Source organism: Balaenoptera borealis (genome assembly GCF_965194805.1).
Source record: "Balaenoptera borealis genome assembly, chromosome: X".
Classification (NCBI taxonomy): domain Eukaryota; kingdom Metazoa; phylum Chordata; class Mammalia; order Artiodactyla; family Balaenopteridae; genus Balaenoptera; species Balaenoptera borealis.
In genome coordinates, this window is record NC_138881.1 from 696,322 (window position 1) to 767,375 (window position 71,054).

The 71,054-nt window shown below is 51.7% G+C and overlaps 1 protein-coding gene and 1 pseudogene across 2 annotated transcripts in view; one reads left to right on the forward strand and one right to left on the reverse strand.

Moving 5' to 3' along the window:
* Positions 1 to 7,683: 7,683 nt before the first annotated feature.
* SHOX (SHOX homeobox) lies at positions 7,684 to 17,791 on the forward strand (the record flags this gene model as incomplete). Its single annotated transcript, XM_082375447.1, has 5 exons — positions 7,684 to 8,282; positions 11,738 to 11,946; positions 15,824 to 15,881; positions 15,982 to 16,070; positions 17,546 to 17,791. Exons 1-5 carry the CDS (start codon positions 8,006 to 8,008, stop codon positions 17,789 to 17,791), a joined length of 879 nt encoding a protein of 292 aa, XP_082231573.1. The 5' UTR covers positions 7,684 to 8,005.
* A 46,814-nt stretch (positions 17,792 to 64,605) lies between these two features.
* LOC309620977 (mitochondrial import inner membrane translocase subunit Tim8 A pseudogene) overlaps positions 64,606 to 71,054 on the reverse strand; it is a 9,100-nt pseudogene continuing 2,651 nt past the window's right edge. Inside the window, exon 3 of the transcript in view lies at positions 64,606 to 64,943. The product of the transcript in view is annotated as a mitochondrial import inner membrane translocase subunit Tim8 A pseudogene (transcript). The remainder of the gene's footprint in view (positions 64,944 to 71,054) is intronic.

Genomic DNA, 71,054 nt, shown 5'->3' on the forward strand with positions numbered 1-71,054 from the left:
AAGGGAGCACAGACCCGGGGGGCACAGGCCAGCTCCAGGGCCGTGTCAGTGGTGCAGGAGTCTGCCTTTGGAACCAGAGACCGGGCACAGAGGGGGATACAGGAATGAATACATGAATGAGTGAGTGAATGAACAAACCCAGGGCAGGCCCTTGCCTTCAAGAGAGGGAAAACCCAGCTCTCCACACACCACCCTATGCCTTCCTGGCTGGGAGGAGCCCGGCGGGGGGCCAGTTAGGGATACAGCAGCCCCTCCACCCAGCCTGCAGGCCCCCCAGCTGGTTGGCTGGTGCCCAGGCCCGCAAGGCGGCTTTTTCTGCCCAAGGGGCCAGTCCTGTGTCTGTCCTGATCCCGGCCAGGACAGCGACCCCCGCCTTCCCGCCTCCGCCCCGTGGACACCTCCCCGGCGGGCTCCGGCTGCCTTCCCCCCACCTCGGCCACCCTCCCCCGTGCGCGGACAGCGCTGGAGGGGAGGAGTCAGGCGGGGGCGGGGGGCGGGTTGGTGCCGAGCGCCGAGGTGGGCTCCTGGCTGGGGTCCAGCGGGTCGAGCTCAGCCCTCTAGCCCCGAGCTTCGCCTCAGGCCAGGAGCCTGAGCTGCAGTGGAAAGGCCGGCAGCGCCACGGGCAGCCTCTCTCCCTGCTCGTCCCGGGGCCCCTTCCCCGCCTTCTGGCCCCGGCCTGCGCCTCTGCTCCCCAATTAGCCGAGCCGCGCCCGGACCCGCAAGCCCCCCAGATCTCTGACCCTCCCACTCCTGCCTTTGCCCCTTGCCTGCTCTCCCGCCGCCTTCCCCCGCGATGCTGGCAGGTTCCCCAGTCGGTGCAGGGCAAGGGCACGCCCCTGGCCTCCCAGAGGCAGCCCTGGGAGGTCAGCGCAGACTCATTAGTGGGGTAGCGTGAGGGGGGCCCTGGAGAGAAGCAGCACAGGTCCCCTCCTCAACAAGGCCCTGACGAGTGATAGGAATCACCTGTCTGGGATGGGCGACGCTTGCGGGGGTGACCCACAACCTGGAGAGCCAGCCCAGCTGTCTGACATCGAACTGGGGGCGGAGCAAGCTGGGTGACCCCGGTTGGCTCCAATTCTGGGGTGTGAGGGAGGCTTGGGGACCCCAGGGGTGCGGGGCCTTGCATGGTAAATACTGTTGAGCCCAAGCCGTCTCGGGGGGACTCCAGCGCCCAGGTGCTCCCGGCCCTATGAGTTGTCTTTCCGGAATGGGCCGCTGGCACAGAACGTCGGCCTGCTTCCCCAGGGGATGTTTGGTTCCAAGGCAGCCTCGGGACGCAGAAGATGGGGAGGAGGGGGCGTGTCTTCTGCACAGATTGGCCACTTGATTAATGCCTGCCTGCTAGAGGGAGAAAGTTCCTTCCCTGGATTATTTTTCTAAAGACGTGGTATCTGGAAGTCGATGGCGCGTGGGGAGCCCCCGAGGCTGTCCGAGTTTCGGTCCCACCAGCGTAACCGTTAGCTTTCCTTGGGGGTGGGGGGAGATCGCAGTTTGTTGAACCCCTTGCAAACTCTGGGCAGGTGGTCGCGAGGCCCTGGAGCCCTGCGCGGCCTTTTCAGCCGGCCCTGACGGTACAGATTGTTGCGTCACGTTCCCGGGCGCCTGGGGACGCTGGCCGGAGCCTGAGCCGGGAAGGAAGGCAGCGCACGGGCACCGGTCCAGCACGGCCCGCGGGGACAGCGCCCTGTGCGCGCCGCTTGCGCCCCGGGGGGCTGGGACCCACGGTCCCAGCGACGCCCGATGGGTGCAGGACGCTTTCTTCCAGCTTCCGGCCGGGGGGCCCAGGTCTTCCGAAGCAGAGTCTCGTCTCGCAGGCTGTGGGCGTGGGACGTGTTCCCTCCTTTTGTCTGCATTTTGAAAATGGAGAGAGAAAGCCCCAGGTTCTGAGCCAGTTTTGGAGCGAGCTGTTTCCAAAGCTCTCGGCGACCCGTGCGTAACGGGGAGAAGCCAATCCGGGGTGAGGGGGCGCCGGCAGGAAGGAGATAGAACTGGCTCTTTCCGTGTCCTTGTGCTGAGGCCCGGTGCCAGAACCGAGAACGAAACCCAAAATCCACCCCTGAGCTTGCTCGTCGGAACATTAATTACCGCAGAAACGGCTCCCTGCGAGCGCGTAATGTATTCATCGCGAAGGAGAGCCGCCCATTGTTTGTTTAGCGGTGGTCTCCACAAAACAGAACAAAACAAAAACGGCCCTCTTTAGAGGTCCTCTGTGGTAAACTGCTTTGCTGCCCGAAAAACTAATGTTTTTCTTCAATAAAACATAAAGTAACGGCCCTGTGATTAAATCTGAAAGGAAAGAGTTTTAATGTCCACCATATGTTGCAAAGTACATGCAAGGAAAAGAGAGAGAAATTCCACAGAAAGCAAACAGCACTTCCTACTACGAAATGTATTGTTAAAATTGCATTTTTGCATTGAGGTTATTTTAGAACACCCTCCCGACCCCGGCCCCGAGCTGGGATTTGTAGCAAAAGTGAGGCTAAATGAAAAGAAACAAAAAAACCAAAAACCGACATCTTGGGGGTGGGTCCTTGCAGCACAGAGGAGGCCCACCCTGCAAAGAGGAGACAGAACCTATCCCGCCCCAGCTCGCCCTTTATTAATCGTATAGATGTCGAATTTGTCGACAGGATCAATCCTATCCATTCAAGAGCTGGATTCACAGAGCCCCAGCGTGATGAAAATCTATTAGCCTCACACTGGAAGCACTGATGTTTGCGTAAATCAATAAACGGCGTAGGAGGGAATACAAAAGCAGGTTTCTAAATTTCAAAGGGGGAGGGGGAGAAAGGAGCCCGTCCAAGAAAAGTGTTAAGACCTCTGTAAAATCCTGCCCCTCCGATCGATACTCATAAATACTTAATGTGTAGGGAGGGGTTGGTTGCCCTTACAAAGGCTCGCTCTTGTGCCAGAACCATCAACACTCCCTCCGTTATTATTATTAACAGACATAGTCTCTGGAATTAGGTGCTGGGAAAGTGGGCCAGATGGAAGGGGCATTCCTTGGAACTTCTTCCTCTGCTTCATGGGAAGCGAGGAGGACCCTGGGGATGGGCAGTGGGGAAAACGGAGTGGGGCGGTGACCCCCAACCTCCCAGAAGGGCTGGACACGCCAGACGGCTGCAAAGGCTACTCTGATCTTCAGAAGTTCAGGGCATGAGATTTGATTTAACGTAAATCGCCTTGGATCAGAGGAGCTTCGTTTTACTGGGCTAAACGTGAAAACTCAGAGCCCTACCTTTTAAGCATTAAATAAACCAAATATTAAACATTGGAATGTTCATTACCTCCTGTCCCTTGGCCTTGTAAATACCAGGAAAGGGAGGCCATTAGCAGCAGCTGTAGTTCATTAAAATTTACCTAATTCACATACATACATACAGATTATTTTATAAAATCGAACAACGCCAGTGTCCATTTCCTCATGCTGTCTGAAGTTTGCCCCGGAGTCGGTCCCCCACTACGCTGCTTGGGACCGTAGTTGTGGGAGTGGGAGGCGGTCGGCTGTGTCCACGGCCTCTTTTTCTCTCAGGTTTCCTGAGGGCTCCGGGCTGGACGGCAGTGCCTGGACATCCAAGTTTAACTAGTGTGCCTTCCAGACGGAGGTCCCGGAGTGGATACCACTGCTGAGAAATCTCCTGGCTCTTGTCTGCAGGTGGTGAAAGCACAGGGAAGGGCAGAAAACCCCGTCGCCACGCCCACCCCACCCCCCAGCTCCTGGCCCTGCCTGCTCTAATGGTCCCAAGCCAGCAGGACGCACCACGGGTGGCCGGTTCTAGCCCTTTCTGCCACTGGGGACCAGCGTGTCTGAGCTTTCAGGCTCAGCCTGGGACCAGACAGGAAGCTGTGAGCCTGCAGGGCTGGCCAGAGAGACTCTAGTTGGGGTAAACTCAGGTGAGTGAGGGGTGCAGAATGTCCAGCTCTGGACGCGGCCAGTCTGGCCTCGGCCTGGGTGAAGGTGGTCAGAGTTCAGGAAACCAGATCTGGAACTAGAGGACCCACGTTCCCAGGAGCAGCTTGCCGAAGAGGAGGGCGTCGGGGCAGCTCTGGCCTCCTGGGGTGGACCCCCCCCCCCCGCCGGCGGGCTGGCTGTGAACCATCCTCCTGGTGGGGTACTCACTCATTTCCCCCACGCCATCAACCGGGGATCTGGCTGGCAGCTGCCAGGTCCATGGGCACGCGGGCCAACCCAGACACCAGGGCACCTCCAATCTGCAGGAACCACCAGTTGTGTTAGGAAGAGCCTCCAGCCTCCTTCGCCTCGACAGAGACCCTTCCTTCCTTCCGAGCGCAGGGTGTCCTGGCATTTCTACTTCGTTTAATTGCATTTTGTCTACGTGTCTCTCCCCAGGTGGATCATAGACCTGATGGTGCGGGCGCGGGTAGGAGCGAGTCAGGCACGCAGGACTCAGGCGGCTCGTGTCCGCTCCGGTTTCTGGGCAGCGGGGTGCGAGGTGAAGCCCAGCCGCCGCCGTGGATCAATGAGCCAGGCGAGCTCCGCGGTGTGTGCAGAGCTTCTGGTGAAATCCACGGTGGAACTTCCGTGTTCTTCCAGAGACCAGATCCCCCTTTTTTGCTACCCAGCCCAATCCAGGACTTCTTTCCTTTTTGTTTTGTTTTGTTTCGTTTTGTTTTGTTTTGTCTTGTTTTAAAGGAAGGAGCTATGCTTTTGTTTCTGTCCACAAACTTTCACGAAGCCGCTGCCTCTTTAAGAGTTGGCAGAATGCATTTGAGATGTTAAAGCATCTACGTTCTCCCAAGACAAGTTGAGATTTTAAAATGTTGTCCTCACCTCTCATCTTGGGATGAGGGATCCTCTCTGGGGGAAGCAGCTACAGAAACTCAAAACAAGAGCCCCTTATGCCTGGGAGAGTCTGAGCTCTGCGTTCCCCCGCCCCTCGCCTGCCTTCACCCCAGCGGAAATGTAAATGTAACATTTCATAAACTGTACCCACCCTGCGGCCTTGGGCACCGGCTTGAATTAGCAAAAATATGTGGCTGAAAATGTCCTCGCCCAGGCTAAAATATGAAGAATAACGGCAGATTCTGGGCGTTGCTGCCTCTGGTTTAAAGGAGAGAAGGTTAAGGAGCCTTGTGGGCCCCTGGCCGGGGGGCCGGGAGTGGGGGGTGTTCAGGGGATTTCCGCTCCCCCGTCCCCAAAAGTTAGAGGAAGAGGCCATCACTTTGCTCATCGAGAGAAAGTGTGATTTTGTAAAAAGGGGATTCCTTCCTAACCAACAACTCTTAGAAAAGGCACGGCCTCATTCTTCTTAGGGTGGGTTGTTTCGAAACCATTCGTCTGCACTGGGAATCAAAGTTGGGGCTGCTGTGGATGGGGGTGGCTTTAATTCTCTCTCAGGCTTGAGGGTGTCGAACATCCAGAGTCCCCAGCTGGTGTCCCTTGGGGAGATCCCTGGAGGCCGCCAGACCCTGGTCCCAGCAATATTCTCTCCTGGATAGGGTCCAAGGTCTGAGGTCCAAGGCGGGTAGCCCTGCTTGGGGGCCTGGGGCCTCTCACCCCTGTTCCCTGCGAAGGAACCTCAGGCCATGTAAGGGCCAGGCCCTATGTGACCCCCCCCCCCAGGGAAGGCTGGGTCGCTGAGATTGTAGGGGAGGGCCAGGGAGGGGTGGGCAGGCTGCAGGTGGGGGGGGTTCACCACTAGGTCCCTGGGGACTTGGCCTCTTCACCTGAAGCTGGAGGAGTGGCAAGATGGCAGGAGGTGAGGAGAGGAAAAGTTACCCTACCTCTGTGGACCCCAGAAAGCTGCTCGGGCCCAGAGCCCTCTCCCCCCAGATCTGTTGCTAATGCCCCCTTCTCTCCCCCCTCCCCTCCTGTGGATCTACTGTTTCTTGCAAAGAAAACGTTCACTTCTGGGCGCGGGGTAGGGCTGGAAGAGGCGCCCCAAGGAGTGAACGACGGCGTGGGGGGCCCTGGCAAGGACTACGAGCTCCTGGGCCGCCCCGCGCCCCGCGCCCCGCGCGCCCTGCGCTGCCCGGCTCCGGGAGCGGCCCTCAGCGTTTCCCCCGCAGACCCGCAAGGCGGCTGCATATGCATAATGCGTGAGGGGCTATTTGTAATTCTGTGTGATATCTGCGCGCCTTCGCTTTGATTAGAAGGCCGCGGTGACAAAGACCTGTTTGTCAAGTTGCGAGCGCTTCTTCGCCTTTCGCTTTTGAAGTCCAGGGGAGGCAGCGGCCCCCAAATCCCCCAGCTCCGTCCGCTGTATGCGGGGCAGAGCAGCCGGGGCCGCGCGGAGAAGCACGGGCGCAGCGCTCCCGGAGGATGGATGGAGGGCGGCGAGGAGAGGAGAAAACACCGGGAGAGAGATGGAGGGAGCAAGGGAAGGCGAGAAGGAAGGAAGGAAGGAGAGGGAGTGAGAAAGGACGGGGAGAAGGAAGAGGTGGTCTGTTTGCACTCCCGTCCCCCCTCTTTCCCCGCCTCTCTGGCTTCACACCCCCTCCCCCTGGATCAAGGCACCCCCGTGTGAACCCGACCCTGGCCCCGGGGATTCGGGAGAAATCGTTCACTTTCCTTCCCGCTGAAGGAAACTACTGTCCGGCTCCGGACGCTGGACCGAACACTGGGAACCGCCGAGCGCGGCCCCGATCCTGGGTTCTGAGTAACCGGCGCTTCGGAGGAGGAACTGACTTCAGAAAATGCAAAACGAACTCCTCCAAAACCCCTAACCCTCCCCTCCACCCCCGTACCCCTCGCCGGAAGCCTTGTCCCAACTCCAGCGGGGCGGGGGCAGCAGGTGGAAGGGGAGACGAGGGGGAGATTGCAGGAAAAAAAAGGGGAGAACAGAAAAGTCACTTTATTTGCAGACGGCATTTTGCAGATAAGAGGACTTCTTCAGCTGCCGGGATTGCCGAATGAATTTCGTATTGCAGGTGAGAAAAAGTGGCTCCTTTTAGGCACATTATAAAGTTCCGAGGGAGTCAGGATCTGCTCAGGAGCACTGTGGCACAATTAAAAATACATATATCCCCCCCCCCCAATAAATCTCCCAGACACCGGGCTGACATCACGGCTCTAAGGAAGGCTGCGTCGGTCCGGCCGGGCGGGATCTGACGCGCGCCCCACGGACCGCTGTGTACGAACCAGTTCTCCCAGAGACCCTCCGGCTTCTCCGCGTCTGGACCAGCGCGCTCCGGGCGCTCGTGGCCCGCAGCGTCCGTGTCCCCGGCCCCTCCGAGGTCTGCGAGCGGCTTTGCAACAACGGCGCCGAGGCGCGGGCGCCCACGTTCGGCTAGACCTGGACCCTTCCTCTCACTTTCGGGGTCCTAGAGCTGCTCCCCCCACAGCAGGCCGCGCGCACCCGCGCCACCCGCTCGCTCCGCGGGCCTCGCCGGCGGGTCCAGCCCGCAGTCCCACCGCATCTCCAACTTGGGACTCATTCCCGTCTGTGATGGCGCGTCCCCGCCGCCCGGGTCCCCTCGCCGGAGTCCCCGCACGACCACGCCCGGACACGTCCTGCGACGACACCATTCGGGGCGCGAGGCTGCGCTCCTCCCGGGGCCGGCAGGCAAGGGCGTCGTCACGAGCCCTAAACTCCTCCTCGAGGCTCGTTTCCGCCAGCCGCGGAGAGAATGCGGATACCTGTTCGGGGAGCTGGCGCCTGCGCCCGCGCGCTCTCTCTCTCTCTCTCTCTCTCTGCCTTCAAAAACTTGATCTTTACCTCTCCACACCAAGGTGCACAGACGCCAAACAGTGATGAAATGCAAAGAAAGCCAATTGCCGGACTGGAGGTGGGGGAGAGATAGCGTCTCTGCGTGCGCCCGCCGCCGAGCCGGCAGCTGTAATTGCTGCAGACAGGGAGCGTTGGGGGTTGGGCGGAGGTAGCCGTGTATAAATAGTGAGATCTCAAATTGAAAGGCATAAATAACAGCAGGAGAGATCTACCCTCGCACGGACAGTCGTCTCCGCGCGGGAGGCGTGCGGACCACAGCCCGGCTCCCAGCCAGCCCCGCCGAGCCCCGCGGACCCCCGCAGCCCCCGGCCACCATGGAGGAGCTCACGGCTTTTGTATCCAAATCTTTTGACCAGAAGAGCAAAGAGAGCAGCGGCGGCGGCGGCGGCGGCGGAGGCAAGAAGGACTCGATCACTTACAGGGAAGTTTTGGAGAGCGGACTGGCGCGCTCCCGGGAGCTGGGGGTCTCGGAATCCAACCTCCAGGACATAACGGAGGGCAGCGGCCACTGTCCGGTGCATCTCTTTAAGGACCACGCGGACCACGACAAGGACAAACTGAAAGAGTTCGGTTCGGGGAGGGCTGCCGAAGGTAAGCTCTCCGGACGCCAGCCCCGGGCCCCTCCCGGGGACGGCGTCTCCTCGCCACCGAGCCTGGCCGCCTGCCCCTCGCTCCGCGCGCGCACAGGCCCCGGGGGCCGCGGTTCGCTCTCCGTTCGACCCCGAACGCTGAATGTGCAGGCACGGCTCGGACGCAAAGGCCCCGGCAATCCATCGCCAGCCCTTTTCGTTAAGAAAGAAACCAAACGGGGGAGGGGAGGATTCGGCTGGAGAAGCGGGGAAGCAGGGAAGGAGAGAGGCAGAGGCGCCGAGGGTGGGCAGCGGCTGGGGCCGCGCGCTGCCGGAGCATCGCTTCCCTGGGCGTTGGCACCGGGCAGCGGGAACTTTCCCGCGCTGGGGGGGAATCCGGGTGTATGGGCTTGTAAACCCAGGTCGGCTGGAGGGCTGCTGGCTGCTTGCCTGTCTGCCGGCCGGTCTGTCTTACGTCCGCCTCCACGCCCCCAGAGAGATCCACACACGTCTCTCCAAGTGCCCATCGCCTGCCGGCTTCCCGAGCTCGAAATGGGCCGCGTTGAGGGCTGCGCTGGCCGGCAGTCGGGGAGGCAACGCGCTCCGTCGCCTCTTCGCCCTCCTGCGCCTTTCCGCGTGGTTTCCTCTCAGGGAAAACTTTCCCCTTGAACCTTGGGGCTGGATCTTGGCTGACGCGGGCCTGTAGATTAAAACCAGCCGCGTGCCCGCAGGTGGTCAGGGTCTACAAGGGGCAGAAGGGCCCGGGGAGGCTCGTGGCCCCGCGCACGCGGCCGCCCTACCCCAGGCTGTCAGGGCGCAGCTGGCCCTGCTGCAGGCCGGCTGCCTCCTGGGCGTCCTTCCGGCTGCTTTCCCCCCCGAAATCTCCGCGGCGTTTTGCGCTGTTGTTGAACGCGGGGAGTGGGAAAAAACATGTTTACAAGGGTTCTCCCAGCTGGACAGCGGTGGTCCCAACCCGGGGGAATCTCTGTACAAACAGGGCAACCAGCAGCTATAAATCAGAGGAATAAAATTGGCTCGATTTCTCAGGGGGCAGCGTTTGGAAGTATATGGAGGTCTATTTCTCACTACAAAGCGAGGAAATACAGAAGCTTGCCATGTGGTTCCCGGGTCCTGTTTCATTCTCTGTCCGTGTTGAGACGGGTCACGAACAGAGAGTGGGGACCCCATGCCTCCTGCTCTTGTGGCCCTTGCACTTTGGTGGCAGAGTCCAGGTGTGCTGACCTTGAAGCCCAGTGGATGACCCAGACAGCTTTCGGAGACCTTGACCTTGTGGAAGCAGGAAGCTGGCAGAGGCTTAGGAATAAGCCCCTGGCTTCTGAGAGCCCAGGCAGCCTGAGCCTGGCCTGCCATATCTCGGGGCTCACCCCTTGGCGAGGCCTCACGCACCTGGCTTTATGATTCCTACAAAGAGAGTTTGCTCTGATAGAGACTCGGCTGTCTGTCTGTGCACTTGTCAGGGCCGACATTTAATTGACAGCACCCGGCAGGCGGCTAACCTCCCGGGCTCCTGACGGCTTCCCCCATCCGCCTTAGAGGCTGAGTCCCCTCTTCTGTCTGTCTCCTCTCAGCCTGGACAGCCAAGGCAGGGGGACCCTGCAAAAAGGCCCGTGGAAGGAGAGCAGAGTACAATCGAGGCCTTTTTCGAAGGAGAGAGGAAATAAGACAAGGCTAGAAGTACAGGCGGCAGGAAGGGGTGAGGAAAACCCCAGCTGCACCTTCTCCCTTTTGCCTGGGCGTGCAGACCCCTGGCAGGGCTGAGCCCCAGGCCGAATTTGCAGGACGGGAGCAAAACGGAGAGGTGGGAGCTGCTTGGGCTTCGGAGAAACCCAGAGGTCTTGGGCGCCGGAGCAGCGGATCCCGCTGAGCCGGGCACGGCAGCCTGTGGATTCGGCACGGCCTGCCATGGGTTCTGGAGGACTCTGAAGGCCAGCTCCTCATCTGGGGTCGATCCCTGGGGTTCAGACTTAAGAGACCTGAAGGAGCAAGCAGAGTTGGGGCCGCCTCCGGGAAAGGATTTCCCGTTGGGGAGAAATAAGGTGTTCTTGGAAATGCATCCCTTTCAGGAGGTGAGAGAGGCTTTAAGATCCGAGGTGGGATTGAGTGTCCAGTGGTCAGAAGCCTTGAGGAGAGGCTTTTAGGCAGACTCAGGACTTGGGCTCTGGTGTCCAGCTCAGAGACCCCGGTGGGGGTGGGGGGTGGGAACTGGGTGCCCGGATCTTTCCCTGGTCCCGCAGAGGATCTGGGTCTTCGCCCTTCGCCAAGTTTCTGGGCTTACTGCTAAGAGGCTTCTCAGAACGGGTGGAACCCCAGACTCCTTGTTTAGAGCGTCCTGAAAGCCGTCCTCTTCTCCTTGACCCAGAGGGGACATCTAATGAGGGCATGGGGGTCCTCTTTGCCTGCACCCAGCAGGCCCTATGATCGGAGAAAAAGCACAAGAAAACGCAAGGGGTGCTGAAATGAAGCTTCCACCAACTGTGCAACCGGGGGCCAACTTTTATTTTAAATCCCTGAGCTTGATGAGGGGCTGCATTTCCTAGCGGTGGGAAGGAGAGGTGTCTGGGTTAGAATCTCCTAAATCCTGAGCTGTCTGCCTGATACCCTGCCCGCTCCCCCAGCAAATATAGCTGCTCTCATAATGTTTGGACCTAACAAAGTGTCACTCTTGGCGTCCTGATGGGGAGTGAGAATGTGTGTCCAAGAGACAGAGGGACAAAACCGGAAGTCAAGGGACCGTGCTCTCGGGTGCAACCCAAGCGCCTCGGGGTGCCGGCCTTAAGATACGGCTGCGCTTTCTTGGTCAGAAAGAGGTGAGCTCGGGCGAGCGCCCGCCTCCACGGCGTCCTGAGGGAGGCTCTGGCCCGGCTGGCGGCTGGCACGGCCCCGGTCCTGCTGCGCTGCAGGCGGGAGCGGCGGCTCTCGGGGGACCTGGACCCCAGCCTGGCCCGGGCTCTCCCTGCGCTCTTTGCGGGCGCCCCGCCAGGCACCCGACACTTGGGCGATTCTGCCTAAGCTTCTTTGACTTAATAATATTTAACACTCCATTCCCCTTCAAAAAAAAAAAAAAGAGAGAGAGAGGAGGTTAGGCTATGTCAATATGTCAACAGAGGCGAAGTGGATAATTGAGGAAACTATTCAGAGATTAGGCCAAGAAACACCGCGGCGCCGGGGCTCGAGTTATTACAAAAGAGCGCGGCTTGCCCTGGAGTTTTTGCTTTATCGACTTGACGCCGCTTTGCGTCAGGGCGCGTTTGCCACCGAGGCCCCTCCACCGCGAGCACACACAGGCTTTCACCACGTCGCGCCCAAGCGTCCCCGCGCGGGGCCCTGTCCCTGGCGCGCAGGATGCGCGGGCCGGGCCGGGGGAGGCGGGGGCCGGCGGAGGGGCTCGTGGCGGCCGGGGACGCGGGGACGCCGGGGCTGGGGGGGCTCAGCGCTGTGCCCTCGGCCCGCCCGCAGGCATTTACGATTGCAAGGAGAAGCGCGAGGACGTGAAGTCGGAGGACGAGGACGGACAGACGAAGCTGAAGCAGCGGCGCAGCCGCACCAACTTCACGCTGGAGCAGCTCAACGAGCTGGAGCGGCTCTTCGACGAGACTCACTACCCCGACGCCTTCATGCGGGAGGAGCTCAGCCAGCGCCTGGGGCTCTCCGAGGCGCGCGTGCAGGTGAGAGCGCGGGCCCGGCCCCGGCGCCCGCTCCCCGGGCGGGCCCGGAACGCGCCCCCTTCGGCCAGGCCGCCGGGCCCTTCCGGGAGCGCGGGGACCCTGGGTCGGGGTGGGGAGCTGGAGCCGGGCTTTCGGAGGCGCCCCGGGGCCTCGCGGGTCAGGGCTCCTGCGCCCGGCCTAGCTGGCTCGCCCTGCGCCTCCAGCTCATCGGGGATATTGTTCTCTTCTTCCCACTGGTTCGCCTCTCCTCCCCCCCCAGTCCCCCCCCCCACACCCCGCCGTCGCCAAAGTCTTACCCGCTCCTCTGCAGCCCCCTCCCTCCGCTTCAGGGAACAGAGATGGGAAGAGGAGGCGCGTGGGCGTCTTGAGGATTGCGACTCCGGCCCGCGCGGTGCCGGATTAGCCCGGGCGCGGGGGCGGGGACCGGACGCGTGCGGTCGTGGTGCCCCATCTGGCGAGCCGCCGTCGGCGGGGGCCGTGGGTGTTCGCCGCACGTGCGCGCGGGGGTGGGGGGCGGGGGAGGCGCTCCTGGTTCGCTTTGCTCGGGCTTTGTAAACGTTTGCGTTAAATGCATTCATTTATTTACTGGAGGGTGAGGAGCAAAGATTCGCTTCCAGATCGCCTCCTCCGGGTACCGCAGACTCGCCCCCTCCCCGCCCCCCGTCCCCGCCACCGGGAGGTCGGGCCTGCATGTTCTGTTGGGCTTTCCGTCGGTTTTGACGGTTCTGGTCAGGACAGCAGCGCCGGGGAGAGAAGGAAAAGAGGTCAGGGTCCCTGGGCTCTGGGGACCGGTTATTTACATAAATGGAATTAATACTGCCAATGGGGGGAGGGAACCATGTTAAAGCCAGGGCTTTGAAAGAACGGGTTTCTTATTGGTATAGGGTCAGCATTTCAAACACAACTTCACCCGGATTGTATTGAAGAAACGAAAACGCAGAAAGCGTTTATAGAGAGTGTTTTACAAAAATCTTTAATTTGTACCAAAAAAAAAAAGGGGGGGGAGTGTTTGCACCCTCATGCCTTCCATCTTTCCCCGTCGGTGAGGTGAAAAGGGCTGCTTAAGGTGAAATGCAACAGTCCCCGAGTCTGTCCAGAATTCCGTGCAGCCGCAGGGGTTCCCAGGACCATTCCGCATCGCTGGGACCACGGGCGGAGTAGCTCTGGGGACCTTCTCCCCAGACGAATCTGTCCGGGCATCTGTGGCCTCGGCAAGGGGTGGGGGAGGGCGGGGGAGACTGGCCACCTTTCTCTGGAAAGATGGATGGGGCTGCACCATATAAATTAATGAAAAGATTAAACTTTTGCTGAAGGGGACATCAACTTTTATGTCATTTCACAGCCTTTCTGCCTGAGATCTGTAATATCTCCCAGGCCTTGATGTACTGTTTCTATAAAAATAAATTACTTGTAATTTAATTCCACACTATTTCTTTCAGTAGTCTATTACTGAATAGCGCCTTAGCAGGAGAGGCCGAGTTGGCAGAAAATTGGTTCTTGGTTGGCTGCAGATCTTGAGAAAAGCCCTAAAATAAAGCGGGGAGGGTGGTAGTAGAAAACGAAAGCCTATCGATCCAGAGGTGAATTAAACTTTAACAGTTGTAAATAATAATAAAAATAAACATGGGAAGAGGAAAAAGAAATAATTTCCTATTGGCCACAGGGAAAAGAATCGTATAATAAAGAGAAGGCAGAAAGTGCTCATAAAAACCAATTAGTTAAGACACGTACCCCGCTGTGCAGAAGTGGGGGGATGTTGGGGAGACACCAAAAGGAAGAGACGAAAATGCACTATATTTTAATCCTGTCTGTGACCTGTTTGGTAATCCTTTTCGGTACAGCCTGTCCTGTGTTGTTAGAGGATAGAGTTTCAATTTAGAGTGGAAATTTGCTGTAAATAAATTGAGGATCCTTTGGAAGCTGGTCCTTATTAACCTTTTATTTTTAGTGTTGTACTGGAAACTCATATCACCCAGCTGTCAGGGTTATAATCGAAAGTTATGAGACCATGGTGAGGAGCGGCGGTAATTTAATTACAACAAATATCTTTGGGTTTATGGCGCAGAGCTAAATTAAATGTCATTATTCACTGTCTGTAATGGAAATCAAAAGGAAATCAGATTACAGCATTTGTGAGAGAAATCAGTGACTGGTCCTTAATGAAGAAATAACTGTCTAAACCACTGTACTGTGCTTTACTTAGCATATTCAGGACTAATTGGAATTGATCGTGAATCACCCCAAGACTGATTTATTATCGCCAAACGCAGCAGCTAATTCATCACTTTTATTCTCCATAATCTTTTTTTTTTTTTTCTTTCCCCCGCTGAAGGGAAAGTGAGCTTGCTTTCTAGATTTAGATAGGATTCTGTTTTTGAAAAACGCCCTTCCAGGGGGAGCAGAATTTGCGCGTCTGGCTCTGCTCTCCTGAGGACGGGTACCGGACCCCAAGGAGAAAGAGGCACCCAGGAAGGGTCCGAAAGGGAAAGGAGTCCCGTCCCAGCCGGATGGGGTGGGGGGGAGAGTCGCGGCGGGATGTGGGAGAAGGAAAGTGAGTGCAGGCTTTGGAAATGGAGTAAAGATTTGTGAAATCTCAGCATGCAAGGGACACTTTTTGTTTTGGAAATACTTTTCGGGGGAACAACACCGAAGTTTGCCAGGTTCCCTAGAGCCTGGCGGGGTGAGGTTTCCAACGTTGTGGGAAGCCAATTCCAACAGGCGGGCCCATGGCTCAGCCTTGGATAGAAAACTGCCCCTGAAGAGGCTGGGATGGAAAAGTTCAGCTTTTCCTAGGCTCCCGGGTGCTTGCAGCCTCTGCGGGAGCTGAGGTTTCCGGGCCAGGTGGGAGTAGGGAGTGGCCCCAGGCCCTGGGCTTGGAACAGCGCAGGGTCCCCGAGCTACCCAGGCGTAGTGTAGCGTGGCCGAGGGGAAGGCTTTCTTTGTGCTAATTATCCTGCACGGTCAGTAACTGCCATCGTGGCAGCAGGGTGAGTGAGTGTGAAGGGAAAGTTTTGGAGAAAGCCAGGTAGGAAAAATCAAGTGCCTAAGGACACAGAGGGAGGGGACTCCAGATTCCATGAGCGACAGACCAAGGGCCAGGACCAGGGCTGTTTGGAGGAGCGGGGAGGATGAGAATGGGGAGCGCTGGAGGGGGCATTTCGGGGATGCCAGGCCTGGGAAGCTAGCCGGGCTGGGCAGGGTGCCAACACCTTTCCCTCCCTGCCTCATCTCTCGATAGGGCGCCGCAGGAATTAGATGTCCTTAGGGAGGCCAAGTGCCTGCAGTGTAGAGCCTGCGTTTTTGGGGTGCATCTGGTTTTTAGGGATCAAGGACGTTCATGACTCTGTAATATTAACTGGGATCCCCCAGGCTTCCAAGGAGGGCGTGGAGGTCATGGAAGTTTCTAGACTCAGGGTGTCTGAGCATTGATTGGGGAGGGGGCTGGATTTGGAGATGTGTATCCACCTGTGCGGCCCCCCCATTCCTGGTGGGTGTGTGGGGGGCTAAGGTGGAACGTCGGGGTGGAAGGTCAGGTTGGACCAGTGCGTGGCAGGGTGGAGGGGGGAATGTCCACACAGAACGATGGAAAGTTCTCCGCGCCATACGAGGACCCACTTCCTCACTGTCAATGTTTGGATGCTGACACTCTGCTCTTACTTAGGTGAGGACTGTTCCCACCTCCAGGTAGCCAGTTACGCGGGGCTGGGGTGGGAGGGGGCGGGGATGAAGGCCGGAGGGGCGGCAGGCAGGCAGCCTTCCGGGGACGGGAACCCCAAGCGCCGTGCGCGCTGTCCGGCGTGTCAGGAAAGAAGGCCTCGCTGACGCTCGTCAAAGCCTGCCCGGCTCAGGGGGTGCACGTCTGTCCGCTCATTCCCAGGTTTGGTTCCAGAACCGGAGAGCCAAGTGCCGCAAGCAGGAGAACCAGATGCATAAAGGTGGGTGCGAGGGGCCGGGCGTGGAGGCAGGGGCGGTGGGGAGACCCGCCAGGCGCTGGGAGCAGCGCGCGGGGTTCACGCCTCCTGTGTTTCCTCGCAGGCGTTATCCTGGGTACCGCCAGTCACCTGGACGCCTGCAGGGTGGCACCCTACGTGAACATGGGCGCCCTGAGGATGCCTTTCCAACAGGTAGCTCGTTTTTTGTTTTTTTTTTTTTTTCTTCCGAACAGAACGGAGAGGGGGCCGTCGCCGCCCCGGCTCCTCCCGCCCCCGCCGAAGAAAAGAGGCCGCTTTCACAAGGGGGACATTTATAAACCCATTGGCACGTATTAACACCACGCTGAGAATCTCCAAGAGTTACCTTTGGGGGGACTAGGAGAGAAACCCAAACACAGTTTTACAAAAAGTCGGAGGGGAAAAATCCCCACCCACCCGGGAACCACCCACTCGCTCGCCGCCTGTGGGAGGGCGGGGTTTGCTGCCGCTTGGGCAGGAGGACCCGTGTCTACACCCAGCCCCCGGCTTCAGCTTGCCCAGGGCCTCGCTGGGGGAGTCAGTGCCCCTCCTGGACCTGGGCCTCGACGCCCCCTCCCTCCCCCTCGCACCTCACAGTGGGGGCGTCCCGCCCAGCTCCTCGCAGAGCAGGGAGGGTCCAGGGCGCTGGGTGCGCTGCGCGGAGGAGGGGGCGGCCAGGTGGTCGGAAGACCGCCTCGGAGATCAGGTGCCCCAAAGTTCTCGCCCCTGCTCTGGACCAGCGTCGGGTGGGTGGAGGGAGCTGCGTGGCAGGAGGCGCCCGGCCCGCGGGGCTAGAGCGCAACGCCCACTCGCCTGCAGAGCTGGGCTGGGGACCCCAGCATGGGGGGTAGGAGTGCCCGCGCTGGTGGGTTGGCTGTGCCCTGGTCAGAGCGAAGGCGTGGCCTCCACGTGCAGCACTTTTTTGCTCCCACGGGCAGGCCTGGGTTTGTAGCTGGACCCGGGTTTGCTGAGGGGCACGAGGTCCGGTGGGCCTGGCCCGGCCCGGAGGGTCAGCTACGTGTGACACCATGGAGATGGGGTGAGGGTGGGCTGTTGGCCGCGCGCCCTCAAAGTCACGGCGCCCAAGGCTGGGAGGGCGTCCAGGGCTGCCGTGCGCGGGGCAGAGGTCCGCGCCCTGTTCGCCTGGACCCGCACCTCCGCGGCTGGGCCCGTCGTCCACCCCTCAGCACCCCTTCCCCGGGGCAGGCTGGCCCCTCTGCATCACAGACACAGCTGCCCCGACGACGACGTGGGGTCAGCCATTAGGTCCTGCTGAAAGTAGGCGGTCGGAGCCTGCAGATTTGGCTGGACTCCGGGTCCCTGGGAAGGGGGGTGGTGGGGGAAGCCTGAGCCGAAGGCCGGACCCTGAGTCGGGGATGCGTCAAAGAATCAGCCGGGGGTCTGGGGAGGGGAGGTACCAGGTGTAGACGCTCGGATGCTGCAGCATCGGGGATCTGTGCCGACTCCCAGGCTCTGGTTCTGTCCAAAGCGGCCAGTGACCCGGTCGTGGCACCGGGTGTCCCGAGGACAGTGGGTGGTGGTCCCTGGGCCGGGGGAAGGGGCGATGGCTCCCCGGGAGAGGAGACGCCCTCGGGGCGGGAAAGCCCCCCCGGAAGTCGCGTCCTCACCGGGCGGTTCTGCCTTCGCAGGTCCAGGCACAGCTGCAGCTGGAAGGCGTGGCGCACGCCCACCCGCACCTGCACCCGCACCTGGCGGCGCACGCGCCCTACCTGATGTTCCCGCCGCCGCCCTTCGGGCTGCCCATCGCATCCCTGGCCGAGTCGGCCTCGGCCGCCGCCGTCGTGGCCGCCGCCGCCAAGAGCAGCAGCAAAAACTCCAGCATCGCCGACCTGCGGCTGAAGGCGCGCAAGCACGCCGAGGCCTTGGGGCTCTGACCCGCCGCCCGGCCCCCCAGCGCCTGCCCCGGCCCCGTCACCCCGTCCGCGCCGCGTCCCGCACTCGACCCCTCCGCGCCCCCCGACGGCCGCGCGGACGCCCCGGAGCGAGGGCGCAGCGCCTTCCCCGCCTGGGGCAACCCCGGGGCCCCCTGGCAGGCCTCGGGAGGGGGCGTCCCAGGACCGCAAGACCCCGTCAAAGCCTCGCAGAGACTGTGCGGAAGAGAGGGGAGGTGACCGTCAGACCACCCAAGTCAGCCGTCGACCACGCCGTCTGTGCGTCCTGGGACCCCGGGGCCGCGTGGAGCCCCGCGGCGCTGCGTCCTTCTCCGCTGCCGGCGTTCCCGCCCTGTGCATGCGGCCTCCTACACGCCTTTCCAAGATCTTAAGAGTCTGTCACACAGAAGGATCTGGGGCTGGTCTCCGCTGAAGATGCCAGTGCTTGGATGCCGACAGTTTTATTCACTGCCGTGAACTTAATCTCATCCGAGGAGCTGCAGGACCCGTGTGGATTTCGATATGGACTTCTGCATCCGAGGCAGGGGCCCCCTGCTCTCCTTGCGCGCCCGCCCCCCTCCCCTCCGCCTGAAAGGTAGCAATAACGAAACGCAATTGAAGACCTCGCCGACGTGGTGGTGGTCGTGGGGACCTCAGTGTTTCACGTTGTGACCTTGCTGACTCACCATCTTCATGCACACGTTTGGCCCCAGAGCACCAGATTCAGGATTCCTTGTGCCATAGGACAGGCAACTTTATAACTTTTCCCGTCTTTGATTCCCGAATTGACATTTTTGGCTGTTTCCCAGAATTCAGATGCAAAGGACTTGCACTGGGGACACAGGGGCACGTGGTTTGAAGGTATAATACTGATGCGGCATCCACGCTAGTGACATGCAATTAAGTGCAGTAAAGTGCAATATTGTAAATATTATAGATTTAAAAAAAAAATTAGCTGTGCACTCTTGACCCGTCAGCTTCGGACTTCGAAGGGCATTACCTCCTCCTGCATGCTGCGGGGCCAGTGCCAAAACGACCGGGGTGGGGAGTGCTTTGGATTCACGGAAGTGAAGTGTGTGGCTTGGGATGGAGCAGGATGGGGGGAGGGGCGCCAGGCTGGGAGGGCCGGGGCTGAGTTGTTTCTGGGAAAAGAAGAGCCTGGGGTGCCTCCTCCAGGCAGTGAGTTTTAAGATAATGTTTTCTAAGGGTAGCCAGTTCTAGCTTTTCTTTCATCCTTTTTTTTTTTTTTTTTTTCCCCTGTGCATTGGTCCCCTCTCCTCCCCCATCGTGTAAACACCAAATAGCGACTTGTCTGAACAGCTGGCACAGAATGGGGAAAGTCTCTTGACATGATATAACCAAAGCGTTCAGGGTCCCAAATCGTGCACCTGAGTTTAAGGCAATGTGCTTTGCATGTGCTGTGTGAGCTTTGGGGGGCAGTGCACCCTTGCTGGGCTTGTCTACCTCGAAAATGAGCATCTCTGGGGTTTTGTGGGGTTTTTTTTTTTTTTTTTTTTTTTTTTTTGCCTTAGTGAACCCAGGCCTGCCCAGATGGAAGTGGCCATCTAGTTCTCCGAAGTCCAACGGTTCACTCTATTTCCAAAACAGCTTTTCTCCAGATTCGGTATTGCTGACTATTTTCCCTTACCCCTGATTTGGGTACATATCTCTAAGAAGAAAACAAATATTTTCCTTCCGTGTAAGGGAATACATTCTACCTTTGCACTGACCTGAAATGTAGATTCATTTGTATCATCTGAAACTCTTTGAATCAAAAGGCCCCTTCAACATTTTTTTTTCTAATTTTGAAATTTTTGCAAAGCTCTGAAATGATGGAGAGAGAGAAGAGGAAAACACAGTCAGTATTTTAAATTTATTTGCGACTCCACCTCCTCCCCCCCCCACCCCCCGCATGAATGGCATTATGGAATTTGCCTCATATGTGCAGTTCTGCTTCTAAACAGCTGTGAATTTTAAAAGGTCCCCTATATAAGCTGAAACTTTGCTTTAAATTTTTAAAAAATGCATTTCAGATCCACTTCGAATGAGCCGCTTTCATCCTGAAATTTAACGCTGGGCAAACATTGGAGGTGAGACGTATACATCCCTATTTTTTTTTTAAGGTTTACTTTCCATTTTGTCTAAACATAGCCCTGTGTCACCAACCCCTCCCCAAGAGAAGACTCGCTCCAGGTGAGCAGAAAGGCATGAGATCTGCCCCTGGGAGAAGCTGAAGTTTTAAAGTAGAGCTGCCCGATGTCGGCCAGGGCTGGGAGGCTGGTAACCCCAAAGGCCTGCTGGATGGCGGTCACCTTGTCCCTGTTTCTGTTTGGCTGGATACGGAAGGTGAGCCAGGTGGATGAGCCCCCAGAACAGGACAGACTCTGAGCCGTGTGGGGCTCAGTGCCGTCAGGGTAGCTGGCGTGGCTTCTGTCCCTGGAACAAAGTCCAGGGGACGTACTGCAGGGTGTCCAGGGTGGAGGGCATCTCTCGGCCTCCTCTTTCTCCCAGAAATTCCACGACAGAAGCGAGCTGTCAGCCCGAGGTGTGGTCAGTTCTTCCCAGCCCGGATCTGTATCCGCTTTCTCTCTTTTCGGCCGTCGGGAGGGTGTGGGTTGGAGAGGATGCTTTGTGTGGGTCCTGGTCTCCCAGGGAGGGCATCTGGATTTCACTTTTCCCCAGCGGCCATAAGGCATTAAATTTATGGGGTGGGCGTATTTTGGCTGTTTTTGGTGCTTTCTGCGTAAGACAAGACCCCTTTTCAGAGTCGTTCACGGCACTTCCAAATAGCACGTTTTCAGGGGTGCAGACCAAGAGAGGAGTATCACCTGGAAAGCAAACTGGACGGGTCTCGTCGGAGGGCCACTGGATGCAGGGTTTTCGGTTGTGAAACCCACGTGAGAGCTGGCAGAGCTGCAGGCTGTGTCTTGCCCACTGGACGTGGGGCTGTGTTCTCCAAGATGGGCTCGGCCACGGAACCGGTTGGTTTCCTTTGCTGAGACCTTGGCCAGAGAGGACTTTTAGGGTAGGAGCCACCCGGGTTAGCAAAACCTGCGTTCTTCCTCAGCTTGGTTGTCGCTGTTCTATTTCTTTCTTTACAAATTCACCCTTTTCTGCCTTCCGTCATCAGCCTGGGAAGCTTGCAAGTTCATCTCGCAGGGGAAGGTATTGCATTGATGGGGTCTTAGCGTCGGATGTAGTTTCAGTAATGAAGCATCTGACTCTTGCGTACTTACAGAAGCTCTGCGGCTTAACATCGCTAAGACCTAGAAGGAGGCGCCTTCGAGAGGGAACAGGGGTGTCATTTTTCGGTCGGTTTTGATAGGGTGGCTTTCTTCACGGTGACGGAGGCAGAGTGTGGGCCGGCTGGGGTCCCTGTATAATGTAGCTGCAGACAAAATGAACCACGCTCATGTGTTTCCAGCCTTGCTAAGTTGGTCATGCAGGGTGGTTTGGCGTCCCCCACCTGGGAAGCCGGTCCTCAGAGCCTCACATGCCCCTGGGGTGTAGGGACCCCCCCGCTGCCCATCTTGCTTCCATCCGAGCTGGGTACCACAGCTGCCCCCTCTGCCTGCAGGCACTTGTGTCGTTGGCCACGACGTCTGTGCAGTGTGGGGGCATCTGGACATTGAAGCGGGAAGCGGCCGTGTCTGAGCTCGTGACCACCCCTTTCCGCGTTGGTTGCTACCCTAGCCCTCTGCCCCCGCCGGTGGGTTGCACTTAAACCTTTTAACGTTTCCCCAAGTACAAGGGGGCTCCCCCACCCCCAGCCCACTCCTACCCGGCGTTGTCACTGAGTCCCAGGATAGCCAATAAGCTGACTTCAATGACAAACATATTTGAGGCACTTTGCTCCTTTTTCCCCCCAAGTTTGGGAGGTTGGGATGGCAGAGGGCTTTTCCGTGGACACGCTCGACATTTAAAAAGAAAAAAAAAAAAAAAACTGGTGCCTAATTTATTAAAAATTAGCTTAGGAATATGCGGATGTTTCAATACACGTGAACACGATGCAATTTATAAATGTTTTATTGAAATTTGATATTTAACGAGAAATCAGTTGAGGAATGTAGAATAATATCAAGTTTCAAAGCTATTAAACGCGCTATTTATTGAAAGGCGATGGTTTCACAGAGCCAGCCCCGTTGTACGTATGTAGAGCTCCCATCCAAGAGTGGCAAGGTTCTCTGCTTCCTGATACTGGTTGTATGTGGATGTGTTATTTATTTTTTTCCCTTTGGTTGAAAGTTCATAAATATGTGCTATTTTAATTATGTTGAGTGTAACTTTGACGTTGCCTTGCCTTTATTTTTATATGTTTTAATTCTGTTGCTTTCTTCACCCCCTTTCTCTCCCGACTTTATAAGCAGTGAGGATGATTTAGGATACAGCGCCTGTGTTTGGGTTATGCATACAAGGTGTGTCTGGACCTACAGACCTTTTCAGGGATCTCTCAAAATGAAAAGAAATCACACAACCCTCTGCTATTGTGGGGAAGAAAAACACGCCGAAGGTTTTTTGGGCCGTGCTCGCAGGCCCCCGACACGCAATGCCCTCAAGTTTAGTTCTAGTTACAAAGTGTATTTTGTCAAACCATATGGTATGAATGTACATCTTGTAAAACGGAGATATAAATAAACTTATAAATATTTGTATTCACGTGTTAAAAAAAAATTCTCACCTCTCCCCAGAGGAGACAGATGGGGAAAAAACTCCGAAGTCCACGGTGGCTGAAAGTAGTTTTGTTTGCGGGGCGACGCCCAAGTGTGTGTGTGTGTGTGTGTGTGTGCGTGCGTTTCTGGTGGGCGTCTGGCATCCACTTCTGCTCCTATAACCCTCCCCTTGAGGAAAGGTACGTTCCCCCTGAAGGTGGGGAAAGAAAAGAGAAAAAAAAATTCTCCACTTCGAAGCAAGTCTGAATTTGGGGGTGGGCAGCAAGGGCACTTGTGAAAAGCCCACCTGCTTTGGTTTCCAGTTTAAAATTTTCCCTTTTGTTTGATTTCTTTTGGAACCATGTGTGGTTCTCCAAAAGGGTGTTGCAGTGATGGTGGAGTCCTTTTGGAAAAAAAAAAAGAATAAATGGAAAAAAAATCAACTTTTAAAAACGAGACCTTTTTTGGCCTGTGCGGAAAGTTAATGACCTGATGTCGCCATTCTCTGATGGCTTCCCAGCCTCAATAAAACCCACATATGGAAGGGAAAAAAGACAGGCAAACTTGGGGCGGGGGGGGAGGAAGCCCCCTCAGGGCCCAGGGAGGCTGTCTCTGCAGCTGGGGGGCCTCTTCGTTCGGGGGAGGGTGTCACCCCCTCAGTCACGTATCCATCGCTGCCCCAGGTGCGCCGAGGGCAGGTGGATTCTCTCCTGTGGGTTCTGGTGACTCTTGGTCCTAGAAACTTTGTCAGCCAGGGAAGGAGTTTTGAGGACCTTGCTCTCTGATGCTGAACATCCAACTTGAGATTTCCTTTTCTTTTCTGACTCAGATGCCACTAAAGTGGTCTACGCCCAGAGCTCTTTTCCCCAAGCCTGCTTGTATCCTGGATGTAGGATACGGGGGGGGGGGGGCCCGGGTCACTCGAAACAGGGATGTCCTCAAGGTCCGAGTGACCAGTGGGCAGCCCCAGGGTGCGGCCTTGGGGGGGTTTCTGATGGCCATCTCAGGCACTCCGTCCCGGGCCTCCAGAAAGCTCTGTCCTTTTGGGGCCAACGCAGCCAACTTTGGTCATGCCGGCCTCCACAAAATGTAATCGGCACGGTTATTTTGCAGTTAAAACAGCCATAAACGTCCAGCTTCGTTCGGCAAATCCGTTCATGTCGTTTAACATTGTTTGAGATCTTTTCCCTTCTAAGCAGACACTCGCTTTGGTGCCAAACGTAACTCACCCGTTTCCAGTAAGAGCAGGTCTAGTCGACTCTGTCTTTAAGACGCTCTTAGCGTACTGGAACCTGAAACGTCAGTCGGCCTGCCCTGAATTTCTTTCTGTTTTGTTTGGTTTTTTGTTTGTTTTTCCCATGGAGTGTGCTGCAGACGATCCTTGGACTCAAACTCAGTTTCATTTTTCTTTTTAAACTATTTTAACTTGCACCCACGGATGCACCTTGGGGAAGCACGGGCCTGGGGGTTTTCGGAGAGCTGTTTCCCATGACCGGTTCGCAGATCCCTAAATTGAACACGAAAGCACATTTGCTTTGCCTCCTGCAGACGTGTGTTTTCTGTATCGGGGTTCCTGAGGCATCTGCTGGGGCGTCTGCCTTTCAGAGTCAGTCACAGGAAGCGTGGAGATGGAAGGGAAAACCACAGACTGGCCGGCACACGCGTCCCACACACACACGGATGGAGCCCGCCAAAGGGCTCATGGAGCCGTTGTTGGAAAAAAATGAAGTCGTTTTCAATTTCACCAGCGTGTCTGTCTTCCCAGTAAGACGGAGCCCAGACAAGAGATGGGGGTCATCTGCGTCCAATCCCATGGTCCATTCCCAGTTTTATGGGGTTTTTAAAAAAATGACTTGATTCCTTTTTGCTGAAACGTTGACATTCTTAGAATAAAGGCAAACATAGAGTGTTGCCAAATCTTACTCGTTTGCACATCAATATTACAGATTTTTTTGTTTTGTTTTGTTGCAGTTGATTGAAATTATAAGGCTTTCCTTCTTAGTACCTTTGTTTATGTTGTTTACCTAAAATCATGGAGACTTAGCTTAAAATTCTAAAATGGTCTAGCTTCAGCTACTTCAGCATTTTGGGATAAGATGCATAGTTCTTTCAGCAGACACGGGGGAGGGAACACAGATGCCATCAGTGGTGTACAGTTCCCTCCTGGACCATCTTATCTCTTGGCATGTGTCCTTGGAGATGTGTGTTACCGTGTGCCCAGGAGACCCAAGGAAGCCGGTTGGAGCCATCCTCCTAGGTTCTTCCTATAAAATAAGAAAGAGCACTGACTCAATCTATCGATGTTTAAATAGCCACAATGTGTTTGCCATATTTAATAAAAATGCACCAGCGCAGAAAGACGTGTTGAGAATGGGCTGGAGGGGGAAGAGGAATTGCGGATCAGACACAAGGAAGCAAGTCAAACAGAGGGCAGTAGAAAGATGCACTGATCGGACCCGATCAGACAGCGAATGTGTTTTCTCCCTGGCGGCGTAAGTATGCTTCTGACTCATGTCAAGGACAACCAGTCCTGGCAGCGCTGGGGTCTCCAGATCCAGCGCATGGTCTTACTTTTGTCCCGTATTCTTAAGATCAGGAGGCCCCACGAGGAGCAGAATATGCTTTTATAGGGGCTGAGTGAGCAGGTTGCCCTCCGTCCTACCAGACCAGCAGGGACGTCTGTGACCTACGAGCCAATTCCTTCCGGGAGCACTGTGAGTTTTCCAAACTGGTCAATTAAAAGGGTGTGATATGCTTTATCTTCACAACTATTTATGCAATATATACGCTCTAGAGGTTTTGCACTGCAATGCTACAATACAAAGATACCCCAAACAGGCTCTTTCTCCCAATGAATCCTACCCAATTATAATGTAGTCACATGTACAATCCTTCCAAAGAGACAATATACTCATATATACAATCCTTCCAAAGAGACAATATACTCATATGTGAAATCCTTCCAAAGAGATAATACACAAGTAAGGCTTTAACGATTGTTGGGGAAAAAATAGAATATCATGCACACACGCACACACACACACACACACACACAGAGTAGAAACATGTAACCCATTCGAATTATGTTGTGTATTCAGGAAGTTCAGTGAAGTATGACCACATATTCTGGTGGATTTATTTGACTCGTAGAGTTGGCAGACAGTCGTGACTTTGGAAAACCCCGCATGCACCGACCACACCAGTTACTTGCAAAGTTTCTGCATATCCGGGGGTTCAGGTGACCAGGTATCAGAGCATAGCACTGAATGCCGAAGGTTGAGACTGAAGGATGAGATTTCCGTACATGATTAGAGCTATGAAGGTACCCAAGGTTGTGAAGGGTTGGGCACACATGTGCTTCCTTCTCAATGTGTTTCAGAGAATGTTTGATGGTTTGGGTCATTTCCTAGGGAACTAGAAAGTGTGTAGTTTCTGCACCTTGACGGAGAGTGAAGGAAGAATTCCGTAGAGGAGCACAAGAGAGAGAAACCAGTGTCTGGGAGGAAACAAATCCCTCCTTCCCTCCCTCACCGAGGTAAGTAGGGTTGTGTATGTGAGACGTCAGGCAACCACCGCCCCATGTCAGCCCATGTAGGACCACAGGGCGTGTCCTTAATTTTCTCCAACTCACAATACCCTGTCAGGGAAGCTTTGTGGTGCTGCAAACACGATATTGAAGTCATTGCTAACGCTGATACGTTGTAGACACCCGAGCTTCTCTAAGGTTCTTGACAAGCCTCATCCAAGATGAAATGGTACATAAGCAATCACTGGATATTTAAGCTTAAGTCTTAGGAAACCATTAGGAACAATACAATTTGACTCTGAGTTGAGACCTAGTACTGGCCAAGTTTGTACCAACAATGCCAACTGACACATTTGTGCCCAGCCATTATGCTCCTGATTCCTTCTCTTTTCTGACAGAGATGCCGGCAAAACACATCTGAAATGAAGGTGAGGCTGTGCCCCACCACTGACTTGCATCAGAACCAGGCTTGCTTTTCACTGGGACGCTGTGCAGGTTTACCGTGACCAAAGATCACAAACCAGAGTCTTAAAACCACAGACATTCATCCTCCCTCATCCTGGAGACCGGACGTCTGATGTCAAGGTGTCCCACAGCTGTGCTCCCTCCAGAGGCTCCAGGGGAGGGTCCTTCCTGCCTCTTCCAGCTTCTGGGGGCTCCAGGCGTCCCTGGGCTTGTGGCCGCCTCCCTCCCGTCTCTGCCTCTGTCTTCATGTGGCTTCTCCTCTGTGTCTGTGTCTCTCCTCTTCTGTGTCTTATAAGGACCCTGTCATTGGATGTAGGGCCACCCTCCTTCAGGAGGACCTCATCTCAGACCCTTCACTTCATTACATCTGCAGAGACCCTGCTTCCACAACAGGTCCCGTTCCCAGGTTCCAGGCATCAGAACCCGATACCCTTGAGGACCATTGTGCAGGCTGGCACAGCCCTCCCATTTCTTGGGGTTCCTGTCTTGGGCATGTGTAGTTGATCCTGGGTCATGAAGGTTGCGGTTATACCTCTGGGCCTCTTCCTTCTGACCTGGGCGAAGCCTCAGGGAGGTTGAAGGGGGAGGTGACCAGTCACTTATTCCTGAGATTTTAAACACACGGATTCCTGGACCAAACACACAGCAGTGGGGGACGAGGCTGAGACATATGAGTGGCGGGAAAGGTTTTGAGCTGCAGAGAAATGGGCTCTCGGACCTTGATTGTCTGGGAAGCTTGCTGAAATTCTCATCTTCTTATTAAAGAGAAGAGACAGACAGAATCACCAGAGGGTCCCCACGGAGACTTACGACATCTCGGCTTAGAACACAAGGGCTCATTTCTGCTTAATACGTAATTCAGAAAAAGCCATAGAAAGAGGAACCGTGCCATATATATATATGTATATAATATATATAATACACACACACACACACACACACACACACACACATACATATATATTTGGAGAAGAATTTTCAAAAAACACAGTGAAAATGCTCTCAGGAGGCACAGCACTTTTTGTGTCTGGGAGTCCTAAATATACATTCTCCGAACACATGACCATAGGTGGAAATAGCATGTACTGGACATTTATTTTCAATGTCCAGGCAGTGAGATCCTGAGAGGGACACACGGCTGCTAACAGCCTGGGGCTGACCCCATGACACGGGGGCCCTTGATTTGAAATCTTCCCAACACGCGGTGCTGACACACGGCTTGGGTCTGTCTGGGTGGGCGTTTCACCTGCATCTGTCCTCAGACCTCAGGGTGCTGCTTTTGTTTGATAGGGTATCCTGTTTCTGGATATGGACTGAGAAACGTGAGAGGTGTCTTCTGGGTTCCTTGAGTTGTTCCAGCGCTCATGTGGGCTAATGACCTAATTAGTTATACTCTGTGGCAGAAAGGCCTGCATCATCTTTTAAATCTTTTTTTTTGCAAAATCTATTTTTTATTTCTTCACGGAGACATAAGTCACATTCCCTAAAGTTCACCCTTCACCCTTTTAAAGTGTGCAATTCAGTGCTTTTTGTTTTTTTGTTTTTGCACATTCACAGTGTTGTGCAATCATCACCACTACTATCAAATTCCAGGGCATTTTCATCATCCTGCAAAGAAAAGTCTGTACCCATCAAGGACTCACTCCCTAAGCTCCTCCCCCATCCTCTTTATTCCTAGGCAACCACAAATCTCCTTTATGTCTCTCTTTGCCTGTTCTGTACACTTCCTATCAATGGAATCACACACTGTGTGTCCTTCTGTGTCTGGCTTCTCTCACTGAGCATCGTGTGTTCAAGGTCCATCCACGTGGTAGCCTGTGTCAGAGCTTCACTCCTTTTCATGGTTGAGTCATATTCCGCTGTATGGATGGATGCCTTTCTTTTCTTTCTCTCAGAGACACAAATTGGAGTAAAAAGTGTTGAAACCTACATCACAAGCACCTCTGTGTGTGTGGGGGGGAATGTACCTCAGACCCCTCCTCTGTATTTGAGGTGGTGTTCCAATTGGACACACACACGGATTTCATTAAGACTTGAATGTTAAAAAATACAGGCACACCTCATTATATGATGCTTCTCAGATATTCCTTTTTTTTTTTTTTTAACACATTGAAGGTTTATGGCAGCTCTGCATCCAGCAAGTCTATTGCCACTGTTTTTCCACGAGCACTATTTTTAAATAAATGATACTTTTTAATGGGTAATTGTTGTTTTTAGACACAATGCTATTGCACCGTTGATAGACTACTGTCTACTGTGAGCATAAGTTTTAGAAGCCCTGGGAAGCCAAAAAATTTGTGTGACTCACTTTATCACGATATTTGCTTTACTGAAGTGGTTTGGAGCCAAACTTGTGATATTTTAGAGGTCTGACTGTATTAACAGTGATGGAAAAACAACCCCCCTGCATCTTACCCTTCTAGTGAACCAACTGTTTCCATATTCCTCTATTTTTTTCCAGGCTTGGAGTATAGTTTTTACGTAGTTATAATAATACTTTATGAAATTTTGGACTTTTCCCACCCAGCACATACGCGTGAGGTAGGGCACGTTCATTTATATGAAGAAATGTGACTGCCAAACTGACCCAGAGCCGTGTGCCAGCCAACACAAACATTCGTTCTTTTACGCCTATTGGGCAAAAAAAAAAAAAAAAAAAAAAAAATCAATTTCAAAAGATCACTTAACACAAGTGGAAAATTGAGTTACATTGCACGATCCCACCCAGGCTGAGGCCACAGAACCGTGACGGCGATTCATGGGGCCACCTCTGTAGTGGCCACAGGAAGCGTATTATTAACAAAATTATTATTTTTTCCAAATGATTGATGTTTTCTGGACAACTGGGAATTTATGATGAGGTTGGATAAAAGTCATTGCAACCCATGGAGAAAGCCTTTGCCTGTGTTCTCTGCAGGGGGACAGCGTTGGTCATTCCTTTGCATCTTGGCTTCATCCAAGTGGGCTGCTTCTTAAAGGCACGCTCTGCTCTCTCAGGGGGCTTCCAGCCTAATGATATGTCATATAGAGTGTGTTAAGATCAGCCCAAGCTCAGAGCCTACCTGCACCTCGACATTCCGTAGGTCCAGCCTGGTCTTCATTCTACCCCTGACACGTTCATTTTCAAAAGTGAGCCCGATGGTTCTGGCTCTTCCCCTGAACCTGTGTCAAACGCATCAATCCATCGACTTAACTGTCTGTTGTCCTATGTGGGAAACACTGAGCCAGATTCTACAGGAGTAACCTGCCAAAGACGATGAGCTTCCTGACTATTGCTGGTGGAATTGTGATCCCCACCCCCCAAAAAGATATGTCCAGGTCCTAATTCCCAGTACCTGGGGATATGTATGACTTTGTGTGGAAACAGGGTCTTTGCAGACGTGGTGAAGTGAAGGGTCTGAGATGAGGTCCTCCTGGATGAGGGTGGCCCTACATCCAATGACAGGGTCCTTCTAAGAGACAGAAGAGGAGAGACCCAGACACAGAGGAGAAGCCCCGTGAAGATGGAAGGCAGAGACGGGAGGCATGCGGCCACGAGCCCAGGGACGCCTGGAGCCCCCAGAAGCTGGAAGAGGCAGGAGGGACCCTCCCCTGGAGCTTCCGGATAAAACCAACCCCGATGACACCTTGACCTCAGACGTCTGGTCTCCAGGACTGAGAGGGAATAAAGTCCTGTTGTTTTCACCCCCCAGTCTGTGGTCATTTCTCACAGTCACCCGGGATACTCCTACCCCCATCAGCAGCCCTCCCCTATATGGCTAGAAATTGGGGGTTAAATATTCCAACAGGCTGTTTTCTTACCACTCCCCTCCCCTCGCACACACTGCACCTCATTTCTCACTGCCCTGTTGAATTGTTCGGGGACCCGCCCCAAATAAGCCGTGCGCCCTTCTTCAGGATCTGCTGTTGGGGACACAGCAAGGACGACCAACAAACATTTTCTCAGGGATTGCACGCAGAAAGCATCGCATTCGCCAGGTAGAAAAGGGTGGAGGGTGGGAGGTAGTTCTGCCTCCTGACCCCCTTCTCCCAGACATAATGCAGCCCTTCCTGGAGGAAGCCAGGTCCCCTGACTCTTGTCAAAGACTGTGCTCAGAGGCGCATCTACTTACATCTGTTTCTTCTTAAACACCCAGTAGCCGGCTCTGACCGGGCACTTTCCTGATCCCAGGCTTCTCAGAAAAAGTGATGAGTCATATTAGTGTCCCGGTGGCCAGGCACAGAATAAAAATGCAAGTTCCCGTCTTCCAAAATTATAAAGAATTAGGATGACCAGTGTGCTGTCTTCTGAGCCTGGGCTGGACACACAGTTGTGAATTCTGATTTTATAATCTTCCGTCTCCAAGGGGTTTAAAACGGACCAGGCTAAAATTTCTCTTTGGGGCTCATTTTTATTTTACAAGAGTGAAGAGTTATATTTTCTGGGTGCTGCAATTTTCTGGGTGCTGATGACACGCCGGCCACACGCCAGAATCTCTATCTGGACGCAGATCTAGACATTTCACCTAAGAAGAGGTTGGAGATGGCGAACACGCAGAATCAGAGACGGATTTCTCAGCGACACGGTGCCCCATTGGGCGCACGGGCTGTGCACTAATCAATTCTTCCTGGTTATTTGCATTCGTGTATTCATATTAGGGGAATAAATGAACCCTCGCTGCCGGGCGTCCAGCCTCCAGGGCGCATTGTGAGAAGGTGGACCTCGCCGCTTGGCTCAGCGGGAAGAACTAACACGGTAACACGCACAAAAGAAGCGTTCTGTGTGGCAGCTGGGAACTGAGGCCCGGCTGCCTGATACTCTGCCGGCCCTGACTGATGGTGTGTTATCATCTCTGCAAGGCTGCCGGCTCCGAGGCAGAGTCGTAGACTAAAGGCTGCGCAGGGAATGATGACGACCACATGGAGACCTCCTCGGATTTCCACGGCACAGGCTTTGGGGAGGGGTGAGGATGGCCCCCCTCTCGTAACGGGCTCGGGGGTCTGCGAGGAAGCGGTAGGGCGCTGAGGTTCAGAGTGGTGTTGAGGCTGCAGTTTCATCCAGCGGGTGCTCTCAGGGTTTTCCTCTGCAGAGCCTGGGGATGTTCCAGCTTCCCCACCGGCTACGAGGCTGCCTCTGTCCGCAAACCCCCTAGTGGAGGAAACACTCGGTCCACAAGGAGGGGAGGAGGGCAGAGAGGATCCGACAGGTGTGCACGGGGATCTCCGAGAGCCTCTTCCCGCTGGCTCACTCTCTCCCCTCCGATTTGTACAGACTCCAACCAGGCGCTATGCCCATCCTTTTGTTTTTTTTCTTCCCTGCTTCCTTCTCTTCCTTTTTCTTTCCTTTCTCTTATTCTTTCATCCTTGGTTAAGAACACTTTCTTGGAGCTCTTTTAAAATTAATTTAAAAATGTTTTATTAGGAGGTTGGGATTAACAGATACACACTACTGTATATAAAATAGATATTCAGTGAGGACCTACTTAAGCACAGGGAGCTCTACTCAGTATTCTGTAATAACCTATATGGGAAAAGAATCTGAAAAAAGAATAGATATATGAATATGTATAACTGAATCAGTTTGCTGTACACCTGAAACTGATGCCACATTGTAAATCAACTAGACTGCAATATGAAATAAAAAATAAAAAATGAAATAAAATTAATTAAATATGATTTTGAGATAATTCTAGATTCACCTGCAGTTGTAGGAAATTATACAAAGAGATCCCCAGTGCCGGGCACGCAGTTTTCCACCCGTGGTAGCATCTCGCAGAACTAGAGTATGGTATCACCAGCACCAGGCTGCTGACACTCTGTGTGTGTGTGTGTGTTTTGTGCACCGTGCAGTTTTATAACCTGTGCGGGCCTGCGTTGCCACCACATCACCTGAATGTTTCCATCACCGCCAGGACCCCTCAGCTTCCCCTTTTACCGTCAAGCTCACCTCCGGTCAGCGTCTCCACTCATTCCTACCCCCTGGGAAGCACTGATCTGTCCTTCATTCCTAGAATTGTGTCATTTCAAAAATGTTATATGCATGGAATCGTATCTCTGCCGCCTTTTGGGAATGTTTTTCTCCCCCTCAGCGTAATTCTTTGGAGAGTCATCCGAATGGTTTCCTGTATCAATTCCTTATTATTGCTCAGTGATTCTGATGGTTAATTTTATGGGTCAACTTGAGTGCGCTCAGCGAGGCCCAGGTAGCTGATCCAACATGCAGCTGGCCTGTCTGCGAGGGTTTTTCCAGAAGGAAATAGCACTTGAATCGGGGCTCAATGTGGGTGGTACCAGCCCATGCATCGAGGGCATGAATAGAGCAAAAAGGCAGAGAAAGGGCAAATTTTCTCTCTCTCTCCTTGAGCTGGGGGACCACCCTTTCCTGTGCTCGGACATCAGAGACCCTGGCTCTTGGGACTCTGGACTTAATCCACCAGCAGCTCTGGGTTTGCAGCTTGCAGGCGGCAGAGAGCGTGATGTCTCAGCCCCCAGAATGCCCTGAGTCAGTTCCTGTAACAGACCCCGGCGTATATACATCTATACACAGCCTATTGGCTATGTTTATCTGGACTAATCCAGTAATAGTCAATAAAAAGTACGTTTCAATCATTAAAAATTTCAACCTTATATGAAAACGCCAAGCTCAGCACAGAGAGTGGTTTGTTTCTTTTGTTTTTGGTAGAGTGTGCCTTGGGGGTGGGTGGCACTTGGGGTCCAGGCCTGGTAGGATGGCTGGCCGTCCACACGGCTGACCTTAGCCTCCAGACCCGGCAGAGGTCGAGCTGAGACCTCAAGGTCCAAGCCCTCCATCCTAGATCACATTGTCTCACAGATAATGTGGTGTGGCCCCCGCTAAAAAGACTCTAATGAAACAGAACATCCCAAGGGTTCAGAGGGGACCACCTGGGAGCCAAGGGCAAAGGTCAGCGGGGTCAATAGTTGTGGCACACGAGCTTAGTTGCTCCGCGGCATGTGGGATCTTCCTGGGCCAGGGCTCAAACCCGTGTCCCCTGCATTGGCAGGTGGATTCTTAACCACTGCGCCACCAGGGAAGCCCTAAAGAGATATCTTGGAAACAGAATTACCTCCAGTTTAATTCAGAATGTGTGAATGATTACCCAATCTTTTTCTGGGAAGAATTTTTAAGAGACACTAGGACAAAGGGTCTGGACCCCATCCTTCTCCCAATTCTGTATGAACTGCTATCGATGAAAAGTTTAGCTGCCTTTAAAGGCAAAGGGACACAAAGGAAAAAGAATTTGTGAGTCTGGGGGCAGCAGTCCCCCTCCATGTTGAGATAATGATCCCCTCTCTTGGAACCAAAGAGAGTTGTCATAGGAGATGGGACCCACCGTATGTGAGGGTCCATTCTCAGGGCCTTGCTTTGCCCAGAATTCTCCCGGTTTTAACCACAAAGTCTGGCATCCCAGAGTCTCACCAGCCTCAGAAAATCTGAGATGTCGGTTATCCCTCTGGTGGTTCCCCAGGGTGTCAGAAAATGAGGTTCTTTGTAAAAGTACACAAAATCGGTGTGATTGGATGAGCAAAGCTCAGCAGCAAAAACCGTAAGTCCTGTCTGCCTATTTGGACCACATATGGCTGTGTCTGGTATATATCATTTTACAGAGTTCATATGTGACCTGGGTTTTCTAGATGAACGAGTAAATCATGACCCATTTGTTCCACGTTTAAAATATATAGACATTTTCAGGTTTCAAGAATTACGTATTTCATATTTGACTCGAATAGAGAAAGTCATCACACAAGAGGTAAAAATGAGGCATTTATGAAAAAGTAAAAACTTGTGTTTATTTGTTTATTTTTTTTGATCTTTTGCATATTTTTTTAACATCTTTATTGGAGTATAATTGCTTTACAATGGTGTGTTAGTTTCTGCTTTATAACAAAGTGAATCAGTTATACATGTACATATATCCCCGTATCTCTTCCCTCTTGTGTCTCCCTCCCACCCTCCCTATCCCACCCCTCTAGGTGGTCACAAAGCACCGAGCTAATCTCCCTGTACTATGCGGCTGCTTCCCACTAGCTATCGGTTTTACATTTGGTCATGTAAGTCAGAAAGAGAACAACAAATACCGTATGCTAACACATATATATGGAATCTAAAAAAAAATGGTCATGAAGAACCTAGGGGCAGGATGGGAATAAAGACACAGACCTGCTAGAGAATGGACTTGAGGACACGGGGAGGGGGAAGGGTAAGCTGGGACAAAGTGAGAGAGTGGCATGGACATATATACACTACCAAATGTTTATTTTTTTTGAGTATTTCCCTATTTTATGGTTCCTATGAAACACTCCAATGACAGAATGCTTTGCTGTTATTTTTACTTCTCGTGATTGAATAAAATGGCACCGTTCTTTCCCTCCGAGTTTCATTTACATCAACCCACACTGGCCACTTTTGGGAAACATTTTGCTAATGAAAGTGGTGCAAACGAGTCGAAGCTCTGAGGGCGGATTCCTGGCTTTCTGCATCCCAAGAGTGGCTGTTTTGTTCTCCACAGGGCACACTTAGCAGCGGTGATTCTATATCCAAATAAGCAGGAGTGTGAGATTCCTCCACATTAAGCATTATCGGGTGGTATTTAAGGACAGATGCTGCAGCTTAAAAAGAACCCCTGGGCTGTCTGTCTGAGTCATGAGTTCCAAGTGTGAGGCTGATTTGAGCGTCTTCGTCTTTCCAAGGGAGATGCAACGAAATTGCGTCTGGAAGCTTGGAAGGTGAGCATCAGGAAGGTCTCTCCTGCATCCCTCATCGGTCCGTTTATCAATGTTTGTGGAGCGACCGCTCTGGTCCAGGGATGGCGGGCAAACAGCACATGCCCTCCAGGTGTACACAGACACTGCAAGTGCCTGGTGTTACAGGTGGGGATGTCCGGGGCCCCACGGGAGTGGTTCAAAGACAGTCAGAGGGAATGAGGTGATGCCGGAACCTGGTGCAGTCAATGGTCTTTGTAAGATTAGGTCAATGAGGTTGATGGGTCTGTGCTGGCGGTGGGCATAAAAGGGGCTCATCTACCCAAGGAAGACTTGTCCTCAATGGGACCAAGGCACCTGCAGATAAGGGACTTTCCTTCGGGGGAAGCGTGCAATGTGCAAAAGCCAGAAATGGGGATCCCCTTTCACCCATCTTGGAGGAGCCTGGGCGTGTGCATGCCCAGAAGCCCAGGCCATGTCTGCCCCGAGTTCCTCTCCTGGGAGCTTTTCCACCTGTGATGAACCTCACCTCTGTGTCTTTTGACCTTTCCTGCAGGGGAAGAAAAAAGGAAAATGAAAACAGGCAAAGTAGAAGCAATTTCATTTCAGAAGAAGGGAAACTCAGGTCCTCCTCAGGTCCCGCTGCCCGCCTTCCCCAGGTGCCAGAGGTGACACAGGACAAAGGGCAGAAAAGTGGGAGCTGGTGGAAGGCGAGGAACGTGTGCTGATTTCCTGCCCCCCCTGCAACCGGGGGCTCCTCTCCGCGGCATTATCTTCGTGACTTCCTTTCCTGTTTGAGTTCCTTTGTTGCCTTTTGATTCCAGAGTGAGCCTGGAGTGAACTTCGGTGCACACCCGATATTAAAAAACACAGAGGCTGATGCCAGAGAAAGCACACATCCACCCCGCCCCCCGACTCCTGGTTTCAGAGGAAAAAAAAAAATTCATAAGCAGAGCCATGCTTTTCTAATAAAAATTCATTAAATAATGGTTATAAGGGATGAGGCACGGGAGGAAACAAAAGCCCACAATCAAGGGACTTTCTCTGAACTTTTCCCTCCAAAGACAAAGCAAACACCAGCTCAGCCTGGAGCTGTGCCCCACCGCCAGCGAGAAGGTCCTGATGAAGAGGAGGCTTGCCTGGAAACTGACGCAACACTTTTTTTGTCTTTCTTTTCGCCATTCCGTGCCTGCAGGTGAGAACCAAAGGGGTCCAGGCACCGGATTCTGGATTTCCTTAACGAGACTCGAAACTCCCCCGAGTGGAGGTGCTTGATGCTTTGATGGAAAATAGAAACAAATGGAGCTCCGTCCCCGCCTTACGACACCCCACGGAGAGGACGGGATGCACGTTTAAAAATTCAAAGCCTGGGATGGACATGTACACACTGTTATATTTAAAATAAAATGCCTTTCCATGACAAGAAAAAAAAGGAAGGTAATATATTGACAATCTTCCTCCCTTTTAACCGTGTTCCCTGCAACCATGTGAATTTTGCCTTCCATTAAAAAACAAAAAAACAAAAAAAACTTCAAAGCGGCCTCATTCTGCTGGTTTCCAGGTAACAGGACAGCGTGGTTACAGAAGATCCCAGACGGCCTCGAGTTTTGTGGCTGGCAGGGCCGAGCCTCTCTGGGAACGGGTAAATCTTCAGAATGCCCCCTTCCCCGCCTTCCCTGCTACCAGTCAGCTGACATCTACTGAGCAAGAAGTGATGAAGGGTCAAACAGCTCGGTGCTGGGAGAAAGGGCTGCTGAGACCCCATGGTGAGTTTTAAGGGGAGGCTATAGACTGAGAGAGGGTGAGAGAGCGAGAGAAACATAGCTGGGGTACGCCGGCCTCTGGGAGTTTGTTAGCTGAATCCCAGATGTGTCTTTCGGGTGTCTGTGACATGTTTGCATGTGTGTATTTATAAAATTGCTCTTGAGGCGAAATCCACACACCCTAACATTCACCACTTTAAAGTGGACAATTCAGGAACTCCCTGGCGGTCCAGTGGTTAGAACTCTGCTCTTTCACCGCCAAGGGCATGGGTTCGATCCCTGGTCGGGGAACTAAGGTCCCGCCAGCCACTCAGCATGGCCAAATATTAAAAAAAAAAAAAAAAAAAATTTTTAATAAAATAAAGTGGACAATTCAGTGGCATTGGCACCATCACCATGTTGTGTGGGCACCACTTCTATCTACTTCCAAAACGTTTCCGTCACCCCTAAAGGAAATGCTGTAGGTATGTTTGTGGCACTTGAGGCTCCCGGGCGTTGATAATTTATTTGCCAAAAATAAAGAAAAAAGCATTTAAGGGATATTTGAATATTGAAAAACCATCCACATCAACCATGATGCCCTCCCCCAGATGGAGAAAGAAGAGGGTAGAGAGAGTAGGAAACCACCGGGAGGGGTGTCATAGGAAAGTCTGGAGATGCAGCGTCTGGACATGTGTGGGCAGGTGACCTTGCAGGTGTATGTGTGGTGAGAAAAGGTCTGACGTGTAGGTAGCAGGGCAGGTAGGGGCATGTGATCCCATTGAGAAATGTGTCTGGTTGGACACCCAGCATTTCAAGTTCCATCTGTACCTACTTTGTGTCTGGAGTGTCCTGGTAAAAAGGCACACTGTCCTCTCCTACCTGTATATGGGAGGGCTCCAAAGGGATGTAGCAAAGATGGCCGTTTGGCCCCCAAAACTTTTGCGTGGAGCCCCTCGAACTTGTCATGGGGCTGAGCTTCCTCTGTGACCCCGAGTGTCTCTGGGGAAGGATGTTCCCAGCGGCTAGAGCTGGTGCACTCTGCCCCCTCCTCCCGGGCTTGGTGTGGTGTGGAGCCCAGCGACCAGTGGAGAATACGGGGCCAGGAGGTCCTAAGGGGGAGGGGGCTTCAATGAATGTGCCCAGTGTGGTTGCCTTAAGGCCGGGGTGCCGGGGACTGTGGGGTTCCCAGAAGCAGAGGGATGGAGACGCTGTGGATAGTGGCAAGGCGGGGGGTGGGTCATCGGTAATTGTGGATGGGAGAGCAGAGACCCCACCTCTTTCTTCCTCCCCCAAGACCTCGATGAACGTCTTATACACCATAGGCAAGATGTGGTGTTTCCCAAACACACGATGAGAGCAAGAGGGGCTTGTTGTGGTCTGGGCTCATAGCCCCCCGTATTTGTGACAACTGTGATCATAGAAAAAGCCTCCACGAGTTCCCGGGCACACAGCTCTTCTCACGAGGGCCAGGCACGGGGAACCCGGCGGGCGAGCTTCCCTCCACAGGACCAGAGGCACAGCACACGCACTTAGCAGTGTCTGCCCCTCTCTTCTCTCTCTGGCCACACACCACCAGCTGCAAGAGGAGCAGGGGTCGCTGAAAATCAATACATAATAACAGGGCCCAGCGCTGCCTTCTTTTTCTTTCTTCCCTTGATAGCTAATTAGGAACAACGTACTGAAGTAGACAACTCTTGGCAAAATGAATTGTGTTAATAGTGTCTTCACGAGGACCCATCTGTCTCGCGGGGTCTTTCTTGGAACAGAGGTCAGAGTTCAAGGTGGCTAATGGGATCATCACTCACCCAGGGACAGGGGAACATTAGGGTGACCACCGGTTGAGTTCGCACAGGAGGACGGATGACTCACCTCCCAGGGCGGTGAACACGGAGCTCTTTCATGGACACCTGGTTCTGGACGTCTCACACCTGGGCCAGCCTCCCAAGGGTGGGTGGTGCCAGCACACACCTTCATGAGAGATGCCCACACATCATCGGACCTTTGCAGTGCCTGGTCCCTAAAATGTTGCACACGTGTAGACCTGTAGATACCCGCACATGTGTAGCTGTGTGAGGATGTTTCACGTGTACGTAGATACCTGTAGATGCTTTGCATGTTTGTAGGCATCTGTAGGTGCTCCACACTTGTGTAGATATTTGTAGATGCCCTGCATGTGTATAATTATGTGGAGATGTTTCACGTATATATATGTAGATAACTGTGGATGCTTTGCATGGATCTAGGAATCTGTAGGTACTCCACACATGTGTAGATTAGATATGTGTAGATGCCCTGCACACGTGTAGATATCTCTAGGTCCTGTGCACATGTGTAGGTATCTGTAGATACTCCTCGCATATTTAGATATACGTAGATTCCCTGCACAGGTGTAATTCTGTAATTTATCCTAAAAGCAAATGGTTGCGTGGATAGATAGGCATTGGAACGAGGAAGACCCTGGGACACAGGAAGTGAAGGGACGTGTCTGGGGGGACACGATGGGCAAAGGAAGTGAAACCGGTGTTCCAGGGGCAGCTGGAGGTTTTGGACAGCACAGGGGAGCCCCCTGTGGTGGTGACATCCTCTTACGAACACGCTGCCTCTGGCTAGAACCTCTGTGACTGTCCAGTTTCACTGCACTGGACTTGGCCGCTGGACCTTCACCAGGACACTGAGCAGGGAAGAGAAGACAGAACCATAAGAAGGGGGTGGAGAAGGGCATGTCTGCCGTGTCTTCACAAGGTCTTCTCCTGGTGTGCCTCTGTGTCCAAGCTTTCCCTCTTATTATAAGGACACTTACTACCCAGCCATTGGGTTCAGGGAATACCCTCCTCCAGTAGGACCTCATCTTAACTAATTACATCTGCAAAGACCCTATTTCCAAATAAGTTCCCATTTACAAGTATGGGAGCTCAGGACTTCAACATATAATCTGGGGGAGGGGGACACGATTCAACCCATCGCAGGCTTTTAGAGCGTAGGTCCAGGAGAAAGTGTATCTCCTCGAGGATAGATAGGCTGCCTCTATCTGGTCATGGGATGGACACCTTTCCCTTTTTGCTGTGGTTGCCAGGAAACCAAGAGACAGGATCATCCCTTGATGAATATCGTCGCGTGAACGTCTGGACCTCCATCTTGACCTCCGTTCCTATTTAGTGATTCCATGTTACGTGTCTTTGCCGTAAGCCTTCTCAAGTTTTCGGGAAGACAGGCGATGAGTGAATCTGAGTATAAAACACAGAAGGGAGAGGTAAGTGTTCAGATTGTAGACATTTTGGAAAAGGGTCTGAAAGGGGGTTTTGCTGTCAGGCAGGACGTCTCCAGGGAGGCGATGGTATAAGGCACCTGCCGTAGGGTCTTTGGTCTTGGTAAGTCCGCTCACCAACAAGGTGGTCTGCCTTCTCTGCTGGCAATCCAGCGCCCTCTGTCATCTTTTCCAGGTGGTCTCCTGACACTCGGTGTAGACGATCCAGGTCAACGTTCCTGCTTGGCACAAGGCGGCAGCCCTGGCCGTGCTACCCTCCCTCCTGCCTCTGGACACCCTGCCCCCTCCCAGCCTGGGAGGCATGTGGAGAGCAAATCTCCAGCCTGAAAGGAACCCTGTGTTCTGTCGAGCCTGCCATTGGCTCTGTAACCAGGGAGGACCATTTTTTATTGTCAACACGGCTCAGAGATGGTTAGAGGATCCTTTCAAGGGTGGATTTAAAAGGAAAAACTGGAGCTTTCTCGAGCCATCTCACAGGCACGCTTTGTGTGGCGAGAGGAGGGTGGGCGAGGCACCCTCCCGGGCTGGGGCCTCCCCAGCGTCTGGCTGTATCTGGTGTGCCTCTTTCCGAGGGCGCGTCCGTACGGGCTCAGTGTGCTCTCGGCGGGCCGTCCAGGGGCCGTGAATGAGTTCTCCAGCGCACGGCTCCTGGGAGCGTGGGGAATCTGAGCTGGTGCCACCTGAGACCCCCGCAGCGTGACGTCAGCAGCTTCCTTTGGGTCCCGTGACAAGTTGGCGTCTGTGAGATGAAAAACAGGAACTGAACCCAGGGGCAGTCTTCTGGACATAAAAGCACAACGCAAGGTGGTTTTAATAAGATGCCAGCGGCATGAGAGCACACCCAACTTCAGGCTGGACACCTAGACTCAGGGGGTTGTGGGACGTCCACTTTGCAGGGACAGGAGGTGTCCCTGGGGGCAAGAGGAGTGACGGGGGTCTTGCAGGCAGAGAAAGGCGGAGGGTGGCCGAGGTCAAGGAGGGAATATGCAAAGGATTTCCCTAAAGGGACCGGGGGGGTTTGGGACAGCTCGGGACACACGGGGCCAGGGGGGTAGGATTGTGGCTCTGAGCTGCCCGAAACCCCCTGCCCTCTCTAGGTGGACACTGGGTCCCTGAACAGCCTGGTTGCCAGGCTGGCCACCTCTGCCTAGGGAGACCCTCTCCCATCGGGACCAGACTGCCCTCAAGTGAGAAATTGTGCCCTGGAAGCCCTGCCCCACCTCCGTCTCCCTGGAAGGGCCTGGGATTCCCGGGAGAGGGGATGATGGCCGCAGAGCCCCAGCTACCACCACAGAAGGCATCCCCGGACCCCGCGACGCCCCTCCCTTCTACACCGTAAAGGCTCTGTCTTCTCTCACTCAACTCAGTTTCTCTCAAAAGTTCTTTACGCCCCAGATAAAGAAGTGAATCTCAACACACACACACACACACATTAACTGTAAAGAAGATACTCCCAGGCTGCCACCGGCCACAGTGTAGGGACCTCAGTCCTGCAACCGAAACGAACGGAATTCTGCCAATGACGGCAACGCGCTGGGAGCGGAATCTTCCCGAAAGCCTCCAAAAGAGAGTGCAGGTCAGCCGACCTCGTGAGACCCGAAGAGGACCCAGCTGACTTGGTCCTGGACTTGCGATCACAGCAACAGTGAGATGGTAAATTGGGTGTGACTTCACGCCACCGAATTCGTGGTAGTTTGTAGCAACAGCAGGGAACCACTGCAGGTGGTCTCACATTAGCTGCTCTGTCCATCCTTGGAACACGCTGGGTCCACGGTGGGTGTCCCTAGATGCCCATCAGCATGGCCGGTGTGGACTTCCCCGCATTACCTGCGCGGAACGCCCCTGAAAGTCCAGCCCCACCGCTGAGAAGCCGGCCTCAGCCTCCATCTGGGAAGGAAGGAGGAGACGGGAACTGCACCAGGACAGAACTGGAGCAAAGCATTTGGAGTTGGTCCAAAGCCACGGGGCCCACGTCTTGGGAGGACTTGGTGGGATGTCTCCAGAGGCCAAGGATGGATGAGGCAGGTGCTGGGCGTGGCTTCCAAGGGGAGGGCTGGGCTTTGGGGGACATGCCAGGTTGGCGCTGCAGGGGTCCATGTTGGCTGTGCTGATGGGATCCAGGTCCAGCCCCAAAGAGCACAGAGGGAGAGGGGTCTGAGGAAGGTGATGCTGAGGGCAGCTCAGGACCAGGGCGTGGACTCAGGGTCAGGGTCCAGCCCCGGGGAGAGCACAGAGCCGTGACGAGGGCCAGGATTCCTCCTGGCGCTTGGTCTGGAACAGAGGGTATCCGGGAGTCACGCACACATCCAGAGCAGAACCCCACACCGTTCCTCCCCGCCGGTCCTGGGTCTCTTCCAAGAGAAATAAGGGCCGTTTAGGCGGGAGATTTGGCAATGTGTGCAGACATTCATGAGGTGACTCTCAGAGACTATCGGATTCACGCGCGCCGGCCGGGGGCCTGGCTGAAAGTGAGGAGTACCGCAAACTCCCATTTCCAGAGGTGAAAGGCCAGTGCATTAGCCCACAGAACCATAAACGAAGCGTCTGGCTGCAGGACCAGCCGTCAAACGTGATAAACACGCCATTCAAGCGTTTTAAACAGCCAGCTCCCCACTCCTGTGCTGGAACACTGGGCAGACGGTGGTGGGCACGGGGGAGGGGTGTCTATGCAGCTGTCTGTCTGCGTCAGAGGGCAGAGGGGTCCCCTGCGCTGTTTCGTAGCTCGGCAATTACCGTGTAACAGGCGTGTCATTGTTTCCAGTTAATATTTCCTGCTTCCCCTTCAAGCACTTGTGTGTGTGAGAGAGAGAGAGTGTGTGTGTGTGTGTGTGTGTGTGTGTGTGTGTGTGTGTCCAGGCGTCTGGGTTCAGCATCCCTGCACCACTACGGTGTTCACGCCTGGCAAGGTGCACAGGTACCAGCTGTCCCTGCAAGCCCCACCCCGACGGAGACAGATGCACTTTCTTTTTTTTTGGCCGAGCCACGCGGCTTATGGGATTTTAGTTCCCCAGCCAGGGATTGAACCCCGGCCCCCGGCAGTGAGAGGGGCAGAGTCCTAACCACTGGACCACCAGGGAAGTCCCCCAGATGCACTTCCATTGGCTGAGGGTGGGATTCAGAGCTATGCACAGAGGCTCTGCTTGGGGATGTGAGCTGCTTCCAAAGAGTGCTGACTTGGGGTGTCTCTGTTGGACATATTCATTCCTGAGCTTTCAAAGACTTCTGATGGGGATTTGAGGGGGAGTAATGCAGACCCAAGGTGATGCACGTGCCAGGTTTGTGGGTCTGGCTGGCACAGAGAAACGAGGAGTGGACAGTCCAGCTGGCTGGCTGGTGGAGGGGCCATGTGGAGGGGGGCCCACCTGCATCCTTCCCTCTTGTCAATACAGGCACCCTCAGTCAGCTTGGGCTGCTGTAACAAAGTAGCACAGACTGGGAGGCTTAACCAATAGGCTTTTTTTTTTTTGTATTTTGTTTTATTTTTTTTATACAGCAGGTTCTTATTAGTTATCCATTTTATACATATTAGTGCATATATGTCAATCCCAATCTCCCAGTTCATCCCACCATCACCATCCACCAATCCCCGCTTTCCCCGCTTGGTGTGCATACGTTTGTTCTCTACATCTGTATCTCTATTTCTGCCCTGCAAACCGGTTCATCTGTACCCTTTTTTCTAGATTCTACATATATGCGTTAATATACGATATTTGTTTTTCTCTTTCTGACTAACTTCACTCTGTATGACAGTCTCTAGGTCCATCCACGTCTCTACAAATGACCCAATTTCGTTCCTTTTTATGGCTAAGTGATACTCCACTGTGTATATGTACCACATGTTCTTTATCATTCGTCTGTCGACGGGCATTTAGGTGGCTTCCATGTCTTGGCTATTGTAAATAGTGCTGCAATGAACATTGGGGTGCATGTGTCTTTTTGAATTATGGTTTTCTCAGGGTATATGCCCAGGAGTGGGATTGCTGGGTCGTATGGTAGTTCTATTTTTAGTGTTTTAAGGAACCTCCATACTGTTCTCCATAGTGGCTGTATCAGTTTACATTCCCACCAACAGTGCAAGAGGGTTCCCTTTTCTCCACACCCTCTCCAGCATTTGCTGTTTATAGATTTTCTATGATGCCCTTTCTAACTGGTGTGAGCAGCTCAATATTAAAAATACAGGCAACCCAATCAAAAAATGGGCAGAAGACCTAAATAGACATTTCTCCGAAGGAGACATACAGATGGCCAAGAGGCACATGAAAAGATGCTCAACATCACTAATTATTAGAGAAATGCAAATCAGAACTACAATGAGGTATCACCATTAGGCTTTTATTTCTCCCAGTTCTGGAGGCTGGAAGTCTGAGATCCTGGCAAGGACAGATTTAGCATCTGGTGAGGCTGATTCCTTGTTCCTAGATGGACATTTCTCACTGTGTCCTCACCTGGTGGAAGGGGTGAGGGAGCTCTCTGGGGTCTCTTTTAGAAGGGCACTTATCCCATCATGGGGGCTCCACCCTCATGACCTCATCACCTCCCCAAGGCCCCACCTCCTGACACCATCCCATTGGAGGTTAGGATTTCAGCATATGAATTTGGAAGTACATTGCAGGCACCTCTCTGTCTTACCATGTCTGTGGGTAGCAGCGTTGGCTACATAATCTGTGGGGCTCGGTGCAAAGTGAAAATGTAGAGTCCCTTTGCTCCAGCGTTATTGAGAATTTCAAGATGGCACCCGCAGAGCGTTAAGCCAAGGCCAGGATCCTTCTCAGCGTGTGTCCTGTGCGCTTGCCTGGACCCTACACCCATGAAGCCAGCTTTGGAGGGATTGATGTTCATCCTGATGAAATGTTTCCACTTCATGCTTTGTAATTAAACCGCAGAACCCTTCAGTGTCTGGGTGACATGGATACACCAGCCACAGAGGAGAGAGAGATGGAGACAGACACAGAGAGAGAGGGGGAGAGAGGGAACAGCTTCTCAGAAGTCAACAGGAACCAGCAGAAAAGTCCCCGGGATTCCGTGGAAAGATGGGGATTGAAAATTGCCCACAGCTTAGGGGTCACATTGGAAGCCATGGTGGGCACAGAATCAGGACTCAGAAAGCGGGCACGTCATCCAAGTGAAGAGACTAACTGCCATGAACAAGGTCTTGGAAATAAAGCACTTTCTTTTTTTTTTAAATAATTTTTTATGGTGATAAAATATACATAACAAAATTTACCACTTTAACAGTTTTTAAGGGTACAGTTCAGTGACATTAAGTACATTCACAGTTGTGTAACCATCACTGCTGTTTGTCTGCAGAACTTTTTTCACCTTGCAAAACTAAAACTCTGTATCTGTTTAACAAACGCCCCTCCACCCCACCTCCCCATCACCTCCCATTCCTCCTTCCCCTCAGCCCCTGGCCATGAGAGGTCTACTTTCTTTATCAGTGAATTTCACTCTGCCCGGTATCTTAAGTGAGTGGAATCATGTATTATTTGTCCATTTGCGACTGGCTTATTTCATTCAGCATAATATCTTTAAGGTTCATCCATGTTGTACCATGTGTCAGAATTTCCTTACTTTTTAGGGCTGAATGATATTTTATTGTATGAACACACTACGTTTTGTTTATGCCTTCATTCCCGATGGCCGGTTCTAAGCAGAGGAGTGACAAGGTCTATCTGTCCAATGAACTACTGGCCACAGACTTCGCACACTCTTTCATTTAACTTTTTCCAATGAGAAATAAAATTATTTCTTGAAACAGCAAGAGGTTACAGCATTCTGCCCAAGGCACTTGGATATCTGGTTCGATAACAGTTAACCAATGGGATTCGCCCCCTGCACCAAATGCTAACATGCATCTCAGGTGACCCAGGAGGACACGTTGGCTCTACTGGGTTGTGATGTGGGTCCTTGGGGGGGGTCTGTCCACCTTTCTGGCAGATTTGGGGAAGAGCCACAGAAAACGATGGGCTTGGCTTCCTGGGCACAGCTTTGCCATGGACCAAAACTTGCCTCATGGTCACCACTGCTTCTCAAGAGGAAACAGCTGGCCTCTTTGCTGCATCAGACAGATGTGCGCTGGCCTTTCCTTGGATGTGGGGGGCAGGATGTCCAGGGGACACGGCCGAGCCTTCTCTGTGGCCCTGGGGTTTCTAGCTGAGCCCACGGTGGAAGCAGAAGGTACCTCTCAACTCTCAGTGGAGGAGGTGAGGTGGGCATCGAGGGACGTGCAGACGTCCAGGACGGCCACCTACGTGCCCCTCTCCTTCCCGACCTTGGAGGACGTGGTCACTGGAGGGGTTGCAAAATGGACAGCGTGCTTCTGAGTCACCAGTCTCCTTCCATTTGGGTAGAAAAGAGAAAACCCAACTCGCCCTACAAACCCACACGACTCAAAGTATCGGAGGTGAAGACCGAGAGCACAGTGTGGCCGGCTGGCGTATGACTCTTATTTTCAGTCAATAAAATAATTAAAATGCATTTTTTCTTGTGAACCATCTCCTATGCGGTCAGGCAGACAGAAATGAGGGCTTCTGCAGGCCGTGAGTTTGGCGCTCTCTGCAGCCAATGGCCTTGGCGGGTGGGGGGGGAGGGAGGGGAGCGTGGGCTGCTGCCGTCCGCATGGGCAGGGAAACGGTGTCTGACAAGCAGCCCCGTGGTTCTGGGGAGCGTGGGTGACCCCAGGCCCCTCGCCCTGCCTTTGAAACACTTGTTTGGAATAAAGCAGACCCGTAGCTGGGGGGTGGGGGACTCCCTGTTGGTTTACACACACGGATGCATTTTCCCAGGCATTCATCTCACAAACGTTTCTTGAGCACTTACTACGTGCCAGGTGTTGTGCTCGGCACCAGGGGCCCATGTCCACAAGACAGCCACGGTGGTCCCTGCTGTTGGGAACGGTGGTCCCCGGGGCTGGGGGAGGGGGGAGGCAGAAGGGTTACCTGACAGTTTCGGGTCCTGAAAGGACAGGCACACCACAAGCAGTCAGAGGTGGCTTCCTGAGGGAGGTGTGTGGATGTGGTACAGGTGGGCCTCCTGAGAAATGGGACCCTCAGGGAGGCAGGGGGAGATCAAAGAAGGAGAGATGGAGAAGAGGTGGCTTCCTGGGGGAGGTGTGCGGATGTGGTACAAGTGGACCTCCTGAGAAATGGGACCCTCAGGGAGGCAGGGGGAGGTCAAAGAAGGAGGGATGGAGAAGAGGTGGCCGGGATGGACACCAGCTGGTGAGCCCGGACCAGGAGGTGGATCTTGTCCTGGGGCCACAGGAGTGGGGGGCAAAGCAGGGCTTTCAGTGGAAGTGGGATGAGAACAGCTTATATCTGGGAACATCGATCAGGATGCAGTGTGGTTAGATTAGGTTGGAGGAGCGGCAGGTTTTGGGAGAGGGAGGTCCCCTTGGAGGCGAGAGGCACGCCATCTACGCAGGAGACGGCGGGGAGGGGTGGGGGGGGGGCGGGAAGGTACAACTCTGTGGCCTGCAGGGGAGAGGCCGGATTTGACTGCACAGATAGCGTAGGAGTCGGCCAGGGGGATGTTTGCTCCCTTGGGGTCCAGGGATACGGCTGTGCTGACGAAATCCCTGTGGAACTCAGAGCTGGTAGAACCGTTCAAAGCCAGCAGTGCTCCCAGCTGTAGGCAGGGGTGGGAGCTGAACACACACCCCACAGAGGGCTTCCTGCTGCCCTTTGTGTGAAGACCAGACTCCACGGAGATTTATAGAAAAACCTACACACAACCCATGACGTGCCCCGGAGAGGGGGCATTTGGTCTGGGGGGGAAGCCCCTCCACCCTAATTTTCTCACCCTACTCCCCTACCCCACTCCGGTTCAGAACGGCCCACGAAGGTTGTGACTCTTGGTGGTACCATCACCAAGCAGACCCACTGAGACCCCCAGACCTTGATGCCAAGAGACCCTCGGACTTGTTTTTTCTTTTCGACTTAGACTGTAAATTGTCTGTGACTCCGGTTCTGTTCCACCCTGGATTTGATTAATTACCAAGGCTCTTGGAAAAGCTTGGACGTCGGGCAGCAGGCAATTGATTTACAAAGTGTGTACATGTGATTTCCTTCAACAATTGTAAATTCAGACCAAAGGAGTCATTGCAACAGGAGCCCTGGGCTTTGAAACGGATTCTAGCAGAAGCCCTGGCATTTGGGGCCCGATTGGGTTTCTTCAAACAGGGGCTGTTGGGCTCTGCATCCCGGCATTGGGGTTGAAATCCTGCCCCTTGTTTCAATGCACGTTAGTTTTTTATTTTATTTTTTGACACTGTGGCCTCCTGGTTCAGGCTGCGATCGGGGATAAGAGTTGGCTGTGTTTGGGAGATTTGGTGATAAACCGGTGCAAATTGGGTAACACTTGGTAACGCTTTCCTCTGGGCAGAGGTGTGGAGAAAGTATGGTGGGCAGTGCTGAGTATCTCTGAGCCTTTGCTAACGTGTTCCTTTAGGAACAGGACAGAATTCCGCAGGCCGTTTTCTCTGGCCTGTGGTCGTGTGCTTCCCCGGGTGAGGTTGGAACGGCTGCCGAGGGGTTTTGTCAGGCACGGATGTCCTGTTTCCCCCCGACACAGACCCACCCCAGCCAGGTGCCCTAATGAAGTGAGTCTTATTCAAAGTCCCGGCTTCATAATACTTCCGGAAAACAAGACGCATGGGACAATTCTCGTGGCAAATGCGTTGCAGAAAGCATGTTGCTTATGAAGTTTGACTTCCTAACCGTTCGTGCAGAGTCAGACACCTGCGGCCGTTTTGGTTGTTGCGGGGCGGGGATGGAGGCACAGAGAAGGTGGAACGGGTACCCCTTCTCTGGCTTTCCCTGTGAAACCGCCTCTGGGTGCCGATGGGATTCGCATGCTGCTGAAGTTGTGTGGAATCACAGGACTGCCCTTTCTGCGCCGAAAAAGGATTCGGTTGGCGGTAACCACCGAGGATGTCGGGCACATGCTTTTATGTCGTCATTTTATTCGACGGGAGATTGCGTCGACAGCGCCTGAACAGACCTGCCCGTGTCTGGGGGGGGGGGGGGTGGCATCCAGCAATGCGGCGGATGGCAGTGAATTTGGGTGCCTGGCAGGTTTTGTTGTTTTTGTTTTTTTCAAGAGGGAAGTAACTGCGACACTGAAGGGATTTGATAAAGGAAGTATAAACCTTTGTTCATCCTAAAATATAAGACAGAGCCATCCCTTTGAGTTTTTGTAACTGGCCATATTCTCCTATGAAAAAAAAATTAAAAGACCATTTTTTTAGAGCAGTTTCAAGTTTACTGGAAAATTGACCAAAATGATCAGTGATTTCCAGTGCATTTCCTCTCATCTCACCCTCAGGTACCCCGATTATTAACATCCTACACTGGTAAGGACCGCTTACCTCTTACCAGAGTTCCCTCACAAGGAAGGGATAGTGAGGTCTAGTGGGGGAGGATGGAAAAGGGAGCTTAGAGGGCTGGTCCTTGGCCCAGAGGTGGAGACCTGGATTCCAGCAGCTTCCAGAAACAGCCTGGAAGCGGTTCGCCTTCTTTCATGGCCACGTCTTTGCCAATTGCCGTTTCTCTCGGTGAGTCTGTGCTCGGCCCTGCCTGCGGGAAGCAGCCTTTCTCTGTAGCCCTGTTACCAGCCAGGGTGTAAGGCGGACCCCAGGCCAGGCTGACGGGCTGGGACCCATTTTCTGGGGTGGAGCTGCCCCCCGTTTCCTCTTCGTCCTCTGGAAACCTCGCCGGTGTTGGTGTCCTTCCAAGCGTCACTGGCTCACTCCATCCGACTGGACTTGCTGTCTGGCCGCCCCCTGCGGCAACCGGTGGTTCCCCATTGGACGACTTCTGAGTTCAGGGAAGAGAGGAGGCTGGACTCCAGGGTTGGGGTCTGGGGCACAGGGTTTGGGGTGCGGACTCAGGTCCCCCGAGGCAGGGTGAGAAGGGATCCTGAGTCTGTCTGCACCGATCACAACTTCTCCGAAGGCTGCTGGGAAGCAGGGGAGGACAGAGGGTGTCAGAGCCCCACTGGCCAGGCTGGGGTCTGGCTCCTCATTCTGTGAATCACAGTAATTCCATTTCCTCCTGCAAAATCCTGAATAAAATCCACTCCTCGTAAGGTGGCGGTGTTACATATTAAATAGAAGATTTTAACATTCAGTTCAATGGGGGCTGCACCCATCCTCCCCTGGGTGACCCCCAACAATCCTGATAGCATCTCATCCTCCCTATAACATCTGGGCAGCATCTCACAGCACCTGCGGACCATGATTCAACACCCTCAGTGACTGCCATAATTTAAGGGGCTCCAACCCATCTCCAGCACGTGCCGAACTTAACGAATCATTTTATACGCAGGGCATAGTGTGCCTTTGAATGTGAAGGTGGGTGTATACGAAGAGGTCAGGGGCGTCCCCAAAGTCACAGCCGGTGGGCGTGACGTGCGAACGTCAATCGATTCCTTTCTGGATTCGCCCCAACCCTGGAGCACTTGGGGTGAGGGGACAAAATGCCAGAGGGACAAAGAGGTCTCAGAAATGCCCTGGGGAAGAAGTGCAGGATCCCCAGGAGGTTTGGAGAGGTGAAAGGACGTGGGAGCTCTGCTCAAGGTGCGGGCTCGGCCGGTGGAGGGGCTGAGAGCCCGGGCAGAGCACACGGGCGGAGAACTCCTCAGTCAGGGCTTGACAAATATTGCCAAGCAGCCTACCGGCCCCGCAGGACTTGGGGGAAATCCCAGGTACACAGACTCCAGGCAAGGATCTTGCTTGCATTGATTCAGTACGACTGGTAATAATGGTGAGAGAATGCTCACAGCCCCGGACCATGTGTCTCTGATTTCCAGGGGGTCAAGATCTCATTAATCTTCCCCTGTACTTACAGCTCCGTGCCAGTTTACCTTTAAAAGGACAGGGTTTGATGCAGGCTGGGGTAAATTCCCTCTGCCGAAGGGCAGACGTTCTTGCCCTGAGACACATGACAGGGGTGGTGTGTCTGGAGCATCCCTTGGTTACGATAAAGTGGCATTTGGTATTTAGTGCCATTTTGCAAACGGAATCGGCGCGATAGAAGTGATGCTTTTTTTTCCTTTTCAAAGCGGTCTTTTTGCGGTCTGATTATTCAGTCCTGTTTGCAGAGCCGATTGTTCCCCACCAAAATCCATCCATTCTTTTTTTCCTGAGCACAAGATTAAGCTATGTTTTGCAGCCCCCTTTGTGCTGGGTTTAGTCCTGTGGCGGAGTTCTTGGCGATAAAACGGGAGTGGACGTGACTATGGCCCGGTCTGTATCTGGGCTTGAAGACAGGGTCTTCTCCGTGCGCTGTTCCCTGCTCACCAGCTGGAACGCCTGCTGACCCAGTTCCAACCATAAAGCCCGTGACAAGTGTGCAGGGCCCGGGGTATGGAGCAGGAAGCCTGGGTTCCCGAGTGGCCACGTGGAGCAGACACCTGGCACCCGGACAGTTCCCCTGGGGCCGTGGACAGAGACACAGAAAGATGCCTTGGGTATTTTCTGTGTCTGTTTAGGACAGGAGCCCAACATTCTTCTACGCCAAGCCCTATTCTTGTGTTTGAAGTGAATTCCAACCCAGCTCTTTTAACTCAAACTGTTTCAGCAGAACTGGGGGCAGGGGTGGAGGTAGGTAAGGAATGGCTTCTTTCACCCGTGTGAGCAAGTCTCGGCTGGGCATGGAGGGAGGTGGGGAAAAGTACCGCCGGAGGAAAGGTGCACCCAGTATTTGACAAGACGTCGCTGCTGCAGATTCGAAACACCAACTAAACGACACCCGTACCCTCTTCTCCTTGGGGTGGCCAGCCTGGAGGAAAGCACGGCAACGGAATGGGTGATGTAGACCTAGGCGAGTCCTCAGGAAAAGCTGAAGGTTACGTGAAATCACCTGTGAAACCGTGGCGGACAGATGTTTCCCGCGTAAGCGTGTGCCTAGCTGCCAGAACAGCCTGGAACTGCTTTCCTGTAAGGAAAACGATCTTTTGAACCTGAGCTTGATGGCGTGGCTGGCCGTGGTTCTGAGCTTTGACAGCCCCAATCTCCTGCCAGGTGAGGCTCGGTCACTCAGAAGAAACAGGTGGAGTCCCCTAGATTGGAAACTCTCATAGTTCAAGGTCGACTTAATGTCCCAAGTTCTTTGAGATGTCTCAGCACATCGGTCGCACAGTAACGGCCTATTGGTGAAAGAATGAATGATTGGGGGCTTTCCTGGTGGTGCAGTGGTTATGAATCCACCTGCCAATGCAGGGGACACGGGTTCGAGCCCTGGTCTGGGAAGATCCCACATGCCGTGGAGCAACTAAGCCCGTGAGCCACAACTACTGAGCCTGCGCTCTAGAGCCCGCAAGCCACAACCACCGAGCCCACGTGCCACAACTACTGAAGCCCACACGCCTAGAGCCCGTGCTCCGCAACAAGAGGAGCCACCGCAATGAGAAGCCCGCGCACCGCAAGGAAGAGTAGCCCCCGCTCGCCGCAACTAGAGAAAGCCCGCGCGCAGCAACGAAGACCCAACGCAGCCAAAAATAAATAAATAAATTTATTTTAAAAAAAGAATGAATGCATGAATTAATGAATGCCTGTGTACATATATACACTACCAAATGTAAAATAGATAGCTAGTGGGAAGCAGCTGCATAGCACAGGGAGACCAGCTCGGTGCTTTGTGACCACCTAGAGGGGTGCGATAGGGAGGGTGGGAGAGAGATGCAAGAGGGAGGAGATATGAGGATATATGTATATGGATAACTGATTCACTTTGTTATAAAGCAGAAACTAACACACCATTGTAAAGCAATTATACCCCAATAAAGATGTTAAAAAAAAAAAAAAAAATGAACGCCTGTCTGCAGGCTTCTCCCTTGGCTGATCCAGAGCTGAGTGTTGCCAGGTTTGCACATGCCAATGAGTTTCTCTTGCACGATGAGACCCCGGTCTTACTTGCGAATGAAAGAATTGCACTGCCAACCTCTGCAGAGCCTTTTTTATGCGGGAAATGGTCATGGGGCTTGGCTTCAGGAAGGAAAATGGTTCAGGGAGTGGTGATTCTGTGCAGCGAGCTGCGAGGATAGAGTGGATGGGTTCTAGGGCTGCCTCTAGCTGTCTGGTTCCTGCCCTGGGATCAGGAGGGCAGGTGGATGGTGCCGGGAAGGGGTGGTGAGAGCCCCTCAGAGGGGGAGGTGTGATGTGGCCTCTGGATGGGTTTATTTGCATTTGAAAAGTGTGTGTTGTTGCTTTGTCTAGGGATTGGCTAGTCCGGCCCCCATGTTCCAGAGTCAGGAAGACCCCAAGATGTCAAAGCATCAGAAACACAGAAAATGACATTCTGCCATTTGCAAAAACATGGATGGACCCAGAGGGTATTATGCTGACTGAAATAATTCACACAGAGGAGCACAAATATTCTACTTTTTCACTTATATGTGAGACCTAAAAACCCCGAACTAGTGAATATAACAAAAAAGAAACAGACTCACAGATACAGAGAACAGTGGTTACCAGTGGGGAGAGGGAAGGGGGAGGGGCAAGGTAGGGATAGGGGATTAAGAGGTACAAACTATTATGTATAAAATAAATAAGCTACAAGAATATATTGTACAGCACAGGGAATAGAGCCAATATTTTATAATAACTATAAATGGAGTATAACCTATAAAACTTTTGAATCACTGTTGTACAGCTGAAACTTATGTAATATTGTACCTCAATTATATCTCAATAAAAAAGAAAGAGATACAGAAAATTAAAAGTTATGAATAATACACCCTATTTCCAGGTAAGGCCACTTTCTGAGGTACCTGGGGTTAGGACTTAAGAAAGCACCTCTTTTCTTAGGGAAGAAAAAATTCGACCCATTTCACTCTCTGCCCTTGGGGGACGGCGCCGCAGCCCATGTGGTTAAGTGGCTCGTTTGCTACGGAGAGCCACATGTGGCGAGGGGAAAAGAGGAAGACCGTTCTTGGTGGACCATCTGGGTTCTTTCTTGGTTAAATGCCAAAATAAAGTGATAACCCAGACACACGGACACAGGTAACTGTGTTCAAGAACAACCAAGAGGTTACATGGACGGCGCAGAGCTGGGGTGGGGGTGGACAGGTGAGGGCCGGGAAATTATTCTCCGACTCTGGAGATGCAGACGTTCATTGCAGCCACACAAACACTTCTCTGCTCATACCATCCTGTTGACCCTCCTTGCACCAGCCCTTCCCCACCCCCCCAACCCAAATCCAGACTGACCCCCCTGAATTGTCTTTGCAGGAATGGGGGACCGTCCGCCACGTTCGCCATCACGGTGATGCCCATTTCCTTAGTGGCACATTCTCCTTAGTCCCCGTTTCCCCCTGAGCTGCCCTGCTTACCTTGTTCCTCAAGATATTAGCCATGTGGCTGGCACAAGCTCTGTGCACAGTTTTATTCAAAACCCCGCAAAGCAATAGGAAGGAAAAATGTAAACTGAAGGCAGGGGGGTGGGGAGGATTGTCAAATGCCACGTGTGCCTTTTTACATGTGTTATACATTCTCAACATGAGGCACCCATGGTAAATCCAGGGAAGTGATCTTGGCTGTCATATCGTTTCCAAGGAGCTCGCCGGCCTCGGGGCTGTGAATTATGGAGCTGTGAATATTATAGGAGGGATTATTTACAATAGATCATGCACAACGGCCAATGTTTCATAATCAGAATGTGTCAGGTGTTGGGGAGAGAAGCAAAATTCGGTTTACGATGTCCTCCGAGGATGAGCCCCAATGAGGCCAAGGGTAGGGGCTAATGGATAAACATCCACCCCCTCCCCCGCATCACCCCTACGTACCAACCACACTCGTGTAAACGAAGCGATTAGGAGCACTTGAGGTTTTCACTTGTAACTGTAAAAGGTGGCAAAAACGGGTAATTTATGTGGAGTTCCGTTCTCAACAACTCCTGTGTGTCCTTTACTCCATCTAACCAGTAACGCATATAAAGGCCAGGCATGGAGACGTGTGCTTGAGCTGTGGGTGCAGAGTCTGAAGCAGGAGTCAGAATACCAGATTCTTTTCTGAACAGGTTACGATCAGGTGAACGATCTTTGGTGCATCAGTATGTGTCCCACCTGTACGACGAGATGATGGTGCCTCTCCCACCAGGGTATGGGGCTCTGAGAAGATGCCGTGGGAAACCTCTACAGAAGATGGAAAATGTTATAAGATGTTGACCATCACTTGTCCATACGGGGGTCCAATAGAGGCAAGGAAACTGTAGACAAGGTGTTCTCCAACTCTGAGCAATTTATTTTGGGGTCCTTTCTGTTCCAAAAGGAATTGCCCTGTCTGGTGATTAAATTGATGTGCTAACTTCCCTTGCCCCGGATATTTGGTCAAACACCAGGATAGATGTTGTTGTGAAGGTATATTTTTTAGATGGGATTAACGTTTAAATTGGTGGATTTTAAAGAAAGCAGATGGCCCTCCACAATGTGGGTGGGCCTCGCCTAATCAGTTGATGGCTTTACAAGGAAATAGACTGACCTCCCTTGAGGAAGAGGGAAGGCTGCCTCCAGGTGGTCTTTGGACTTGGCCTGCAGCATCACTTCTTCCCTGGATCTCAGTCTGCTGGTCTACCCTGCAGATGTTTGGACTTGCCAGGTCCCACAATCATGTGCATCAATATTCCTTAAAATAAATCTCTATCTCCATTTCTCTCCCTCTATTATCTCTATCTATCTATCCATCATCTATCATCTATCTACATATCTATCATCTATTTTTCCATCATCTATCGTCTATCTATCTATTTATCTATCATCTATCTATCCATGCATCCATCAATCATCTATCATCTATCTATATTGGTCTATCATCTATCTATATCATTCATCTACCTAACCATCTATGTATCTATCTATCCACCTATCCATCTATTCATCTATCATCTATCTGTCCATCCCTCTATCTATCAACCTATCTATCACCTATCGATCCATCCATTCATCTACTGCCTATCTGTCCATTAATTATCTATGTATCTGTGTATCTATGTATGTATGTATGTATGTATGTATCTATCTATCTATGTATCTATGTACCTATCATCTCTCTATCCATCCATTCACCTGTCATCTACCTGTCCATCCATTACCTACCTATCTATCTACTTGCCCACGCATCACCACCCGCATCCTGTTGCCGTGCATCTCTGGAAAACCCTGACTAATACATCCTGCCCGCCTCCACCCTCATCCTCATCACCTTCTAAGCAGAAGGAAAAGAAAAGAGACCACATCTGGCTTGTGCCTCCTCCCCAGAGCTTGTGTCTGTCGCTTAGTCCAGGGAAGGTGAGGGTGAATCTCCTGCCATCTGATGCTTGCTTCTTCCACCCCCCACTCTGACCCTCCCTGCAGAGAGGAGTGCAGGGAATAAATAGGACCGAGTCCCACCTCGCCACCTGTACCAGCTCTGCGGTATCAGGCCAAGTTCCTGACCTCCTCTCTCCCCGCCCTTTCAAGCCTCATGTTGTCGGTGGACAATAGTGGCTTCTGCCTGTAGCTGTTTAGAAGGGCACGTAGGCGGAGACCCCCCAGCTGGGGGGCGGGTGAGTTTGGATTTCACTCCACCCCTGTCTCAGTTCACCTCGTGGCTGTGACATCACTTTCTTATAAGCACCGACTCATCCATGCACGCCATCTGTTTTCTTGTATGTGGGTCTTTGTCTTTCTCACGTAGGACCTTGATGGTGGGATGGGGTGGCATGTTCTTCACAGAGGAGGGATTGGAGTGCATGCGTCTTTAATTCCCCTCCCTCTGACCCACCCTTTCGAGGCATTTCCACAAAACAAGTGGGTCACAGAGTCTGGGCACGATTCTGGAAGTACGGAACGTTGTGGGTGATTTTTACATGGCGGTGCCCACCTTCCTGATAATGAAATATGTTGGACCTACGTCATTTCTCATCTCAGGAGCCTCTTAAATATGAATGTCTCTCCAATGACGTGTTGGTGACTCGACAGAAGGTTGCTTGATTCTCAAAACTTCAGATCCTCATGCTGGTCTACAGGCTCGTAATCGAGCCGGGAGGTTTCTTCCACTGTGAAGCATCTCCTGGGATTGGAGATAACAGGCAATGAAGCCAGAGGTGGAGGGATAGAGGGACTGGATTCTCCTTCTCCCAATCGTCCCTTTCCAAGCTGTCTTGACTTTGTATTTAGAACTGAAGAGAATGCAGGACGAGCTTTCTCACCAAAGTTGACGGATAGCCGTTGGGTCTTCCCACATGCAGATGTGTTTTTATTGTGCGTGTAGGCTATTTTTCAGGAGCCTGAGTGCAGGACTTATTCCTCTTGATGGCAATGGCACCCACCACCCTCGGTCTCCTTGGTGGGAGGGGCTGGTGCAGGGTAAATCATGTTGTTCTGACTCAGCATGGTTCCACATGTGTTTTTGACATCGCAATGGCTGCGTAAGATTTGGTGGGTATTTGGTTTCCTTTTTTTTTCCCCTTTGGCATTATCAAATGGTTTATTGTCAGAACCAATATGGTTTAACCAATGATAGTTACATTTAAAAGATTGCGTTTGTGTATAAGCTGACATTTAAGAAGAACAGTTAACAGAAATATAGGTGTGGGGATGTAATGGCAGAACCATAGACAGTGAAGTCATTGATTGCCATGTTATTGACAAAGTATTTTTTAAATTAATTTTAAAAATTTTTTATTTTTTAAATTTTTATTGGAGTACAGTTGTTTACAATGTTGGTTTCATTTCTGCTGTACAGCAAGGTGAATCAGTTATACGTATACATATATCCCTTCTTTTTTGGATTTCCTTCCCATTTAGGTCATCACAGAGCACTGAGTAGAGTTCCCTGTGCTATATAGTAGGTCCTCATTAGTTATCTATTTTATACATAGTATCAATAGTGTATGTATATATATATATATATATATATATATATATATATATATATCAATCCTAATCTTAATTTTTATTGAAGTATAGTTGATTTACAATGTTGTGTTAGTTTCTGCTGTCCTACTGTAAATGTGCCTGAAGCTGAAAGCTGCAGTTTTCTCTTCATGGGGAGACTCACTTTGGTCCTTCTAAAGAGAGGGTTTCTCTCCCCTTCAGCCATGAGAATATCACTGGTGTTGTGTGTGTGCAGTTGCATTCACCTGTGTGTGTGTGTTGTGTCTGTGTGGTTATGCTTGTGGGTATGTTGTGTCTTCTGCATGTGTGTGTCCTTGTACCTTTATGGTTCTGCCCATCCCCAGCCAAGGAAGCTGTTCATGCCTTCCCATGCAAGGAGCAGGTGGGGAGTATTCTCCAGGATAGGAAACAGGAAAGGTGATAGCTTATGCATATCGATACCCAAGGGCAAAGAAAACCTTTGAGAAAAAGCTCATCCAGATTGATCCACATTATGGCATGTAACAGAGCTTCATCCTTTTTTATGGCTGAATAATATTCCACTGTATGGATGGACCACATTTTGTTTATCTCTTCATCCATCCATGGACACTTGGGTTGTTTCCACTTTTTGGCTACTGTTAATAAAGCTGCTATGAATGTGTGGGTCCAAGCATCTGTTTAAACACCTGTCTTCAATTCTTTGGGGTATATACCCAGGATTGGAATGAAAAGGGACTGTTAACGAGTCTGGGGCCTCCTTTGGGGGAATGAAAATGTTTTGGAACTAGATAGAGGTGGTGGTTGCACAACATGGTGAATGAACTAAATGCCACTGAATTGTCCACTTAAAAATGGTGACAGGTTAATTTTATGTTATGTGAATCTTACCTCAATTTTTTTAAAAAAGCTTACCCGTAGACCATCAGTCCAAAACCCCTGTATCCATATTGCTTGGACACATAAGTCCCGTGTCAACCAAGAATTTCACAGGCGCTGTGGACCTCAGACTCTTGGGAACATGACAAACTTTCCTGGGTTTGGGGCTGTCCGGCGAGGCTGGGTGTCCCCGCATCTCACAGAGTCAAGGACAAAATTAATTTCAGCCAAACCGTGTGTGGGTTTTAGAGGCAGGGATGGATGTCTAAATCCTCTTTTAAATCTCCTTTGCCTCAAAGGATCTGCTCATTTCATCGGAAAATCATTGCTAATTTAATTTTCTATTTTGTATAATCTTTTATTTAAAAAAAAAACAAACTCTTTGCCACTCAGGGGGGAGAAATACAAGGTTCTATTTGTCTTCAGTTAATGAGTTTCTTCCAACAACTCTGCCTGCTGAAGGAGTGCTAAAGAAGAAAGGGAAGCCTCCACTTTGGCGGTCCTGTGTGTGCCCTCAGAGACTGTCTAAAGAGGACCAGGAAGGCAGCCTGGCATTTGCGACCTGGTTTCCACGCTCATGGAATGTCTCACCTCTTGGGCATCATTTCTAACCTGAAATTATAGGAGGAGAGGACACTTCAACTCCAAGCCCCCAAGTTCTAGGACTCTGGCAGAGGGTGACGGATGAATGAGCCATCCTAGGAACTAAGAGGAGAGAAGCCAGGGAAAGTTGGGGACCTCATGGAGAAAATAGAGGAGGAACATGACTGAGACACATGGGTTGCTCCCCATGTGTTTGGAAATCAAGGAGCACTGATGGTGGCCCTGGGTGAGGCTGCATGTCACCAACTCCACCAGGACCTGCCACAGAGCTTATAAGAAACGGACGGAGGGTTTTTGTTTCACGATGTAGAATTTAGAGGATCCCTTCTGAAGAATGGAATCATGAAAGTCAATCTTCAGTATGTCTTTGGCACAGAGCAATAAGTATACTTCTAACTATACAAGAGAAGTTACCATTGGTTTTCAAAAAAAAAAAGATAGGTGTTTGGAAAGGCAAACAGAGTGTCATGGTATTTGATAATATTTTGTTTTGAAGGAGGAAAAGTTTAGGCACACAGTGGGCAACAGAAAAGTATGGGGTCACACAGTCCTTCCTCAGCCCCCAGACTCTAAGTTTGGGGCAGGGGCTTGAGCAGACAACCTGGAGACAGATGGCAGTGGCTTCATGGCAACTCCAAAACCCATTTAGGGCACAGGCTCCCTTCTGGGCACTAGTGTCCATGGGAGTGTTTCGACCATCAAGGAAGGAGAGGAAATTGCAAATAACAGGAGTTTGAGAAAAAGGGAATCACAAATAAAGAATTACAGATAAGTAAAATGTGCTGAGAAAAGGAGGCACAAACATGAGATGGCAGGAGGAAGAGATGGGTCACCACCAGAGCAATGGAGAACTTAGAAATATGTTGTGGCTTTCCCTTTTCTGTATTTTTTTTTTTTTCAAGAAAAGACATGAGCACGAAAGACCAGTGATTAGGGAGAGCAAAGGAACTAACAGAGGGAGAAAAGCAGAGGTAAAAACGTTTGAGGGAAGGGAGTGATTGACTGTCATCCAACATTGGAAGGCAGCTTAGGAATCAGTGATAAGCGGTCAGAAAAGAAACTTAGTTCTCCAAGTTGAGGGGAAATGGGGGAGGGCTTAGAAACCAAGAGTGAGTCAGGAGCTAGCTCAGTGGACCACCCCGCCAAGGAAGGGAGGGGTGCCTTAGTCCACTGGGGCTGCCATAACAAATTATGGTAGACAGGGGGGTATATAAACAACAGACATTTATTCATCACAGTTCTGGAGGCTGGAAGTCTGAGATCCTGGTGGGGCCAGATATAGCGTCTAGTGAGGGTGCTTCCTGGTTCATAGATGGTGACTCCTCGCTGTGTCCTCGCCTGGAGGAAGGGGCCAGGGAGCTCCCTGGGGTCTCTTTTAGAAGGACACTAATCCCATCCACGGGGGCTGCACCCTCATGACCTCATCACCTCCCCGAGGTCCCACCTCCTGATCCCATCCCACTGGGGGTTAGGATTCCACACATGAATTTGGCAGGGGTGGGGACACAGACATTCAATCTATGGCAGTGGGCAAGATGAAGATGGTGACTCTCGCCCCAAGACTAGGAGCCTCCCAAAGACAAAATCTTCGATGAAAGGATCAGGAAACAGAAATCCCAGAGACCAGGGTGGGGAGCTCTCCTGGTTGTTAAGGGTGCACAGTGGGTGTTAGGGTGTCAGGAATGGAGGAACAGCCCCGTTCTTTGTGAGGCTGTAGGGACCCCATCTCCTCCTTCCTCTTTGTGTGTGGGTGCTGAGTGCTGAATTATCAGCCCGGGGCATCTCAGAAAAGCTGTGCAGAAACGTTAAAAAAGAAAGCCTTCCCACCTCACAGCCCCTGCTCTTTTCTCCAGCTCCTTGGAAAGCTCCTGTCCAAACTGAGTCTTCCTGTACCTCTGTTTCCCTCTCACACCAGGCACACGCCTTCCTTTATTCTCGAGATGTAAATCCCGCCAGATCCAAGACACTGGCCATCAGCCTTTATTTGTAGTGAACCCTCCGCTTTGACTAATGATATTCAGCAAAAGGCTGGAGATTCTACAGAACACGTGTTTCAAATTGAACAGCAAAGGTAGAGGTTTCTCTGCACTCATAAATAATGAATTTTTTTCCCCTAGCTCTCAGGAATGGAGGTCTCAAGGAGACTGTAATGCAGCCTCGGACCGGGCACACATGCTGGGTTGGCGCGGTCAGTGTGGTGGTGCCCGTGTGGGTGGAGGGGCTGGCTGGTAGCCCCGATGAAGGACGGGGGGAGAGGGAAGACAGAGGGGAGGGAAGGAGGGCCGAGGGCGTCTGTGCGTGCCGAGGGGAGCCGGCTGGACTGTCTTCTGCTAATGGCAACGCAAATGGCATTTATGGCCCTAATTTACAGAGCACTAATAGTAGTAGAGTCGGGGTAAATCATTTCAATATCAAGATTTATGTCTTGAGGGCCAAGGACTAATTTCCATAAGGCATTTACAAAATCCATCTTGTCCTCGGAGGCTGTGATAAGTTGATCCCTCAACGGCCCCTGACCCCAGCAGCATCCCCTCTATGCACTGGATGAGTTTCCTTCTTTCTTTCTTCCCTTTCTTCCTTCCTCCCTTTCTTTCTTTCTTTCTTTCTTCCTTTCTTTTCTTTCTCTCCCTTCTCTCTCTGTATCTACTTATCTATCTATCTATGTCTATCGATTCTATAATCTATCTACCCATCCATTATATCTACCATCTATCTAACTATCCATCCATCCATTTATTCTTCTACCTATCTATCTATTCTATCATTTATCTATGTATCTACCTATTTATCTGCTATCTATCTATGTCTATCTATTCTATAATCTATCCATTCATTATATCTACCATCTATCTAACTATCCATCCATCCATTTATTCTTCTACCTATCTATCTATTCTATCATTTATCTATGTATCTACCTATTTATCTGCTATCTATCTATGTCTATCTATTCTATAATCTATCTATCCATTCATTATATCTACCATCTAACTATCCATCCATCCATTTATTCATCTACCTATCTATCTATCTATTCTATCATTTATCTATGTATCTACCTATTTATCTGCTATCTGTCTATCTACCTATCCATCCGTCTATCTTCTCCCTCCCTTCCCTTTCTCCTGGAAGTGAAATCACAGAAGCTGATGGGCATGGCACTGCAGGGGTCATGAGTCGGATGCACAATATGCCCCTTTCTCTCTGGCCTCGTGGGCAGCTGCTTCCTCCAGGTCCACAGTCCTTGCAGGGTTCCCAGTGAGTCTGGTGACAAGGTGCAGCAGGAAGGACACCCGGGTGAGGAGCCCAAGCAGCCCTGGGGAAGGTCCCCAACACCCGGCTTGAGCAGCCCGAGTCCGTGCTGGGTGCCTGAGGAATCGGGAGTGGTACCCGCTCTCGTGGAATCTGCAGTCGTCAGGCTGACATGCATACGCACGTCAGAGGGAGCAGAGGGGAAGGTTGTGTGGGGACAGCGTGTGTTTTCTGAAACAGGTTGTGATAGCTAAGCTGAGCCCCCGCGTGTGACCCGCGGGGAGGCTGGAATTGAGGTTGGTCTGGGGAAACCACTTGGGTTGCCCATCAGTCACGTCTTCTGGGGGTGTCCATGGGGCCCAGGAAGGGGAGCTGGGACTGGGGCCAGCAGGATGGTGTGATGCGGGATGAGGGGAGGGGAGAGAGCTCTGTGCCGGACCACCTGCACGGGAGACCTGGGAGCTGGTTCTAAAGGGGACGAACAGTGGAGAACTATGTAAAGAGACCCTCTGGAGGGACCCGAGAAGGGCCCAGTGTGAAGAGTATGCATATGGGAAAAATAAACCAAATTATATATGTGAGATGGCAGGCTGTGTGTCACCTGCTAACTCTCAAGAAGAGAATGTGGGAGTATCCATCCTGACCCCTGGGGCGACTCTGCCCCATTGCAGGCTCGTTCAGGCCCCTCTCCCAAGAGACAGTGGGTCTGTGTCCTCCTGGAAATGCTCACAGGACCAGCTCAGGCTTTCTGGTTGAGCTTCCTGTTTTGAACAATTATCTTGGATCAAGGACAAGGAACCAGGCAGATGGACGTGGACGAAGGAGGCAGGGGCTGCGTGTTTTTCAGGGGGATGCTTGCTTTACCTGCACTCTCTTTCAGTGCCTCTAGCGTGTTTGTTTGTTTGTTTGTTTGTTCTTGTAGAAGCTTTTATTTCAGTGATTAAAAGAACACAGTAAACGGAAGCTATGCTGATTTACATTAGGCATGCACCTCTATCTGAAACTGCTGTTAGTTTTTGACTGGCCTAAATCTTTATAACTTATTTTTTCATTTAGGCACATCTTTAAATTTTGGGGGACCCTGATATACAGGGTAAGTTAACTTCTTCCTTGTGGCAGTTTAGTATGAGAATTATGTTCGCTGGCTAGATTCCTTTAACTAAAGGCCTCTAGACTCTCAGGCTACCTGTACTAGCTCGAGACTGTATAGATAGTCTGTATATAGATACTTTATATATACTATATATGTGTATATATATATACAAATAGATATATCTACTTTATATAGATATTTAAGTGAATCACAGTATAAAGGAGGGAGATAATCTAGAAAGGTGAAATGTACTGTATGAATACTCCATACATTTTTTTTCCAGTACTGATAATCAAACACTAGATAAGGAGGCCTACAGTCAAGTACCAAATTACTCTTTCTCCCACTGCTGCCCTTTCTGAGAGACACAAAGATGTACATCGATCTCTCCAGAAATCTGAAAGGAATCCACACAAATAACAGATTATTGCCTATGTGGTCCCACTATCAAATTATAGAGCAGTTCCACTACTAAAATTATAGGAAGCAGTTACTGGGACTAAGAAAAGCATCGTCCCACATACAGTAATACACATCTAGTAGAGTTTTCCTTTCATCTGTCTATTGTCTTCCCAAGATTAGCGTTAAAAAACACAACCCCAAACACATTTGACCCTCAAACCCACCCACACACAAAAATCGGTCTTTGTTCATTCTCAGATGACAGGATGTCCCAAGAGTGACAAAGGTGGGAGCCGATCCCCCCCATAGCCTTTTCTTCAACCGTCCCATCAACTGTTCTTCATATCTTGAACTACCTCCCTTTTCCAAAGAGGTAATGCTGAGGTCAGTCAGAACGGCTTTCTGAGAAGACTGGCTTGGATTTCTGGGTCTGTTCCAGTCGATTCAAGATGAATTGGCTTGTATCAATGAAGCGCTCAATGCGGTTCACAAAACAGCCCTCAGCCCGACTGTCCAACTTTGGCCCAGGCTTGTCCATGCACTTTCCCCAACAAAGTTCCGTCATCCGGTCCACCAGCTGCTGGAAGCTCTGCTTCTGAGTCTCTACCTCGAGGAAACACTGCAGCTGCGGGTCAACCGAGCCCAAACCCGCTGCGGAGGAAGATGAGGAGGAATCCACCCCAGTGCGGCCCAACTCGCCAACCTTCACGTCGCCTCTAGCAGCTTTATTCAGTTTTTAATTTCATAAAGTCTTTGTCTCCGCTTCTTGCCCAAGACAAAAGTGGAGTATTTCAAGGACAGATCAAACTGAGGAGCTATTCTAAATGCCCAATAAGGAGGAGATTGGGTTGGCGGCGCTGAGCTCCAAGTGGTATTTATTCCCAGAGAAACTCACAATTAGAAACAGAGAGATGGCAACGGCGAGAAAACTGCCCAGATTAGAAGGACTTTCTATGAGAGCTAGCACATAAAAGCCTCAGCAGAAACCTCTAACCTAGAACTCTCTAGTGGAACCAGAAATTTCCTTTAAACAAATGACTTGCTTACCTACAGCTCAGAACAACATGGCAGTTACTTCACGGGGTGTGCTTTAAAAATATATATAGACTCATGGAAAAATCCACTTTTAGTAAGTTTTCCAACGGTCCTCAGACAGCTTGTTCTAAAATAAGCAATTGTATTAATAACACAACCTTACCAAAATTGCACATCTATCTTCCAGCTGTTCTGTCTGGCAATTGTAGGTGTTCTGTGTTCATGCGATGCATGTGTGTGTGCGTGTGTGTGTGTGTGTGTAATACTTATTCATAGCATCTCTTTTCCCCTCTTTTAACATTTTTTTCCTTGGCTAAGGCAAGTGAAAAATCAAAGTTAAACATGTTCTCTGCTGTGTCCCTTCTGAGTGGACCCCGAGAACTTGATCAAGTTTGTCATATGCCAAAGATTTCTAATCTCACTTCCCTCTTCACCTCATGCTTTTCCTATAAACCCAAACCCTGCTGTCAGCTCTCTAGGAAATTTAAGAAATGAAATTAATTTAAATTGGCTTTAAGTAGACACGATGTAGCATTAGGGAGAAGTGTTTACAGAAGTCAGCAGGAATTGGTGAGTGGGTAACACTTTGTTTAAACAGAATGCTCATTTGTATGCAATTAGTTGACGTGATTTTTTTTTTCCCAGTTACGTAAATGTTAAGCAGAAAATCCTTTTGGTGAACGTCTTAATTTGTTTGGGCTGCTATCACGAAAATACCAGAGACTGGGGGGCTTAAACCACAGGTATTTATCTCTCATGGTCCTGGAGGCTGGATGTGCAAGGTCCTGCCGAGGGCAGATTTAGCGTCTGGTGAGGACTCTCTTCCTGGTTCATAGATGGACGTCTTCTCTCTGTGTCCTCACCTGGGGGGAGGGGTGAGGGAGCTCTCTGGGGTCTCTTTTATAAGGACACTAATCCCATCCATGGGGGCTCCACCCTCATGACCTCATCACCTCCCAAAGGCCCCACCTCCTGACACCATCACCTTGGAGGATGGGGTTTCAATATATAAATTTTGGGAGGATACATATATTCAATCCATAAATGCAAAGAATGTTTTAAAATATTCACCTTCATTCCTTGGAACACGCACCGTATTTTCTCAATCTAATGATGACATGAGCTATAAAATAAACTAGTGATTTGAAAGGAAATGGCTTATTTGAAAAAAAAAATCCACCATGGATCACATGTCCATTTCTTTTTGAAAGACGTTTTGATTTCAGTAGTATTAAGATAAAGAGAGTGCCTGAGAATTAAGGACACAGAATAGTATGTTGATCATAATTTAACATTATTCTTTTTATTTGAAGGGGGTGGGAGCCGCCAGGATTGTCATCATGTAGGTGACCTCTCAGGGTACAGCCCTGAGGCTGTAAGACCAGACCCGTGTGGGTTTATGTTTGCACTGGCCATGCCTGTCCTCTGGCAATTGCTTCTTTCCCTGTGACCTTGTACCTAAGTCCAGGTAACTTGTGCCTGATGGGCTTGGTGTCCTGGTGGGAGACTGGGATTCATCATCATCATCTTCATGCAGGTGGCAGGCTATGAGTGACAATTAAGGTATCGCCCTAAAAAGCTCTGCTTGGTACCCATGGTGCCCACATCAGAGAGCTCTGTGTACAGCCTCCTGCAGTGCACCCTGGGGACACTGGACGGGACAGATACATCTCAAGGATTCTCCAGTAAAAACCACCTCCAGAGCCTGTTAAATTGGTTACATTCATACTTTCCCATCAAAAGAGTCCAACGTACGTGTGATGCTGTGAACGGAATGTGTGTCCTTCATATGTAGAAGCCCTGACCCTCAGTGGGATGACGTTAGGAGGTAGAGTCTTTGGGAGGTGGTTGGTTTTTGATGAGGTCATGAGGGTGGGGACCCCATGATGGAATCAGCATCCTTATAAGAAGAGGAAGAGGTCAGAGCTCTCTCTTCATCGTGTGAGGACACATAGAGAAGGTGCCTGCAAGCCAGGAAGAGAACATCACCAGGAACTACTGTGCCCACGCCGTGATCTCAGACTCCCAGCCTCCAGGACTGTGGGAAATAAGGGTGTTGTGTAAGCCGCCCCGTCTGAGGCATGTTGTTATTGGCAGCCTGAGTGGACAAACACAAAGAGAGAAAGACACGTAAGTGCATTGATGTGAAGTTTCAGCTGGAGAGGAGACTTCAGAATCATTCAGTGTCATTTTCCTGGAGCTGCTGTGATATATGACCACAAACCAGGGGCTTAAAACACTGCATATTCATTCTCCCTTAGTCCTGGGGACCAGATGTCTGAGGTCAAGGTGTCCCAGGGCTGAGCTCCCTCCAGAGGCTCCAGGGAGGGTACTTCCTGCCTCTTCCAGCTTCTGGGGGCTCCAGGCGTCCCTGGGCTTGTGGCCGCATCGCTCCCGTCTCTGCCTCTGTCTTCACGGGGCTTCTCCTCTGTGTCTGTGTCTCTCCTCTTCTGTCTCTTAGAAGGACTCTGTCATTGGATTTAGGGTCCATCTGGATAATCCAGGGTAATGTATTAAATGTCGAGATGTTTAACCACATCTGCAAAGACTTTGCCATATAAGGTCACATTCACAGGTCACGGGATTAGACTGTGAGCATTTGGGGGTTATTATTCAGCTGGTCACACCCACCTTCTGGTTCCTATAGGCTCCGTCCTTTAGGGATTCCTGGGAAAATTCAGCCCCATCTCTCATGCCCTCCATCAGCTCCAGCCCCCGCAGGTCAGCAAGCTGCTCATGTCTTTACCAGGGACCCTTTGTCTTTTACACTCTGGGGAATTGCATCATCCCTGGCTGCTGTCTCTTCGACCTCTCGTGTGTTTAACCCCAAGTAGCTCTAGCTGCCTTCTGTCATGAATTGGAACCACGGCCCGAGGGAGGACTCGATATTTGACAGTGCTTAACTGGTCCCTGGAGCTTTCGGGACCCACTGCAGTGTCTGAACTGGAGCTGCCTCGATGGCCACATGGCCTCATACCTCCAGCTCCAAAATGGTCAGCTCTCGGCATGAACCCCAAATGTGCCACTTCCCAGCTATGAGAGCCTGGGCAAATTACCGTGCCACGTCTCACTTTCTCCATCTCTGAAAGAGGGATAATCATTCTACCAAGTACAGTTATTAAGTGGCTTCCAATAAATAATAAAAGGGAAGAGCTCTGGAATTTAGTCGGCACGTACGTTTAGGGGACCCACTGCAGCCCAGGCACATGTCAGGCAGATTCAGGGACTCAAGTATCATCGTTTCCAGGACACACACGTTTGCAACAGCACTGGTCACAGTAGCTAAAATGTGGAAGCAAGTCCATCGATGAAAGATTAGATAAACAGGATGGGATATATCTAAACAGTGGGATATGACTCCGCCATGAAAAAGAAGGACATTCTGGCACCTGCTACAAGGTGGATGAACCCCGAGGACATAATGCTCGGTGAAATAAGCCAGCCAGGAAAGGATCACTCCTGTAGAATTCCACTCACCACTCATCATTCAGGTGATTCCTGAATTCACCAGAAGTAGGAGGGTGGTGCTAAGGGGTCGGGGAGGGGGACGGAGATTTAGGATGCAATGGGCACAGAGTTTCAGTCTGACAGTGATAAAGTTCTGGAGAAAGATGGTGGGGATGGTGGCATGTGAATGGACTTAATGCCACTAAACTGTGCACTTAAGAATGGCGAAGGTGGTAAATTGTATGTTGTGTTGTTTTATCACAGTTAAAAATTACCAGGGAGGGGGAAAGCATGCATTCCAGGAGAGGGAGAAAGATAACAAAAGTGGAACCTAGTGCATCCGTGAGACAACCCAGGCGCTGTTGAGAATTCTTAAGGGCATCAAATAGGGAAAGTGACCAGTGGTCGGGGGTAGTGGTGGGGTGGGGTATGCCTAGGAAAGCACACTGGTGTGGAGACAGCGTAGGGGGGTGGCGTCGAGGGCAGGCAGGCTCTGGGAGGGGCAGAGGCCCAGGGCCATCGCGGAGACATGGAGCTCATTTTAAGGGAGATTTGGGGACTGTGCCTGACGTTGATTTGTGCAGCTTTGGGGGCATTTTCCAAAACACTTGTCATTCCTTTTCTTTCTAACAGGACAAGCCTGGGCCACGTCCCACAGATTGGCAAAACTGGGTCATGAGAGGTGGTTCCCTGATCGGCAGGTAGGGTTTTGTTTAAGGTAAAACCAGCTTACATCTGGGGCATGGTCCTCACAATTGGACGTGTCCTTTCTATACGATTGAATACGTAGGACATAGGACATGGTTGCCTTAAACATTAATTTGTATTCCTCCTGCAGGCTGGGATGGGGAGAGGAAAAAAGTGTAGACCTGCAGTATTTGGAGCAGAATGTGCATTAATAAGAGAATCGTCCTGGACTACCTCTTCAGCGAGGGGAGAGCAGGGAGGTGGGCGTGTGTCCACGTGTGGTGGGTGAGTCACCGTGATGCGTGTGTGCAGAAGTGTTCCCGGATCACAGCCCCGTTTATTCAATTAAAGTGGCAGGTGAAGCTGGCAGGACTAAAGGATCATTTTTTATGCTGTTTACACATTAGGGGGTCTCCGGGGACTACTTACATGGGGGTCATAAATGCATCAGGCACGGCGTATAACCTCGGATGATTGGAGTGTTTCTGAGCAGACGAGGGTTAATTGATTTCTAATGGAATATTCACTGGCACTTGGGCTGGGAGCCTTGCCCGCCACCCTTGCCAAGTACAGGGAGGCCGTGTTGCAGAGATCAGGAAATTAAATCAAACACGCCCTTCCTACAGATTATTCAAGTCTTTGTTTTTATGGCAAGGACCGTGGTTGAGGGGGTCCTTGGGATCCAGCCCTTCTGTGGGCTATGACATATGTCCCTGTGTTTCCAAACATGCTCTGAAATTTCCAGGTAGATATCCAAGTATTCCTCTCTCACACAAGTAGGCAATTTTATGGAATTAAAACATGGTGAAACGTCTAAATAGAACTCACCTGGAAAAAGAACTCAGGTCATATATTGTATTTTCCTGTCTTGCAGTTTCCGGATGGCTGAAGTGGGTGACAAGGACACATCCAATTCACATTTCCTTGGGCCAGCTGATGATGTCAATATCTTCTTCTGCCAAGCCTTCCTATTGATGATAATTACGGCATAACACTTATTTGTACATTTCTAGCTGTTGTCTCATTGCCACCTACGATGTTGCACAGGAGTCACATTGCCAGAAAATACACAGTGGGAGAAAAAGGGAAGACAGGTTGTATTAGCCAGGGTACCCCTGGGAAACAGAGCCAACAGAACTTGCCTATGTATCTATCTGTCTGTCTATCTGTCATCTATGTGTCTATGTACCTATCTCTCTATGTATCTATCTATCCATCTTTTATCTATCTGCTGTTTATCTGTCTATATCTATAGCCTAGAGAGAGGGAAAGAGATTATTATAAGGAAGTGACTCACATGATTGTGAGGGTTGGAAGTCCAAAATCTCTGGGGTAGTCCCTCAGGCTGGAGACCCAGGGAAGAGCCCATGTTGTAGCTGACGTCTGAAGGCCATCTGTGCAGAATTCTCTCTTGCTCTAGGATATCAATGTTTTTGTTCCAGTCAGGCCGTCAACTGATTAGACGAGGCCCACCCACGTTATGGAGAGCAATCTGCGTTACTCAAAGTCCACCGATTTAAATGTGAATCTCATCCTGAAACACCCTCACAGACACATCCACAGTAATGTTTGGCCACACATCTGGGCATCAAGGCGCAGCCAAGTAGACACAAAAAATTAACCATCACATAAGAGGATTCCATCGTTACAGAAACAACAAAGTTG